Source organism: Malus sylvestris, chromosome 5, assembly GCF_916048215.2.
Source record: "Malus sylvestris chromosome 5, drMalSylv7.2, whole genome shotgun sequence".
Classification (NCBI taxonomy): domain Eukaryota; kingdom Viridiplantae; phylum Streptophyta; class Magnoliopsida; order Rosales; family Rosaceae; genus Malus; species Malus sylvestris.
Genome location: NC_062264.1, coordinates 17,151,496 through 17,223,584, shown reverse-complemented (window position 1 = coordinate 17,223,584; position 72,089 = coordinate 17,151,496). Strand labels below are relative to the sequence as shown.

The 72,089-nt window shown below is 39.2% G+C and overlaps 2 protein-coding genes, 2 long non-coding RNA genes and 1 pseudogene across 5 annotated transcripts in view; 3 read left to right on the top strand and 2 right to left on the bottom strand.

Moving 5' to 3' along the window:
* Positions 1–26,323: 26,323 nt before the first annotated feature.
* LOC126624668 (protein ALP1-like) lies at positions 26,324–28,047 on the bottom strand. The gene has a single exon (XM_050293753.1). The coding sequence runs from the start codon at positions 27,908–27,910 to the stop codon at positions 26,648–26,650; it is 1,263 nt and encodes a 420-aa protein (XP_050149710.1). The 5' UTR covers positions 27,911–28,047; the 3' UTR covers positions 26,324–26,647.
* Positions 28,048–33,686: 5,639 nt separating this feature from the next.
* LOC126623923 (uncharacterized) lies at positions 33,687–34,775 on the top strand. Its single transcript, XR_007623935.1, has 2 exons — positions 33,687–34,299; positions 34,705–34,775. It is a non-coding gene; the product is annotated as an uncharacterized LOC126623923 (long non-coding RNA).
* A 1,435-nt stretch (positions 34,776–36,210) lies between these two features.
* LOC126623263 (E3 ubiquitin-protein ligase MBR2) lies at positions 36,211–43,637 on the top strand. 2 transcript variants are annotated; one of them, XM_050292102.1, is made up of 6 exons: positions 36,218–36,473; positions 38,721–40,473; positions 41,603–41,653; positions 42,703–42,801; positions 42,892–43,035; positions 43,151–43,637. In XM_050292102.1, the coding sequence occupies exons 2-6, from the start codon at positions 38,821–38,823 to the stop codon at positions 43,280–43,282; spliced, it is 2,079 nt and encodes a 692-aa protein (XP_050148059.1). In that variant the 5' UTR covers positions 36,218–36,473; positions 38,721–38,820; the 3' UTR covers positions 43,283–43,637. The 2 variants fall into 2 exon arrangements, 1 of the variants encoding a protein (XP_050148059.1); XR_007623715.1 differs by lacking the exon at positions 43,151–43,637 and having other exon boundaries at positions 36,211–36,473; positions 41,603–41,633.
* Positions 43,638–50,044: 6,407 nt separating this feature from the next.
* Positions 50,045–51,664, top strand: LOC126621120 (uncharacterized; annotated as a pseudogene).
* Positions 51,665–71,747: 20,083 nt separating this feature from the next.
* The window catches only part of LOC126621265 (uncharacterized), a 1,610-nt gene continuing 1,268 nt past the window's right edge, over positions 71,748–72,089 (bottom strand). Inside the window, exon 3 of the long non-coding RNA XR_007622870.1 lies at positions 71,748–72,089. This exon is cut by the window's right edge and continues 460 nt beyond it. This is a non-coding gene — a long non-coding RNA (uncharacterized LOC126621265).

Genomic DNA, 72,089 nt, shown 5'->3' with positions numbered 1-72,089 from the left:
TTTCTTTATTAAAAATATATGTGGAAACTAAACAAGTATATATACTATATAAAAGAAAAGACCCAATCATAGATACTTGCGAAGTCGTGGCCGTTCGGATGAGTAAATATGGATCACCGATGTTAATCATACCTAAGCATAATAGAGACCCATTAGTAAAACTCAATTAAAACGTTTGAATTTGGAGAAACGGACGAAAAATTCAGAATCAGTGCATTGAAATACGTTAAGAAGCATCCCTGGCAAATTTCGTAAAAAGTCAATGAAAAATCAACAGTTAATCCTAAAAAGTTAACCGAGACGCCGAGCCAGTCAACTACGTTAAAATTTTAAAATTTCACTAAATGAATGTCAAAAACGAACTCTGGCATCAAAATTAGCCTAGGAGAGTTTCCAAGAAAATTTCAAAAAAGTCAACAGAAGGAATATTCCAAAAAAAATATGCCAAGGAATATTCCAGGTAAGTGGGTCGGGCCGGATCCTAGGTTAACGTGTCATGGGTCAAAGGTTTGGGCGGGTTTTTAGGCTTTTGGCCGGAAATTTTTAACGGCTCCAATCAAGTAAAAATCTCCACTAAAACTAATCATCCAATATATCAAATTGAAGCCCAAGAAATAAGGAATCAAAATATATCATTGGGTTCCTTGACCGTGCCCGGAGTTGGCAGAAAAAAAGGGCTCAAAAGTCGCCAAAAAATCTAGGAAGCCTTCCCTGCAGCGGTTCTATACCAAAACCCTCATCAAAACCCTTAAGAAAGCTAGAAACATATACTAAAACATGATCCAAGAATTTTTAGGTTGTTTTCATAGCTTACCCTTGTCGGGAGTTTGCGAACTCCCCAGAAAACATGGCGGCATTCACCGTTACGTTTCTATGCAGTGGGCACGGAGTCCAGAGTAAGAAATTCGAATGAGAGAATGGAGTGAGTTGTTTTGTGGTTGAAACTTGTCAAAATGACGATAATGGTGGCTCGGTGTTTTTCGCTGCACCATCTCGATGCATCCCAAAGAGACGAGAGAGTAAGTGACTTTGAGGGGGACGAGAAAAAAATTGAGGGAAGAGGGAAGAGAGAGAAAACCTAGGTGGTGGTTTGGTGGAGCTCATCAGAGGAGATGGCAAGTTGGTAGACACCGGTGTCACCATTGTTGTTGCAGAGTGAGACACGAGATAAAGGTGAGGGAGAAGTGAGAGTAACAGAGAGAGAAGAAAGAGTGTCTAAGAGTGGTGGAAAAATAGAAAAGTGGAAAGAAAAAAGTGGAAAGTTTGTATGGGTGTGGGCCTCATAAGCCAGAAAAATTATAAAATATTTAAAATATCCACTCAAAAAATATTAAAATAATAAAATACCCAAAATTCAAATTTTATAAAACATCATCAAGTTTCGTAGTTCCATAAAATCTTTATCGTAGCTCTAAATTCAATTCCGCTTGCACCTACGCATTCGTACCATCGAGTACTTCGAGGTTACAGTAAAATAATAGCTCATACATGTCCCAAAATAATGGTCAACGAATGTCAACAATCTCATCTCTAGGGGCATTTTTTGTCCATTCACTCCTTTAAAATTAATAAAATCGTAAAATTAAGGACATGTTGTCACATCAAATAGTAGATTCGGAGAATCAAGATGGACAATTTTAACAATGAACAACCAACAATGCATAACAATGGTCTTTAACCATATTTAACAACCAACAACAACAACAACAACAACAACAACAAAGCCTTTTCCCACTAAGTGGGGTCGGCTATATGAATCCTAGAACGCCATTGCGCTCGGTTTTGTGTCATGTCCTCCGTTAGATCCAAGTACTCTAAGTCTTTTCTTAGAGTCTCTTCCAAAGTTTTCCTAGGTCTTCCTCTACCCCTTTGGCCCTGAACCTCTGTCCCGTAGTCACATCTTCGAACCGGAGCGTCAGTCGGCCTTCTTTACACATGTCCAAATCATCGGAGCCGATTTTCTCTCATCTTTCCTACAATTTCGGCTACTCCTACTTTACCTCGGATATCCTCATTCCCAATCTTATCCTTTCTCGTGTGCCCACACATCCCACGAAGCATCCTCATCTCCGCTACACCCATTTTGTGTACGTGTTGATGCTTCACCGCCCAACATTCTGTGCCATACAACATCGCTGGCCTTATTGCCGTCCTATAAAATTTTCCCTTGAGCTTCAGTGGCCTACGACGGTCACACAACACGCCGGATGCACTCTTACACTTCATCCATCCAGCTCGTATTCTATGGTTGAGATCTCCATCTAATTCTCCGTTCTCTTGCAAGATAGATCCTAGGTAGCGAAAACGGTCGCTTTTTGTGATCTTCGCTAGATTGCTCCGGTCATTAGTGTGGATAAGTATATAAATGGATAGAGATAGGAAAGCAAACACAAGATGTACGTGGTTCACCCAGATTGGCTACGTCCACGGAATAGAAGAGTTCTCATTAATTGTGAAGGGTTTACACAAGTACATAGGTTCAAGCTCTCCTTTAGTGAGTACAAGTGAATGATTTAGTACAAATGACATTAGGAAATATTGTGGGAGAATGATCTCGTAATCACGAAACTTCTAAGTATCGGAGTGTGGTGTCGTCTTGACTTGCCTTATCTGTCTCATAGGTAGATGTGGCATCTTCTCTGGAAGTACTCTTCCTCCATCCAGGGGTGGTATCTTTAACTGGTGGAGATGCACAAGGTAATGTATCAATTTCACTTGAAGCTTACTTGTAGTCTCAGGCTTGGTCAAGCGCGATACAAACCATGTAGTAGGAGTCCCCCAAGTCGCCGAGCTAGGGGGTCTGCTGAAAGAGGTGACAGACAAGGTAAGCAATCAGAGCTCCGACTGATTGTTCACCTTCTCCCCATCTTGCAGCAGCATGAAGGATAAAGAGAAGAAAAATGAGAAGAGATGATATGAGATACTTTTGCTTTTGAAGAAGTAACTTTCCACAGGCTTATTCTTGAACTGAGCTGGAGGGTTTTCTGGTTTCCTCCAGAGTATAAGGCCGACTGAAGAATTTGAGGGTCAAAACAAGTCCATCAAATCTAGAGTACGTTCCACCCTGCTGATATGGGATACTTTTGCTTTTGACAGAGTAATGGGTGTATCGGCACGTGTGCTGTTACGCTTGTCTCCACATGCTTCCTTGTATCCTTCGCACTTGCCCTATCTGTTCCTCAAGCAGATGCGGAATCTTCCCTGGAAACATAAGATGTTGAAGATGAGTACTCGAGAGCAATGCCAGGTAAGTAATCAGGTAAGGGGTTCCAGGCAGTCAGTTCCTGGCTGGAAGCTTGATCCAAGTGCTGACTGATTGCTCTCTTTCTCCTTGTCTTGCAGGTAAAAACAAGGCCAAAGGAAAAGACAGGGAAAAAGCATGATATGGGATACTCTTGCTTTTAACCCTGATGATATGAGATATTCTTGCTCTAGTATAGCTTGTTTGCAGAGGTATTATCGGGGGGAAAGAAAGCTGAATATTTCGAAAGGCTTCGTTGGGAGTGCCCTCTCAGATATGATGAAGGGTTGAGCATTTTTGCAGGTCTGCCTGTCCGTTGGGGATGGAGGTCGACATATATAGGAGTCTCCCTAACAACAGGTAGTAATGCTATTCATTTACCCTGCTTGGTCATAGCACGGTAGTGGGAGCTGCCAGTTTCACATGTTTTAACTCTGTCAGAGCACTTTGAAAAAGTGGTCTGTGGTATCTGGCTCTCGAGATTCGGAGAACGATGCCTCTTCGATTTTTGAGAAAGCAATCATGCTGGGGGTCTGGCTCTCGAGATTCGTAGAGCAGTGTCTCTTCGATTTTTGAGGAAGTAATCATGTTGGGAGTCTGGCTCTCGAGATTCGGAGGGCGGTGCCTCTTCGATTTTGGAGCAAGCAATCCTGTTGGGAGTGTTGTCTCGAATGTGAGTAAAGGTTGGGCATGTTTGCTAGTCTACCTTGCCACGAAGCACAAAGGTTGACACACAGAGACTTTCCAATTATCCAGCAATGGTACTGTTCCTTTACCCTCTCTTCGCTTTTGAGAAAGTAGTCATGTTGGGAGTCTGGCTCTCGAGATTCGGAGGACGGTGCCTCTTCGATTTTGGAGCAAGCAATCTTGTTGGGAGTGTTTTCTCGAAAGTGAGTAAAGGTTGGGCATGTTTGCTAGTCTACCTTGCCACGAAGCACAGAGGTTGACACACAGGGACTTTCCAATTATCCAGCAGTGGTACTGTTCCTTTACCCTTGTGGGTAATAATATGGTAGCTAGACCTTCAAAATTTATGTGTCTAAACTTTGTTAGTGATGTTTCTTTGCTATTCTTTTACCTTTCTTGGTCAGAGCGATGTAGTGGGAGCTGCAAGCTTCACGTGCTTAACTTTGGCAGAGAACTTTGGCAAAGTTATCTGTGGTACCCATGAGCTATTGTTGCGTGTGGGAAGTGGGTGATTGAACAGTAAGATTCATGTGCTTTCTACTTCACCAGAAGTCTTCGACAGAATGCCCATAATTTCTGCAAAGCTGAGTGTGCGTGTGACAGGTGCTGACAAGGCTAGAAAAGTAGGTGCCTCTTCGATTTCTGAGATCGGCCCTCGTGGTCTCTGAGCAGCCCAGCTTTTGAGAAAGCAAGCGCCTCTTCGATTGATTCGGAGAACGATGCCTCATCGATTTTTGAGAAAGCAATCATGCTGGGGGTCTGGCTCTCGAAGATTCGGGGAGCAGTGTCTCTTCGATTTTTGAGAAAGTAATCACGTTGGGAGTCTGGCTCTCGAGATTCGGAGGGCGGTGCCTCTTCGATTTTGGAGCAAGCAATCTTGTTGGGAGTGTTTTCTCGAATGTGAGTAAAGGTTGGGCATGTTTGCTAGTCTACCTTGCCACGAAGCACAGAGGTTGACACACAGGGACTTTCCAATTATCCAGCAATGGTACTGTTCCTTTACCCTCTCTTCGATTTTTAAGAAAGTAGTCATGTTGGGAGTCTGGCTCTCGAGATTCGGAGGACGGTGCCTCTTCGATTTTGGAGCAAGCAATCTTATTGGGAGTGTTTTCTCGAATGTGAGTAAAGGTTGGGCATGTTTGCTAGTCTACCTTGCCACGAAGCACAGAGGTTGACACACAGGGACTTTCCAATTATCCAGCAGTGGTACTGTTCCTTTACCCTTGTGGGTAATAATATGGTAGCTAGACCTTCAAAATTTATGGGTCTAAACTTTGTTAGTGCTGTTTCTTTGCTATTCTTTTACCCTTCTTGGTCAGAGCGATGTAGTGGGAGCTGCAAGCTTCACGTGCTCAACTTTGGCAGAGAACTTTGGCAAAGTTATCTGTGGTACCCATGAGCTATTGTTGCGTGTGAGAAGTGGGTGATTGAACAGTAAGATTCATGTGTTTTCTACTTCCCTAGAAGTCTTCGACAGAATGCCCATAATTTCTGCAAAGCTGAGTGTGCGTGTGACGGGTGCTGACAAGGCTGGAAAAGTAGGTGCCTCTTCGATTTCTGAGATCGGCCCTCGTGGTCTCTGGGGAGCCCAGCTTTTGAGAAAACGAGCGCCTCTTCGATTTCTGAGATCGACCTTCGTGGTCTTTGAGCAGCCCAACTTTTGAGAAAGCAAACGCCTCTTCGATTTCTGAGATCAACCCTCGTGATCTCTAAGCAGCCCAGCTTTTGAGAAAGCAAACGCCTCTTCGATTTCTGAGCAAGCGCCTCTTCGATTTCCGAAGCTCCGTCGAGTGCAGATTTTTATAGAGGCTGACATTAAGTTCCAAAGCACACTTGAATCTCCACCAGTAGAAGCTTCATTCTTGCACTTCTAAGATCTTGATTTGTCCGACCTCTTCTCTCTTCAACACCTTTGAAAATGTCTGGCCCCTCCGACCGTCGTTTTGACTTGAACCTTGTTGAAGAGGCAGCCCCGCCTTCTCCAGACAACATATGGCGCCCATCCTTCGTCTCCCCTACTGGTCCTCTTACCGTTGGGGATTCCGTGATGAAGAATGATATGACCGCTGCGGTGGTGGCCAGGAACCTTCTCACTCCCAAAGATAACAGACTACTTTCCAAACGGTCTGATGAGTTAGCTGTTAAGGATTCGCTGGCTCTCAGTGTTCAGTGTGCAGGTTCTGTGTTTAATATGGCCCAACGCCTATTTGCTCGAACCCGCCAAGTTGAATCCTTGGCGGCTGAAGTGATGAGTCTCAAACAGGAGATTAGAGGGCTCAAGCATGAGAATAAACAGTTGCACCGGCTCGCACATGACTATGCTACAAACATGAAGAGGAAGCTTGACCAGATGAAGGAAACTGATGGTCAGGTTTTACTTGATCATCAGAGATTTGTGGGTTTGTTCCAAAGGCATTTATTGCCTTCGTCTTCTGGGGCTGTACCGCGTAATGAAGCTCCGAATGATCAACCTCTGATGCCTCCTCCTTCTAGGGTTCTGTCCAGTACTGAGGCTCCAAATGATCCCCCTCCGGTGCCTTCTCTTTCTGGGGCTCTACCGACTGCTGAGACTTCTCCTAAGCAACCTTTGTGAAGGCTCCGTCTTGTGTGTTTATTTTGACTCATGTATATGTACATATTTGTAGCTGATCGGGGATATCAATAAATAAGCTTTCCTTCATTTCAACGTATTGTGTTAAATACACCAAAGTCTTCTTCGCTAAGTTCTTTGAATTTTCTTTTGTTGAAGCTTGTATGTTGAAGCTTTCTGAGTGGAGCATGTAGGTTGGGGTAGTGTTCCCTTAATTTCCCGAGTGAGGAAAACTTCTCGATTGAAGACTTGGAAAATCCAAGTCACTGAGTGGGATCGGCTATATGAATCTTAGAACGCCATTGTGCTCGATCCTGTGTCATGTCCTCCGTTAGATCCAAGTACTCTAAGTCTTTTCTTAGAGTCTCTTCCAAAGTTTTCCTAGGTCTTCCTCTACCCCTTCGGCCCTGAACCTCTGTCCCATAGTCGCATCTTCTAATCGGAGCGTCAGTAGGCCTTCTTTGCACATGTCCAAACCACCGTAACCGATTTTCTCTCATCTTTCCTTCAATTTCGGCTACTCCTACTTTACCCCGGATATCCTCATTCCTAATCTTATCCTTTCTCGTGTGCCCACACATCCAACGAAGCATCCTCATCTCCGCTACACCCATTTTGTGTACGTGTTGATGTTTCACCGCCCAACATTCTGTGCCATACAGCATCGCCGGCCTTATTGCCGTCCTATAAAATTTTCCCTTGAGCTTCAATGGCATACGGCGGTCACACAACACACCGGATGCACTCTTCCACTTCATCCATCCAGCTTGTATTCTATGGTTGAGATCTCCATCTAATTCTCCGTTCTTTTGCAAGATAGATCCTAGGTAACGAAAACGGTCGCTTTTTGGTATTTCTTGATCTCCGATCCTCACCCCTAACTCGTTTTGGCCTCCATTTGCACTGAACTTGCACTCCATATATTCTGTCTTTGATCGGCTTAGGCGAAGACCTTTAGATTCCAACACTTCTCTCCAAAGGTTAAGCTTTGCATTTACCCCTTCCTGAGTTTCATCTATCAACACTATATCGTCTGCGAAAAGCATACACCAAGGAATATCATCTTGAATATGTCCTGTTAACTCATCCATTACCAACGCAAAAAGGTAAGGACTTAAGGATGAGCCTTGATGTAATCCTACAGTTATGGGGAAGCTTTCGGTTTGTCCTTCATGAGTTCTTACGGCAGTCTTTGCTCCTTCATACATATCCTTTATAGCTTGGATATATGCTACTCGTACTCCTTTCTTCTCTAAAATCCTCCAAAGAATGTCTCTTGGGACCCTATCATACGCTTTTTCCAAATCTATAAAGACCATGTGTAAATCCTTTTTCCCATCTCTATATCTTTCCATCAATCTTCGTAAGAGATAGATTGCCTCCATGGTTGAGCGCCCTGGCATGAACCCGAATTGGTTGTCCGAAACCCGTGTCTCTTGCCTCAATCTATGCTCAATGACTCTCTCCCAGAGCTTCATTGTATGACTCATTAGCTTAATACCCCTATAGTTCATGCAATTTTGTACGTCGCCCTTGTTCTTGTAGATAGGCACCAAAGTGCTCGTTCGCCACTCATTTGGCATCTTCTTCGTTTTCAAAATCCTATTGAAAAGGTCAGTGAGCCATGTTATACCTGTCTCTCCCAAAAGTTTCCACACTTCGATTGGTATATTGTCTGGGCCTATTGCTTTTTTATGCTTCATCTTCTTCAAAGCTACAACCACTTCTTCCTTCCGGATTCGACGATAAAAAGAGTAGTTTCTACACTCTTCTGAGTTACTCAACTCCCCTAAAGAATCACTCATTTCATGTCCTTCATTGAAAAGATTATGAAAATAACCTCTCCATCTGTCTTTAACCGCGTTCTCTGTAGCAAGAACCTTTCCATCCTCATCCTTGATGCACCTCACTTGGTTTAGGTCCCTTGTCTTCTTTTCCCTTGCTCTAGATAGTTTATAGATATCCAACTCTCCTTCTTTGGTATCTAGTCGTTTATACATATCGTCGTAAGCCGCTAACTTAGCTTCTCTGACAGCTTTTTTCGCCTCTTGCTTCGCTTTTCTATACTTTTCACCATTTTCATCGGTCCTCTCCTTGTATAAGGCTTTACAACATTCCTTCTTAGCCTTCACCTTTGTTTGTACCTCCTCATTCCACCACCAAGATTCCTTTTGGTGTGGGGCAAAGCCCTTGGACTCTCCTAATACCTCTTTTGCTACTTTTCGGATACAACTAGCCATGGAATCCCACATTTGGCTAGCTTCCCCCTCTCTATCCCACACACATTGGGTGATTACCTTCTCTTTGAAAATGACTTGTTTTTCTTCTTTTAGATTCCACCATCTAGTCCTTGGGCACTTCCAAGTCTTGTTCTTTTGTCTTACTCTTTTGATATGTACATCCATCACCAACAAGCGATGTTGATTAGCCACGCTCTCTCCTGGTATAACTTTGCAATCCTTACAAGTTATACGATCCCCTTTCCTCATTAGAAGAAAATCTATTTGTGTTTTTGACGACCCACTCTTGTAGGTGATCACATGTTCTTCTCTCTTCTTAAAGAAGGTGTTGGCTAAGAAGAGATCATATGCCATTGCAAAATCCAAGATAGCTTCCCCATCCTCGTTTCTCTCCCCAAAACCATGGCCACCATGAAAACCTCCATAGTTGCCTGTCTCCCTGCCCACGTGTCCATTTAAATCTCCTCCTATAAATAACTTCTCCGTCTGAGCAATTCCTTGCACCAAGTCTCCAAGATCTTCCCAAAATTTCTCCTTCGAACTCATATCCAACCCTACTTGAGGTGCGTACACACTAATCACATTGATAAGTTCTTGTCCTATTACAATCTTGATTGCCATGATTCTATCTCCTACCCTCTTGACATCTACAACATCTTGTACCAAGGTCTTGTCCACGATGATGCCAACACCGTTTCTCGTTCTATTTGTGCCCGAATACCAAAGTTTAAACCCTGAGTTTTCTAGATCCTTTGCCTTACTACCAACCCACTTAGTTTCTTGTAGGCACATAATATTTATCCTTCTCCTCACCATAACTTCCACTACTTCCATAGATTTTCCCGTTAAGGTTCCTATATTCCACGTTCCTAAACGCATTTTGCTCTCTTGAACTCTACCCTTCTGTCCTAGCTTCTTCACCCTTCCCCGTCTAATAGGATCAAAGTACTTCTTTTGTGTGTCCCGGGTAAAGTTGATAGGAGCATATGCTCCCAAACAACTTTGAGTGGAGTCGTTCGAAAAGAAGTTTCTATGGCCTCCTTGCTCATTTAACACTGCATCCGGGTGCTGATGGAGATGCAGCGACCCTTGCTCACTTATCACTGTGCTCAGGCCACACAGCGCGCCACTTACGGGTGACGCCCTAGCTTTAGCGCGATTTTGTTCTGGATTCATTTTCATAAGGATTCGACGTGATCATGGAGTGCCGGCTGTCGACTACCTGACGCCCTCCCCCTCCTCCTTTATCCGGGCTTGGGACCGGCCATGTAAGACATAGGCGGAGTTAACCATATTTAACAACCAATCTGAAAAATAAAAAGAAAATGTAAATCATACTTTATAAACTTATGAATAATCTAGTCGGAAATCCCAAATGAATCACCTAGACATTCATCGGTCCTTCTAATTCAAACACACAACAATTCTCAATATTTCATTCACAACCATGTAGAAAATTAGGGCTAGAGCGAACATAGAATCCATAAAGATTTCTAGGAATCTCGGTCTGAACCAACCTGATGAAATCTCAACTAAAATACGATTTCGGACAACTCAATGAAATCGAGGCGAAATGGGGTATCCAAATCACTCAACCGAATCCCAATTTGAATACGATTCTGATCCACTCAACAGAATCCCGATCTAGAATACTTATGGTTCCCTAATGCGGATTAACCAAGCGAAACCATAGGCATCCATCTGATAGCATGATCCCCTAATATGGATTAACCAGGTAGGATCACCAATGGATTTAATATTGTTGGAAATGTGCCCTAAAACCAATCATATGATGATACTTTATGGACATTTCACAAAGTTAAACTAATGTAGTTTAAATATAAAGGGCAAAGATTATTGTTTGAGCCGTCTCATATAAATGTTATATGCTTAAACGATAAGTCCAAGGAATATGTGATTGGGAGAATGCAATCTAAAGAAGTTAGATTCATGAGACCATTCTTTCGTAGACACATCCTAAACGTTCCTGATCATAGGATTGCCAATTGGGCATTGACAGTCCGTTAAGATCAGTACGTGCTGTGTCTTCTCTCAGGGAGAGTGACTAGTCTCGAGTCATTGGTGTGTGTGACATCAAGACAAGTACGTAGGTGCTCAATAGAGAATGAGTTCACTGAACACGATCAACGAAGAGTTCTCATATTCATGTCACATGAGAACTCATGGTTGGGATATGCAAAGTAGTCCTTTGACCTGAGGCATCATAGTTGTCTTGTGGTTAAGTCCTTGATCTTTGATTATGTCAAAGTCACTCCATCAGGAGGGTGTCCACGGCATCGTTGGGGTTAAGCCACTTAGCCATGGAGGCAAGTGAATGCGCAACAAGGGATCTCTAACCTTCAAATTGTTTGAGGGAGAATACTCTATGATATGATTGAAAATCTCTTATCAGAGTATGAATGAGATTTAGGAAGGCGTTCCAAATCACATTCAAGGTAATCATATAAGCACACGAATCACATTGGATAGTAGACATGAATAAACTATCAAACCAAACAATGTGGTCAAGAGTATTGTATTAGAGAAAGATCGTATTGCATTTGTAATCCTAAACTGAATAGGTTCTCCACCTCTTCTGATTAGCTTGGGTAACCATGATATGCTGCTAGGTGTCACTCATGGTTTGTGGAAGCCCTAAACGTGTATAATCACTAAAGGGAGAATTGAAAGTAAGTTTCAATTCACAATCGATTTGAAATGGTTTTAATCGCCCACTGCCTCGCTAAAAGGAACCTAATGGATCGTACACCGTGTAAGGTGGAGATTGAAGAAACAATGGAGATGAGTAAGAATAATTAAATGGTTTAATTATTTAATAATTTATGGCAAGGATTAATTAATATGTTAATTAATCAAACGAATAAAGTTCGTTAAAAGACCAAGGGTTAGTTTTGGGCCTCAAGGCCCAATGGACTTCGAACGTCAAGCCCATTGACTTAAGTTGTATGACAACTTAATTCACAAAGGCCCAAAAGCCCAATAAAACCCTTATGGCTGGCCATGTTAGAGAGAATGGCTTTTTGGTTCTTTAGGTCACTTATTTGAAGGGACTATATAAAGGACTTTATAGCCTAAATTCATTAAAAGGTTTTCTTTTGGAGAAAATTGGAGAGAACATGTCTCTCCCTTTCTCTCTAAAGAGGCCGGCCCCCTTGGAGGGATTAGCTAGCAATACTACTCCTCCAAGGTCACTCATTTCTTCTCCAATCTAACCTTGGTGAAGATACTTAGAGGTTCTCTATTTTGGGAACTTGGAGAAACCTATTCTTCCATCCAAATCCATAGATTTAAGAAGCAAGGAATGAAGGCCCTCTCTTTGGGTGATTAGCCTTTGCTTATGCAAAGAGGAATCTACAAAGGTATAAATTTCAACTCACTTTGTTTTGAGTTGAGTATTGGTTCACCAATCTACTAGGCTTTGAATTTCATGGGTAATGTTTTGTTTTTTAGTGCATGCAAGCATGATTCCGCCTTTAATTGTTAATTGCATGCTAATAGATGTTGCTCAAATGAACATGTTTTCACAAAATTTTCCTTCAAATATAACCAAGTAGGCAGTGACCCCCCAATGCGGATTAACCAAGCGGAGTCACCCCTAGAATGTGTATGGTCCGCCAATGCAGATTAACCAAGCCAGACCATAGGCAACATCCAATAATGTGGTCCCCCAATATGGATTAACTAGGCTGGACCACCTATGGAAGTAAACCGAGTAGGTAGAGACCCCTCAATGCTTATTAACCAAGTAGAGTCACCCCTAAGGTGCGTGTGGTCCCCAAATGCGAATTAACCAGGCAGAACCACCTATAGAGATAATGTCACCAGGTAAGTAGTGACTCCCCAATATGGATTAACTAGGCAGAGTCATCCCTATAATGCGTATGGTCCCTTAATGCAAATGAACTAGGCGGGACCATCCATGTACCACCGATATATGGTGCAGTCACATGATCACTTAACATACATCAAATCAATATGAATTGTAGTTACTAGAATCCATACTATCGATTTAACAAGACAAATAAATGTTGAATCACATATCATACATTCTATAAAATACCCCAGTTCATCGTGAATCACAATTTCAAATGTACATATTATTGATTCCACTTAACTAGCCAATATCTAGTCACACATACATCCGAGTTCTAAGGAATAATTATAACAAGGTTCTAGCTCATATGTTTATACTAGTGATCATACATTTCATTATATTATCAAGAACTTCAATAAACATACAAATCACAGTAAGGGGTCACTTGCATGTAAATCGAGGTAAACATTAACTGGGATAGCCTAGTAACCAAGATAGGCCCACTAAGCCCTACTTAGTCTCCAGTAATACTAATTTTAGTATTTAAGAACAATTCAAAACATGTTGACTAAAAGTCAACGCTCAGTCGACATGGTTAACGGAACGGTCAACCACCCTAGTAATCCAATCCGAAAGACCCACCGACCGGATTTTTTATCGATAACTTCCTAAGGGTCTTAATATGTTTGTAGAACAATATATTAAAATTTTGTGACAATCTGACAGTCGGATTTCCGCAATCGCAATTTCAAGTGGCGGTGAACGATAGTTTCCTCAAAACTTAGAAATTAATTACGGGAAAATCCATACGGTGGATTCAAACCTGTAGGTTCCTAAGGTTATCAAATATTATTTACAATAACACATATTAATATGTGACAATTCGACGATCAGATCTCGCCTACCACAAAGGTCAACAATTTAAGATTTCCTTCAATCCGAAAGATCCGTACATCGGATTTCTGATCTGTAATAGATCCTAAAATAATATCACCAACAACATATTATAATTTCATGACGATCCAATAGTTGAATCATCGTCAGTTACAAAAATCAAACGTCAATACATTTATCCCTTAATTCTAACAATCGAATCATCGTATTGAGTTCCAACAAACAGACCTCGGATATTGACTCATGACATTGAGGAAGTCTCACTGTCCAAAACCTAGGTGGCTAGAGTTTCCCACATGTCACCACACGCGCCACCATGCATAATGGCTACAGTGAACGGAAACTCAAAATTCCGACCAACTCCAAACATCACCAAATTTCACAGACAAGTAGAGCTCAGTTTATGGAACAATTTTTATATCTGTGACAAAGTCCAATTCCATCAAGAAGAAGCCTAAAATTTCCCTTGGACTACCAAAACCCTAAAATGTGTATTCACTCGATTCGTCTTCTCTGGTGCACTGATGCCCTAACCAAAGTTTGGGATTTGTTCTTGGGTTCAAGGAGAGTCAAATGAGGTTGGTGGTTGAAGGAACTAGCTTCAATAATGACGAATTTCCGTCGAGGAAACTCTCGAACCCCTGGGTGTTGTTCTTCCACGAGATTATAGTCTAAAAGTCATATTTTTGAAGGATTAAAATAAAAAATTTAATTGGTGATTTCCATTCCCACACTCAATGGAGAGCATATTCCCCCCTCCCCCCCCCCCCCCAAAAGCTCATTACAGAATAAAATTAAAATTCAACTAAAAATATAGAGTATTTATACAAATGAATATCAATCAAAATAATTATAATACTAAATTCCAATATCAAAATTTGTTTTCTAATATTTCAAGTCCAAAAAAATAAAATAAACATAACATATTCCATTATCTTTTTTTTTTGGAACATACGATATTATTTACACTAAAATAATAAGATGCAATCACAATTATATGGTCCTAAATTTCCAAGACATGAACCATTATCATTGTGATAAAAAAAATAAAAAAAAACTTAATATACTCTAAACGCGGCCTTTATACTAGGCCTGGCATTTTGGACCCAATCCGTTAACCCGACCCGACCCAACCCTTTAATATTTGTATTTGGGTGGATGCTTAACGGGTCGGGTCGCTAACGGGTGAACCCGTTAACAACCCGTTAAATAACGGGTCACTTTGGGTCAATCCGTTAGACCCATTAGGACCCATTAACACCCGTTAGCACCCGTTAGTTGAGGATATTTTAGTAATTTTAGTAAAGTCTTAATAACAAAAAATAAACTTTATGCAAAAAAAATAATAATAATAATTGTTAACGGGTGTTAACGGGTGAAACGGGTGACCCGTTAGCTTAACGGGTCGGGTTCGGGTGACCCGTTAGCTTAACGGGTTGGGTTCGGGTGACCCGTTAACTTAACGGGTCGGATTGAACCCGACCCAAACCCAATAAACCCGACCCGTTTACAGGTCTACTTTATACAGGCCTATCCAAGCTTAATAACGAACATTATAAAATGTGATTATGATGTCCCTAATTTTAGAGAATAACTAGTAAAAGTTGAAATATTTCGGAACTTTTTTCATCAAAATAAGTTTAAAACATTTTGGAAAAATTCAAATCAGAATTTGAAGTCTCTATATGCATGCCGATTTTCATTCAATATTTTGTAAATGTTCGGATCTGAAAAAAAAAAGTAATAATGACAGAATCGTAAATTTCAATCCAACTTAACCCTCTAATTGTGACCCCAAATGAGAAGACCTAACTTTTTAGAATAGTATAGCTTTTAGTTTTAGCTATTGATTGAAAAAATAAAAGCTTTTTGTTTTAGCCATTTCTTTCACTCCATCTAGAGATATATAATGGGGAGTTTTAATAAAAATGGCCTAGCACTATTCATTCTTAATCAAAATGATATTTTGTGTATGAAATGTCTATAATGGGTCAAGTTTTTTTCTTTATTTACTCTTCTGCCATTATTTCTTTATTGTAGCAGGGTCCACAATAATGTTGACAATTATGTCTGATCAAAATACATTATTTTGCATGATGCTATTCAACTTATGCTAATTTGCTACCAGCTATTTATGCTTCCATCATGTTGTCGATGTTATGCAGCTCTTCTTTTGTCAAATTGTTCCAGTACTGTTCGTCACCTTCTACTAGCTTTACATCTCTTTTTCTATCTTCTTTTACCTTGTAATACATATCTTCTGTTTCTCCTTTGAAATTTTGAGGCTTCGAGTATGGCTGATGACGGACTTTTGACTTGCTGTAAATATATATTTCTTCTTCTTCTGCTACAATATCATATCATACCTAAAATCTTCAAACTCATTTAAGGCTAACATTTGGATCCCTAGAATCTTAAAATATTTTTGTACGAAGGAGTCCATCTATGTGGAGAGATAGGGGATAGTCTAAAGGACTCTTCATTAATCATGGCTATATGCCTAGCTTTCTCTTTATGCATATGTACATACCAATCTAGAAGACTACTGATAAAACTTATGCAAATTTCTTTCCACTTTTCTAGATAATCTTTTGCTACTTTTATAAGTTTTTCAGGAAATAATTCTAGTTGGGAAATATGGTTGATGAATAATTGATCAAGATAGCCAAACTCTAATAGTAAAGCTTGGGTAACTTCTACTATATTATGTTTTTTCTGATGCTCATAACTACAATGTCATGGTCTAAAATCTCTCATGTTAATCCTGGTTTACAAATACAACTCTCTGTACTATCACAAAGACATGGTGGATACACCTTTGTAATAATATTCATCCCTGGTTTTGGATCAAAGATGGACTGATACAAAGCACATTGTAATTGTAATTGTAACTCTTTTATGGACTGTGATGTTCTGCTCAGGATCTTATTTTGCATATCTGGTGGCATTATTCTTAATTTTTCTTTTGAAATTTCTTCTAATAGGATATCATCTATTATTAAGTCTAAAGATATATTCCTAAGAAAACTTTCATATCTTTCTTGTTTTTCTTTGTCACTCAGATACTGATGCTGCTCATTATTTTTATGTTACCTCATTTCAATGTCTTCTTCTAAGAGCTCAATCTTAATCTCTTCTATGGGCTCATTAGCTTCTTGTTTTATGGGTTCAATAACCTCTTTTTCTTTATACTTATGCTAATCAGTTTCCAAACATATTTTCAATTCTCTTTTCAAGATATCACTTGTCTTTTGCTGCATTCTAAAATATTGGAGTTCTTGTTTATTTTGGTAAACTTACTAAGTAATGACTCAAGATCTTTAGAAATGACTTGAAGGTTGTACTCAAGAGAATGAATATGATGCTGGGTTTGATGGAAATTAAAATTAAAGCTATCAAACTCTTGTTCTAAGGCTCTAATTAGTTTTTCATGACCTAACCTCATACTTGCCTGTTTTATTGGGATATTCCAAAAATTATCTAAGAGAACTTGTTGCCTATCAGAGAGTTTTGGTACCCTTGACCTATACCTCAAAGTTGGATTTCTGATTCCTTCAACAAAAGTGCCATTAAAGTTCAAAGTGGGTACTGGTGGTGATGCTGGTCTGCTTATGCTATTTTGGAATCCATTGAATGATAGAGGTCCATGGTGCATCATTATGCTATTGAAATATGCTCTTCTTCCTTGTGGTCTTGTGCTATTTAAGGATGATGGTCCACGATATTCCATTCATGTTCAAAGAATCAATCTTGATAAGATATCAGCTAATGTATTGTCACTGCCTTTTATATGTTCAAAAATTGGTTTAAAACCATTTCCTGTAATTGAATCGATAAAATTAACCCATCTTCGGGTTGCTTGTTTATTAGCATGTATCTTATTATAATGAGAAACTATATTTTGACAATATGTTCTAATCATAAATACTTCATTATGTAAAAAAAAAAAAAAGAATGCTTCAAGTGAGTTAATTATTCCTAAAATTTCTAAATTTGTTGATGGTAATCTTGACTGTACACCACTAAATTTTCCTAATGAATACCTGCAAACTTGTTCGTCAGACTTTGATGACTCCTTATGCTTTTTCTGATATAGTATACATGCACATCCTAATGATGAAGCAACTGTTTCAATTATTTTGTAATTATCATCTAATGGTAATGTTAATGGCTTAATGTCACATCCTGGCCTGGGCCCCCACCACATGCCGAGCTCGACTCCACCGTAGTACGATATTGTCCTCTTTGAGCCCCTACTACGCCATCACGGTTTTGTTTTTGGAAACTCACATGAGAACTTCCCAGTGGGTCACCCATCATAGGATTGCTCTCGCACGAACTCGCTTAACTTCGGAGTTCCGATGGAACTCGAAACCAATGAGCTCCTAAAAAGCCTCGTGCTAAGTAGAGATGAGAATATACATATAAGGCTTATAGGATCCACTCCCCTGTGCGATGTGGGATGTTACAATCCACCCCTTAAGGGCCCGACGTCCTCGTCGGCACACTTCCGGCTAGGGATTGGCTCTGATACCAAATTGTCACATCCCGGCCCATCCCCCACCACATCCCTGGCTTGACTCCACCGTAGCACAATATTGTCCGCTTTGGGCCCCTACCACGCCCTTATGGTTTTGTTTCTGGGAACTCACATGAGAACTTCCCAGTGGGTCACCCATCATGGGATTGCTCTCGCGCGAACTCGCGTAACTTCGGAGTTCAGATGCAACTTGAAGCCAGTAAGCTCCCAAAAGACCTCGTGCTAAGTAGAGATAGGAATATACATATAAGGCTTACAGGATCCACTCCCCTAGGCGATGTGGGATATTACACTTAAGTTGAGTAATTTATTCCTTTATATTTTGAACTAATTTAATATCTTCACTATTAAAATATTTTTGTCCTGTTTTGATAGTTTTACTATGTAATACTGCTATTTTTCTTCCTAAATCAGGGATAAAATTTCTTGCATAATTTAACAATCCTAAAAATGCTTGTAACAGTTTTTTGTCTTCTAACTTATCTGGAAATTCTAAGACATTTTTAGCTATATGATCTTGTAATTGTATTGTACCTAACTTGATATACATTCCTAAAAATTCTATACGTTGCTTTTCTAATGCTATTTTATTTTTTTCTAATCATAATTCCATTATTAATAAATTCTTGTAAAACTATCTCTAAGTGCTTCCTATGTTCATTTCTAGTTTTACTATGTATTAGAATATCATCTACATAAACACTACAAAAATTATCATATTTCCTGAAAAATTGATCCATCTTTCATTGAAAGATCGATGGAGCATTTTTAAGTCCAAATGGCATAACAAGTCACTCAAAATGTCCTTCTGGACAAGTAAAAGTTGTCCACTCAATTGATTATTCTGCTAATCGTATTTGCCAAAATCCTGATTTACAATCAAATTTGCTAAAATATTTACTCTCTTGAATTTTATTTATAAGCTCATCCTTACTTGGTAACTTATAACTATCTTCATATGTATTATTATTTAATATCTAATTATAAATTATCCTAGCCTTACCTCTCTTTAGCTCTGAATGTTTTCTCACAATAAATGCTACTAATCTATGTCTAGACTTAGAGGGTCTAATTACTTTTAAATTTAACAAATCTTTTATTTGCTGCTCAAACTCTTGTTTATCTAATAAACTACATGGCATATCAATTGTCTTAATGGTTAAATCTGGATTAATTATATCTAATTTTACTAATATTTTATTTTTACTCTAATGTAACTGTGGATCTTCTCCTATGATTCTAGCTTGTTTGCTAATTGTAACAATTCTTCTAAACTCTTTGGTCTATCTAACTATAATATTTTTATACGGGTTCCTTATTCTAAAATCGGATATTTATGTTCAAATATTTCTTCATCAAACTCTTCTATATTATTAGGCTCATCATTTTCTTTTGAGTTTTCGAATTAATAACTATCTTGGCCACTAGACTCTTCTATACTTATGCTTTTGTATGTTTCTACAGTATTACTTTGATCAGTTATTGTAATGTCTCTTTTGAAAAATTTTATGTTAGGATTCATCAATAAAAAACCTTACAAACTTTTCAAAAAAAATTAATCCTTAAAATGAATGGGTATAATCCTACTGGTGAAACAAATATTAATAGTAAATTAAATTATTGTTTTTCTACTTTAATAGGCTCATTATTAATACAATTTGTTAAATAAATTGGTCTCTCATCAAACTGTGTTATTCTCACTGGTTTTGCTAATTTTTGTCTATATTTTTCTGATACTAACTCTTCTCTTATGACACTCTTTGTGCTTCCTGTATCTATCATAGTTGTTGTTTGTATTTTGTGTTCTTTTACTATTTCTATTTCACAATTTATGGTAATTAAAGAATTATTTTTTGGCTTTTCTATACTATAAATAATATTTTCTAATATTTCAGTACTTTCGTGTGATTCTACTGAATTAATGTCTAATAACCTATTACTATAACATTTTTCACACAGTATTGAATATGTATTATAATATTTATTTGCAACTAACTTGCTACACTTATGACATTTTTCTGGCCAATCTAAATTTATATATTTATACTCTTCTTCATGTTGTTCTTCTATGAATGTACACATATATTTTTCTAAATCACTATTTGAACTACTTGAATCTTCCGAGTCTGAATCTATCATATTTATACTTTCTATACTATAAATACTCTCATTATCACTTAAATCATCTAAACTATATATTGAATGTATATCATCATCCTCTTCTAACGTAAACAATTTCATCAAATGTACTTTATCTCTCGGTTGTTTACCTAATTTTGGACATTTAGGTCTAATATGCCCAACTTCTCCACATAAATAACATTTACAACTACTCTTATCTTTTGGTGCTTTATATTTTCTAATCCAAGGTCTACCACTTCTTTTCCTAAATTGTTTTGGGATATATTTTCTCTTTCTATATGTTCTTGAAGGCCTTATGCTAAAATTCTTATGTTGTTTATATGGTTTATATGACTTATATTTCTTTTTGTATATTTTCTTATGCTTATTTTTCTTGCGGCAACCATATTGTTGTGGTAAATCTATATTTTTACAACTCATATAAAATTGTTTCCTAATTTGCCTCTTAGCTTTTATTTGGCTACATTCTCGTCTAAGTATGTCATATATATGTTGAATTCTATGTCGTATTGCAATATCATTTTTCTTTAGATGCTTTTACCATTCATTCCAAATCGTGTCTCCTATTGGTCCTTTTATTTTTGTCATAGAAGTATCTAATAAATTAATATCACTAATTCTACCTGTTCTTCCTGAATATTTAAAGAAATTTATAGTATACTCAGCTATATACTGTAAATCACAAAATTTGTAATTGTTCTAAATTTTTAATTGCTCTTATTTGTTCTTGTTCGTTTCTGTCATCTAACATATTATGATCTAAAAATTCTTGTTTAATCAAAGTAACAAAACTATCAATATTAAAATGCGTTTTAGCTACCTGATGTTGTTCTGGATTTTGAACTTTCCATGACTGAAAATAGTCAAAAAACTAAACCATCTAAAGTATGCTCAATATAATCTAACATATTTTTTGAATTACTAAAATCTAACACTAATGTTGTATGTACGCAACCTTTTTCCCATCTCTCAATCGTTCTTTCCCAATCTTGTGGATCTACATTATCTAAATTTAATATATTTCCTGCTATATTAATTTATTCTAATCCTCTCAAATATGGAATCCTATTTTTTCTAGGTGTTTTCATCATACTTTCTTCTACAATCTGCTCCAGCTTGTTCATTATATTTTTCATTTGTTGGTCTCAAAAATTGTTGATCAGTTCTACCTGTGTATCCTAGATTTCCTACTCCTGATGTATTACTTTCTTCTGCTGGATTACATTCTACTTTCAATTCTAATAAATTATTATATTCTTTTGATCCTAAAATATGTTCTACTCTTATTTCTAAAATTAATTTTCATCTCTTCATTTGAAATTCTATGTAGTCCTAAATCATATGTCTTATATTTTTCTAAGTAATGATCAATATCTTCTATAAGCTTATCTACAATATGATCAAAATTTTGCTCAACTAAATGAATATCTAAATTATGAAATGTCATATGAATACTCTCATTTTCGATCTCACTCTCATCCTCTTCTATATTTTCTAGTTGCTTGTAATTACTAAACCTAATTGTTGCTTTATCTGTACTAGTTTCATATATTTGTACTCTATCTGGTTGTCTATTTTTTGTTACTTGTAAATTAGGTAATGTCCTTGAGTTCCTTCTAAAAAGCTATCATCTACAGGTTTTGTTTCTATCATATTTACATGCATATTTGAACTAAATTTTGAAATTCTAAATTAAACTTATGATTATATTTATCAGAAACTTTACCAATATACATTAAGCTAATACACAAATTTGTATACTCTCCTTTCATATTATATTTTTTGTTTTTATGCTTACTTTAATATATTTACTAAATTCATTTATTATCATAACATAATTAGGAATACAACGTATGATTGCTAAATTTGAACTTAAATCTACTTCAACTGTTGCTATTGCTGCTTGTTGGTGATTACCCCGTCTATCATCATATATGTATACTAAAGCATTTGTCTACTTGTGCTCTGGTTAATCCTACTATTCCAATTAATATTGTTCCTATGTGAATCTGACTGAAATGTAATTTTCTCAAATGCATAACTGCTTCCTTACTAGGTAAATTAAGTGTAACTTCTTTATCAATACAGTTAACTTCATGTTGTCTGATGCTGCTTACAATTCTACTTCTATTTTCAAATAAACCTAATTGACACAAATTGTATTTATTTTTCTGTGTTTTCTCAAAACATCTTCTAATAAATTCTTGTGCTTCGTCTTCATTTGGATAAATATTTTCAGCTCTAACTACTTCTTTTCATTTTCTCCTAAAAAGTTCCATTTTCTATTATCAAAAGGATTTATCTTAGGTCTTCTAATATGATTATTTATATTGAAAGTTAAATTTTCTAATTTTTCTAACAAAGATGGTGGAAGTGATAAAGATGCATTATGTAAAACTTGATTTATTTATGCTATTTGTTCATCAACTTGATCTAATTTTTTAGCCAAACTTAAAACTAATTGAATAGTTAAATTATTTTGCCTAATGGGAATATTACTACTAGCTACTTGTGTTGAAAAATCTATTAAACCTACTGGTTCTTTATCTAACTTACTAATTTCTTTCAAAGCTTGGATATATTTTCTGCTAGTTCTAGAATCGGCCATTAAACTAATAATCTATCTATTTTATTATGCAACTTATCTACTTGTTCACTCAACTCTTTTTGCACTAATTGAATTTTTTGGACTTCTAATTTAACTGCTCAACTATTTCTAATGATCTAAGTTTTACTTGTTTAGGCTTACTATCTATGAGGTCAATAAGTTCTTTTATCTCTCTTTTGCTAGAAAACCTTTGAATATTTTTATTGTTATTTTTTAACTGAGATGTAATATAATATAAATTTTGTCTAATTGTTTTTATAGAATTTTTCTGAAAATGCTCTAACAACTAGTTTAACAAATGATTATGCTTATTATTTTCTAATTTTATATTTCCTGTTTGACTAATAATAAGATCTACAATACTATTGGCTTGTGGATTTTCTTCACTAGCAAAATATGATTATGTTTTCTCAATGGAAAATAACAAACTAAACTATTTTGGTCTAAGGTTATTTTTCTTTCTTGTGGTTCACTAATTTCTAAATTAAGGTAATCTATCATAAACTACGGTCTACCTTTCTCTAAAGTTACTGCTAACTGGCTTATTAGAAACTCGCTTTATTCTCTCAAGGTCTCTAAAACTTGATCTGTTGCTTTTTTGCTTCTAAAACTTTATGCTGTACTTCTATGTTATTATATTTACAAATAAATGAATGATGTTCAAGATAACCAAGATAAAACTTCTGCTTTTTCAAAATCCTTCTAATTCTTTTGGATATATGTGCTAATCTTCTCTTTATGCTAATTATAGTTGGGTGTCTAGGACAATAAGTACCTTGTGGTTGTTGTTGACAAGGTCTACAAGGACAATAATATCTATTATTCATACAAAATTAAACAAGTGTGATATTAGTTGTGTTAATGACTTTCATCCTAAAGGTACTTTACTAGTATAATTATACTATTAAAATGTTAAAATTGGCTCCGATACCAAATTCGTAAAGCAAGCCCGGTTAAATAGTTGGATGGTCATTATAACAATTAGACATAAAACCTTGCACATGAAACTTGACATGTTTCAGCATGACGGCCACTCACAATGTAGGTATAAGGCCTTAACAGCTGAACTCAAAGGTACCCTGGTTAATGTCCAGTTATTTGTATGGCAAGCATTCAACTATAATAGAGTGCTTGAACAAAGTATGATCGTCAGTTTAACAGGTTAATAATATAACTACAATAGTGTTTCCCTATTTTGAACTAAAAGTTAATTACACCAACACACTAAAGAAAAAAAGAAAACTTACTTAAGACTTGGAGATTGCTTGAATCTGTACACTTGAACTTTTATTGATATATAGAATGTTTACAAAGAGAAGTGTTTACAAAGAAGTGTTTACAAAGGATGCTAGGAAGGTTTCGGATGCTTGAGTGTTTGAGGATTGAAGTATGGTGTGTGTATGGTGTGAGTATGGTGTCTTTACAATGAATAGAACTCCTCTTATATAGACTGAATGAGGATGCTACGAAAAAAATAAAATTATTTAAAAATGAATAATGTGGACATCTCCTTGGTATTTGTCATTTGTCACTTTGCATCTACTGTTGCTGAAATTGTCAGCACTGTTTCTGAAACGTGATATGACTTATTTGTCTTCTTTTGCATGTGAACTAGCTTGTCTTCTTTTGCTTTGTCTTAATAAATGCTTGTGAACTCTGCTAGATGTTGGAAGTTGGAACACCTTTGCCCTTTTCTGTCTGAAGGCTTTCAAGGGCAACCTTAGCATTTTTGAAATTATTTGTCCTTGTGGTTAAATGAAAGTTTTCTAGGGTGTTTTGGATAGTTTTCCATATATGATATGTATATATATCTACCACAGCTAATTTAATCATAAAAGTTGAGTTGTTTGGTGAGGGAGGCTGTTTCTTGCTTTGATTTTGTTATGCTTTTGGTTCTAAACGCGTGAAAAATAGACAACAATTTCTCTGTCCCTATCCTGTGGAGTCGGTCCTCACCAGATCAGACTGGTCTAACTGTCTAAGGGTTCTCCACCAACCCCACTAGCTGGCTGCCTATTCGTTAGAGCCACAAGACATCTCTCATTGCCTAATTATATAGTCGTTAATATGTATGCACAAGGATTTTGCTAACCACAGTCGCCCACTTGCCCTGGGCAACTCGCTCATTCTTGTATATACACTAGCCAGGACAACTGACTCATACTCGTATGTACAATGAGTTTTGTGAGGAGACGACTGACTCAAGCATTGTTCGACTGTACACGATGTCCATACGATATACAATAATGGTTACTCTCACAACCTTTTCCCATTCATTCTAGTATGAGGTGATGATTTTGATGCACTGTCTGTTCTGAAAGAGGATTTCCAACCTTTGCTTAATGTAAGGAGGCAATCTAGTTAGCAAAGCAGTGAAAGCACTACTGCTACGATCTAGGAATATCGAATACAGGACTGTCTAAATACGAAAATTAACCCTTAATCATTGTCACCAACTCCGATACATCACTAGAAGTGGTCATCAAAGCCTTAAAAACATGCTTCAGTGAAAGCACTACTGCTACGATCTAGGAATACCAAATACAGGACTGTCTACATACGAAATGAACCCTCAATCTGTCAATCATTGTCACTGAAGCCGATACATCATTAGAACTGGTCATCAAAGCCTTGAAAACATGCTTCTGGGAATGGATTGTGTAAGATAAGAAGGGACTAGAGAATAGGACTAGGATGCAGTGTTAAGACTGACTGAAGAGTAATGTGAATATTATTTCCACTCTGGTTGGTGTGTGCAATGTTGGTCTAGAGGCTGACCGGCACTTCAAACTGAGCCTACATATGAGCACAGCCTATCATTCTGGAGGCAGTAGGTAAACTTGTATAAAATGGTTAACCAGTTTAGCAGTCTAAACCAGTTCCATAAGTGCAAGGTAGGATTGTGTAGAAAGTAATACCCCAGCTACCATTACCCGAAGAAGTAGCAATTGTGAAAAGCAAGGTTAAGCTGCTATCACACTGTGCAGCGATAGTGAATTGTACAACTACTAAGCTATATAAGAAAGAGGCAGAGAAGGATGGTGAAAAACAAACCGAAAAACAGTCGACTAAGTTGATGAGTAGTCAACTAAATTGCTCTAATGAACACTCTATAATACAGAACAGTCAATGAAGTTGGCTTACTGTCAGATGCTACAATGTGCAGTTTCCGCTATGGTGTTTTTGGTGTTGCTGTTGGCAAAACGCAGTCAATTTGGATAGATTAGTAAAGGGAGGTTAGTTTGTTACTAGATTAGTTTCTGTTCTGGAAGATAGACGAATTTTTATTAAACTCGGGGCTTCGTTTTGAATGGGGAAAATACCCCATATTGTACTCTGCATTCTGCAGAAGTCAAAGGTAACAAGTTACAAATGAAAGTTCTGCATTCTTCATACTCTTTTTTGTTGTTTTATAGCCCGCAAGCTTTGCAGTTCTTGTTCGGATGTTGGTACACAGAGAGCAATATATCACAGCAAAAATACCATCTCCATTGTAGATAGATTAAGCCTTCATCAAGAAATGAATAACAATGTCCAACTAATAGATTCACATTCACAACAGGAAAAATCCCATATTTCCACTTTGATTATTGCATGCTGACATCAGATGGGTACATCTTCAAACATAAGTTGTCAAAAATTGTTTGCAAAAGCAATATTTATTCAAAAATAAATTAAAAGAATGGGAAATAAACACCAGAGCAAATTGCAGCAGCAGTATTTAATCTATGGAAGCATAACTGTAATGCCGAACGAGAAAGTATCCAAATTTACCTGCTAAAACAAAATTGTTCTATAGCTACTCCCTCTTGTGAACCAATCTCCAAGGGATATTCAGTTGAACAAAATTCAAAAGTTTGTGTCTTGAAACTATTTCGCTTTCGTAGCCAATGCACTTCGAATAACAGAAGCCTTCCTCTCAATCGAATTCTCCTCCAAACTAGTATCCCTATAATACTGAGAGCTCTGATCATACAAGGAATAATCATCCAACCCATCACACAATGCAGAAAAGTCCTCCCTCCTCAACAAACCATTATGCAATATCGAACAAGCACCGATATAAGCCACTGCCATCTTCATCTCCTCTTGTATTGGTCGGCTCAAAACACCCCAATTCTTCAGACTTACAATCGTCCTAAGCGCCGAAAGGCGCATCACATTGTGTGCTGCATTGAAATGCTCTTCGGGTGAGCCCTTCACGGCATCAACGAAAGGGACCATAAGCCAAGGAAGCAAAGGATACCCTCCATCTCCTATCAAGTACTGATTCACAGCCACCCCATTGACAGAAGCCGGAGGAGAATTCAACAACTTTCCCGCTTCAATATCCTTGTACAAAGTCGACGACCTTAGTACTCTTGAATCACCCTTATTGCCACGAAAACCGGCGACTATGCTGAGAATTCGTGACGAAGAATCCACCGTGATTTGGGCAGCAATGCTTTCTTCTTGCACCCCACCATTTCTAACAATTTTAAACCTTGTGCAGTCAATCACACCGCAACAATTGGGCAAACCAGTTTGGGTTTCGAAAGCCGCCGATACAGAATCAAGCTCATTTGGGTTGGGAAATTCAATCCAGAACCGGTAATTGGTGCAAAGAACTCGGCACAATTGCTTGGCGCAGAACCTGGCCACCATCTCCGAAACCCCGAATTGCTTTGAAATTTCGGGGTAGCTGGAGCCGGTGGACAGCCGAAACAAGCCCATACCGAGACGGAGATCGGCAGAGAGATTGAGAGGCGACCCAACTGGGTCACGACACTCGAGCAACGGCTCGAGTAACCCGCAGAGCCATTCGAAGGTGGACGAGGTCATTCTGAAGCAGTTTCTGAACGAGTCCGGGCTCCGACTCAGACCGAGTCGGACTGAGTCACCGCCGCCAAGTTCATGATCGCTCTCATGGTCATCGGGCTCAGAATCCCGTTCTGAGAAATGGGTTCGCTTTCGTTTCCGGGAAAGGGTGAGGAGGGAGAGGGCGGCGGCGGTTTCGTGGGATGAGAGGAAATTGTTGACGATTGGGAAGGCATTAGCGGCGGAATTGGAATCGGCGGAGTTGGGAGAGAGGAGGAGGAGGACGATGAGTTGGGAGATGGAAGAGAGGAGAGCTACGAGGGTGGCGGATTCCATTTTCTCATGGGTGTTTTGATTTTGATTTTGATTTTGTTTTTTTTTTTCTTTATTTTTCTTGGGATTCGTGGGATTGAATATCTGGGAGACGATGTACAAAGGCACACCTGGCTCTTGGTTCTTTTGTACACTACTGGTATTTTGTCATTTTGGAAGGATCTTTTGGGGCACGTGAGATTGTTATTGGGAAATTTTGGTGTACATTTTAATGTATCACGGTAATATTTTAGATCAATAATACAATTTTATATATTTAAATTTCGTATATAGCGTCTTATAATTGGATTGAGATACAGCTACTTTGATGTCACCATTTCATATAAGTCCTCTCAGAAGCACGTGAGAGAATTCTTTACTTGAAATTTTTTGGTGGTTTCCTAATTTGAAAGATTTTGTGCTCGAAGAGGTTAATAACTTACATACACTCTTTAAGACGTCACTATGCTATCGTGAACCAATCGCACTGCATTATTTGTTTTAAATTTTCTATACATGTTACATTATTGGTTGAAACACCACTACTTCGATATCTTTATTTCACGTAAGTTAAAGGTCACGTGAAGGAATTCTATATTTGGAAAAGTTAGGATACATTTTAATAACTTAATGTGCAAGATTTAGGTCTTGAAGACACTCCAAATTTGGATGATTACAAATTTACTAGCCTTCCATTCATTGTTTTTCAGTTTTTCTTTTTTACTTTCTTGCCTTTTCCCTTCTCCCAAACAGAGAAAAGAAAAGTTAAGGAAGAGACAAGGGAATGTGGCTTGAAGCTTTGAACTAAATCCACGCGTATACTTGTTTAATGGATCATTTCTTGTTAGTTGTAAATGGTGTTATCCACATTTTTTTTTTACTTCTTACACATATTTTGGTAATTTTCGGTTGTCGATTGAATGGATTGAGAATGATTAAATGTTAGAAATTAACATGCGGTGTGTAAAAGGTAAAAAAGAAGTGCGTGGATAGTAACATCTATACTAAAAAGATAGGATGAATATGAAAGAAAATATATTCGTTCTTATGATCAAGATAGTTGGGATTTGTTTAAAAAAAAAAACCCTTAGAAATGGTACACTCCAACTCTTTCTTCTTTCTTTTTTTTTTCTTTTTTATTTTTTTTTATTTTTATGTTTCATATGCTATATTCCACCTTTGAAAAAAACAAATGGGTTATAACATACAATCCGTGACTTAAGCCCTAGACCTTCAAACCATGATCTCTTACTGTGCCAATTCGTTGGGCAATTGTTGCATTTTGTTGGTCATGAACCCTAAATTTTATCTATGATTTCTGTCTCATATTGAATTGGATTAGAATGGATAACTGCTATATCGAAAGCGCATTGAAGGTAAAGACCAAACAAAGCCATATAAAATCCAAGCATACATCTATGAGAAAAATGTGCTTCATAGAAACTTTAATAAACCAAATGGGTCAAACGGACTTTGTATATGGGTTTAGGTTTCGGAGCCCATCTTCGATGTATAAATTGGAAGAGTCAGCTGAACTAAGTTAGGGCAAGTGGTGCATTGGCATTAAAGTTTTTCTCTCCAACCCCTATATCTTGGTCCAACCCTCTCTCCTTTCCCTCCAATGCAGATTAATATAGACTATCGTTTGTACTCATATAACCAAATTGGGTCAAAAAAACAGTAGAAAAGTTTGGTTAAACTGGCTCGCTAACAAGCTTGGGTCATGTTAAAAACCCATCAGAATTGTGGGTCACAAACTCTTAATTCATTTTGCCAAAGCCCAATATTTCACAACACGATTTTTTTTGCATATTGTAAATGGGAAGTGCTAGCAACCTTTGCACTAATCTATGCATTGGGACCTTTTCACTTACCAAACGTCACATGTGATTTTGTACATAAAAAACAAGATCTTTAATGCTTTTAGCTAGGGATTAAAAATGAAAAACATAAAGGGTAATGTTATTTAAACTATATTTTGTGAACCAGACGACGTGGTTGTTGATGAATGGATTATTGCTTAAGCATTGATGATTGTGTTTATTTTCTATTGGCGACACATCAAATGATTTGCAATTTTGATCTAAAAAATTGGCTATCTACATTACTCAAACATAAAACATAATTTCAAAAGCATTAAATGTTTTGTTATGTATAAAATAATATATTACATTTGATAACCGAGTACCACATGTGTTGACAAAGATAACGATTCTCGTCATCCAAAAAACCAAAAACCTTAGAAAACAAAATCGGGATTTCAAAAAATTCAATGAGATTTGACGAGAATCTCGGCCAAGGGTCGTCAGGGATGACTGAAGATCATCGGGGATAGCTATTCTCACAAAAAATTGGTGAACCATATTGGTTGGGTCTTGGTTTCAGGCGAGGTTGGTGACGACAATGCTAAAACGGTGTCGTGCCTTTTGAGTTCAGGCTTAGAGCAGGGAAGCTCCGTGTGGGCTCAGCTCGGCTGGTGTAACAGCTCGGCTCCAGCGGCTCAGGCTACTGGCCTAGGTGCTGGTGGCTTGGCAGCACGGCTCAAAACTATTGATCACATGGGTTTTTCAAACCCCAATTTTTTTTTTAATGTTTTCAATTCATAATATCAATTCACATAATAGCAATAATTTGAGTATAATGCATGCACTATTTATGTAAAATTAAAAATTCATAGAATGTAGAGTTCGATAATGCATTATTGATGAACCAATTTTGTATCAAAAATTTCCCTTCAGATTCTGTAACGCAGCATAAAAGTGTACTCATAATGTGTCATGGCCTATATTTAACTAAAGAAAAGAGAGGGGTGCAATAGAGAGAGAGAGAGAGAGAGAGAGAGAGAGAGAGAGAGAGAGAGAAGAGACCATAGAATGCTTATTTATTCTTGTGTGTATTCCTCCCTACGCAATGCCTATATAGAAAGAATAACTAGAGTGATAATAATCTAGAAACCAAATTGATCTAGGATTTACACAATCACAATTAAAGAAGGGAATTGTTATTGGCATTCCAAAGTTTTCATTTAGCACTCTAAACTTTTTATACTTAAAAGGAAAAACATAAATGAAATTTTTGGAGTGCTAATACCAGTTCCCTTAAATAATAACATCTTTCACATTATTGATATTTTTTTTTTGACAAATAATAGGATAATCTACCCTAAACTTGTCAAAACTATAAGCAGGGAGATTCAAACACAAGACCTTAGATGCAAGGAAGAACATTATGGTACCTTTGAAATGAAATTTCATAGTTTAAAATCTCTAATTTTTATACATGAGCTATAAATGAAAACGAAAAACTACTACTACCAAAGGCCACATGTAGCAATTCAAATACCTTTTTTTTTCGAGCTCTCATGAAAGGTTGCGCTTCACTCCAAATTTATAAAATCACAAGGGAAAAATTATACAAAGAAGTGTAGGATGATATATTTGGATTGTCAATAACAACGTTATATTCAATGAAAAAAAAGAGAGTAACAACATTGAATTCAATTAAAAAAAATAACAACACCTTATCTAATTTTTTTTTAACAAGCAATATTATTTACACTAAAGGGCTAGGGGAGTGGGCTAAACCTCACAATGGGCGAGCCATAAGAATGTGGTTCAAAATCGCCTTTGGCGATAATCGAACCTAAGACCTCTTACTTACAAGTGGAGATGAATACTACTAGACTGTAGTACTAAATGACAACACTTTATCTAACTTAAAAGTGTTGATGGTTGATAAACCACATAGGATTGAATCTTTGCTCCATTGGGAAGTTCCTCTTTCAGGTTGGTTTAAGATTAGTGTTAATGGTTGCAAGACTGAAAGTAATAATTCTATTGGAGTAGGTGGTGTTTTGAGAAATTCTGATGGTAAATGGATTCCTAGGTTTTGTGCCAATTTGGGCACATGTGAGACTCTCAATTTTGAGCTATAGGGTCTATACTTGGGCTTACAATTGGCATGAAGATTATGAATTGATAAATTGTTGGTGGAATCAGACTTTGCAGTAATAGTTCATTTGGTGTTGCAAGCTACTGGCAATAATCATCCTTTAGGTCCCCTTGTGTTGGCATGTCGATATTTGCTTTCAAGATCTTGGCAATGTGAATTTTGGCATGTCTACAAAGAAAAGAATTTTATGGCGGACAATTTAGCGACTTATAGCCTTAATTTAGATTTAAGTCATTTTTATTTTGATACTCCTCCTTGTTCAGTTAGTTTTATTAGTGAGGATCGACTTGGGATGTCCCGATCTAAATTTATTATTGAGTAGGTTTGTTTGGGTTCTTGTTTTTAGCCCAGTTTTTAAACCAAAAAGAAATTCACATAATAGTAATATTTTGAGTATAATGCATGCACTATTATTTATGTAGAATTTAAAATTCGTAAAACGTAGAGTTGAGTCATGCATTATGGTGAAGGTTTATACAATCAAGGCTGAAAAAATATTGAGATAAACACCGTTGTTTTGGAAGAACTAGATTGCGTGATGATATTTATAAACCGGTTTGTATAAGAAATTTCACTTCAGATTCCGTAGCGCAGTGTAGGAGCGTGCTAATACCCCTTTGTGGCCTATATTTAACTGAGGAAAAGAGAAGGGGTGCCTCAAAGAGAGAGAGAGTGAAGAGACTGCATAATGCTTAAGGATTCTTGTATGTATTCTTTCCTATGCAATGCCTATATAGAAAGAATAACTATGTATTATTTCCTTACAATGGGCGGGCCATAATTATGTGGTTCAAATTCGTCTTTGGCTAGAATCGAATTTAAGTCATCTCACTTACAAATGAAGAGGAATACCACTATATCGTAGTTTAAGTGACAACACTTTATCTAACTTAAACATGAAAAGATTATCAATAAATAAAAAAGGTTTTTTATATTAGCACCCCACAAAATGTTGAATGCACCCCACATTAAAATTTAATATTAAATAACTTATTTACTCCACTATGTAATGACAATTTTGACCTTATTAGGTTTAAAAAAAATTCTAAATAAACCCCAAATCACCTTTAGCGTATTATTTCTCTTCTTCAACTATCAAAACCCCTCTCACCCTCCATTGTTGAACGAAACCCTAACTAATGAAACTACAGACATGTTGATTGAGAAAAAATATTTTTGATTAATGGAATACGAAATCGATATACCTTCCACATGTATTGAGATAAGGTAATTTTGAAGGTCTAATGGAATCATTTAGTGCCAATCCCCATCAAATTTGTTGGTTCTTTTATGTTATTTGTATTAGAAAGATGGAGACTTAGTTCTTTTCGACCAAAAAAAAAAAAAAAAGTAAAGATGGAGACCTAGTTCTTCAATACATGAATGACAACATATGTCTGGGAAAACTCACCTTATCATCCCCAAGAGAAAAGTTTAGCGATTAAGAAGGGCAACATTTTCTGCGGCCACCCTTAAGAAAAGAGGTAGCAACTATAGGAATCTATTTCAATTGAATGTTAGACAGCCACACACATGAAATTGAGTTGCATTTGTTCATATAATATTAAATATCAATGACTCTCAAATGATTTGAAATCATTCGGCAAACGAAACGTTCAAATGTTTAGATTCAGTCCATGCAAATTAAAAATGAGTGTTATAAGATTTGAGAAATGTGGGGTGTATGTAGAAAATATAAGATGTATATTGAGAATGTAGGGTGTAGGGGTATTATGGAGAAGTATGTGGGGTAGGGGTGGGTTCAAAAAACCGAAAACTGAAAAAACCGGACCGAAAACCGGACCGAGGCCGAAAAAAACCAAACCGAAAAAAAAACCGAACCAAAATTGTCAAACCGAACCGAACCGAATTTGGTTGGTTCGGTTTCGGTTTTTAAGGTTCGAAAACCGAACCGAACCGAAATAGATTTTAATTATTAAAAAAAAAAAAAACCCAAGGGGTTTCGAACCCATTCCCACTTGGCTGAGTATCTTTCCCTTAAATCATTTTGATAGCAAGTTTTTTCCTGTTAATACTTTATGAGTAGCATATTTATAAAAAAGTAGATCATAATAAGTTATCAATTCTCATCTTTCATCCAATCCCAATTTTTATTTGACCTAGCCGAAAAACCCATCTTTCCCAATTCCTCTCTCTCTCTCTCTCTCTCTCTCCCTCCCTCCCAAAATTATACCCAGAAATCCCAATTTCTTTAACCTAGCCGAAAAAAACCATCTCTCCCTCTCTCTCTCCCTCCCTCCCTCCCTCCCTCCAACCAAACACAACAAAAACCAAGAAATCCCACCTCATAAATCAAGCTCACCTATTTCCCCAACCTCCAATTCCCACCTCGCCTAAATTTTCGAATCAAATCGGCGGAACTCACTGTCCAATTTCATTGGATTTGACGAAATATTAACCATGGTGGAGACTTTGCAGCTAGAACGGTTCCACTCGCCGAGGTAAGTGCTCCGGTTATCCTTCAATAGTTCAACATTTTGTTTTGTTCTCCTTTGCAAGTTCATTGGATTTGACGAAACGAGTTTTGTTTGATCTGCAAGATGGAGGTAAAGGTTTAATTCTTGGTTTTCTAGGTGAACTGGAAAAAAGAATAAACTGTGCTGTAGTACTCATTGTAAACTTGCAGTAATGTGTTTCTCCCAGTGCAAATAATTCAATAACACAAACCATCGCTTCAATTGTTTAAGTATGATGCCTTTTTCATTTACCACTAACTAGTAATTAACTTTTGCTTCTGTTTTTTTTTTTTTGTGTGTGTAAAGCTCTGCCTTGCTACTTTTTGGATTCTGTTAAAATGCATAGTTCATTGTCGATCTCAGAAAATCGTTGTTGCAAATTTGTTGCAGGTTGATTTCTCGTTGAGGATGCTCAAGGCAGGGAGAAGCATGTGCTCCAGATTAAAATAAAAAAAAAACAATTTTTTTTGGAAAAAAACCGAACTGGACCGAAACCGAACCGAAAAAAATCAAAACCGAAAAAAACCAAACCGAAAAAACCGAAAAAAAACCGAACCGAACCGAACAGTAACTTCGGTTTGGTTTTCGGTTTCGGCCAAAAACCGAACCGAACGAAACCGAACCCACCCCTAATGTGGGGTGTATTAATATAATTTTTAAGTGAAAAAACAAATGTGGGTGTATTAAATATGTGAGATTTAGTCAACAATTTGTGAAGTGTTAATATAATAAGCCACAAAAAATCCCTAATTTATATTTAGACAAACTTGAACTTGATTTTGCAAGCAAATTCAAACTTAAAAAAATAAATAAAAAACCACTACTAAAAAATGCCACATTTAATAACCTAATTATCGTTTCTTTATTATTTAAAGTAAAAATGAAAAAAATAAATAAATAATAAAAAAAACTAACCCCTTTATGTTAAGAGGGAATTGAACCTGGGTGGGCACATAAATAAAAACAGCACCAATTTTTTTTTTAATTTTTAACTAACAATATTATCTATACTAAGAGGAGGGGATGAACTTAACCTCATAATGAGTTAGCAATAATATAGTTTAAATTCGTTTTTGACGATAATCGAACCTAAGAACCAATTTAGCATATAAGATATATCCATAACTGTGATGAACATTTGTTATTTGTCTAAGACAAAACAAATCCTTGTACTTATATAAACCAACATAATTTTTTTTGGTGCCCCTCGTTTTTTGGGATGTCGAGTGGTCGCCCGGGTTGTCTTAAGCCAGGGTCGGCTCTGCCACCCTATGAATGAATTCAAAGTTTAAGATTTTGCGTTTCTGCATTACATAAATCTTGAAATTTTAAAATCATTCAACGGTGATAAATAAAATGATGAACATAACTATGACTTGAGAATGGTGAACAAAAATATTCTCCAAAAAAACTACCTATGTAAACCATATAAGTTACAAGAGTAATGTTAGGTAGACTAAATTTGTAAACTAAATGACGTGTTTATCAAAATAAGCACATTAATCAACATTTAAGTAACAATTCAATCATCATTTTGCACATCACTTTTTTTTTTTTAAGCAAATGATATTATCTACAATAAGGAAGAGGATGTGGCCTTTAGCCTCACAATGAGGTAGCAATAATAAGATTCAAATTCATTTTTGGCGAAAATCGAACCAAGACTTCTCATTTACAAGTGAAGAGGAATACCACTAGACCGCAGTACTAAGTGACTCATCTTGCACATCATTTAATTTATAAAATTTAATCTACACATTCATTTAGTCTCTCTACCATTACCGAATTTATAAACATACTTTAAATAGATAGTCTCCTAACATCACCCTATTTAATTACATCACTCCTTTGTTCTCTCGAATACATTACTCTCTCTAATCTAACATTAACCTTTTCATTTGCATTGCTCTCTCTCTCTCTCTCTCTCTCTCTCTCTCTCTCTATCTCTCTCTCATCCGTTGGGCTTTGTCGTATTTCGGTTATCTCTTTCGCAGTAAATTAATAATATAAACCAGTATCTGAAGGAAGAAGAAATTTCAGGTGGACTCAGAACACACAGAAAAGAGACAGAGAGAGAGAGTGGGAGACGTTTTCTCACCATACCATTTGATCCTGCCACTTCCATCTGTGATCTCTCATCCTCCCCAGTATCTCCTCCGGTAGTTCTTCTTCCTCATTCTTTCCCACCATTAATTCCTTGGATTATCATCTTCCATTTTTTATTCAATTTTTTTGATTTTTTATTTGTTTCTGTGGTTTTCATTTCTTCCGAATTGGAGAGAATTAGGAGGATCGGAACCGACCCAAATGACCATGATTTTAGTTGGTAATTGTGCGTTCTGGGTTTGGTTTGTTTTCCGGGGTTGGGTCGAATCATTTGAAAGGAAATCAATTTGGTCCGCTTTTTTGGCGAGAATTGCAAAGATCCTGGGTTGGGTATGCTGAAAATTCAAACCCAGTTGAAGAAATGGGTTGGGCGATTTATCCCAAGTTTCTCATTTGCAATTTTTGTTATTGGGTTTTGTGAGCCGATCAATTACTTTGCTAGGCATATCATGGGTTGGAGGTTTTGCATTAGCAGCATTTACGATTACAGATGTTTAACGCTGTTTGCATTGTTGCTTTAAACATTTGATTGATTGCTATAATATCAGTTCTTGAATTTTTACTCAAGGCTTATGTGTTCTTGATTCTGTGGTGCATTTTGATTTTTCTTTTGCTAAAGCTTAAACATTTGTGGTATTTGATTTATGATTCTGTATCTCATTTCGGCTACCAAATTGCCTTTCTCTTGTTTCTTTATGCTGTCGTGTTAACATTCCATTGGGTATACAAAATACCCTGAATCACTGGAAAATCAATGTTCGTTGTAGTGGTAACAATTGTTCTTCATGTTGTGCGCACCACTTTGTTTTATATGGTGCATCGAAGTTAATACCTGTCATTGCATAATTTGATATAAATAGTTGAGTGTAGTTGAATAGAGATGCCATTTGAGTGTAGGGATGCAATTGACAGTGTGAAAGTAGTGTGTGGTGTTCTGAAACTCTCCTGTATATAAGGATTTTTTTCTCTCATCTTGCTTTTCTTGTGTTGAGCAATAAAAAAAAGGAGGTCAATTTAACATTCACAAGTATCTTAATTATGACGGAAGTTGGATAAAGTAATTAGAACCTTTTGTAGATTTTTGTTTGGAGAGGCATTGATAATCTTATATTGTTTAATGGTCTGAGTGAGTCTAATGATGATGGAATAAGATTTTCATTATTGGTTAGACATAAGCAAGAGTGTTTAGAAATTAAGTTAAGTTCATTTGATTTAGTCTTTTTGATCAAATAGAGAGAGTTAATTCAGCTCGCCTGATTCCCGCCAAGCTGCAGTTGAGTGATCAGTTTCGCCAGAGTGTGACCAGATTGCAAATTGAGGCTGACTTAGTCTTATTGAGTTCAACCAGATTCTAACCTGCTCCGACCAATTCTTTTCATTAATTAAGTCTGCCTGAGTAAGCTTGAGAAAAAGGTGGGGTACACGATTCTTGGTCTGATAGACAAAATTGAGGTGGTTATCCTTTTATGGTCAACCAGACCAAGTTCAACTTTATTTTGGTGCAAAACTGAATTGACTCGAGCACATTAATACTGTTTACTTAAAAAATTCACACTTGATTGTGTAAGAATCACAAGATTAAACTACTGAGTACAAGTTCACATATTGGAGGTAAACTAGGCTAAGAGTTCTTGACAAAACTTATAGTTTATAGCATCCTAGACCATATCAAGGGAGAAGTTTATCAATGTTCTAAGTTTGAAGCTGCTTGTTTAGTTTCTACCAAGTTACTAATGTGGATTAGAATTGATGGTCAACTGGCTTTTACTTGTAAAGTATAGTACTAGTTATATAAGGGTTTATGATATTTTAGATATTTAAGATGCTATTTTGTAAGAGGGTTAGATTTCTGGCATATAAATTAATTAAGATTATTGATTGAGAATAAGTTGACTGTTCTCTGTGTTCTAATTTTCTTTCTATTCTTACTTTGTCCTACGTTTGTTTATCATTCCCCTCCCTTGTTAAACTCCTCATACTGTTTCATTTGAGGTGTATTTTGCTGTAATTGGTCTGCTAATCGTGAGCTTACATCTTCCTGAATGACCAATCTGCACGTCACTAGTCTCAGAACCATTGTTTCATGCACCTTCTTATTTTATCCATCATATTGATTTTTTATTATTATTATATCAGTTTCCAGGGTCAGGGTTTTCAGTTGAATGCATGCAGATAATGCAAAGAATTGATTTTATATCATCTTATTTCCATTAGTAAATCTGAATCGTATTTTATCTCTTGCTATATTATGTAAAAATGGATTTGAACTAATGTTTAAAATTTTGTTTTGTTACATTCAGGGTACCAGCATTGCGTTGATATTCCAGATCTTTCAAACAAGTGTTTTATCTGAACCACCTGTGAATACCTTATAGTGTCGTCAGGCATTTGTTGACACTAATGCAAGGTCAAGGGAGTGGTATTGATACTTTCCTTGAAATCACTGATGTTGGGCTTGGATCTCTTTCCAACAGCACTAGTATGAATCAGCAGACTTCTTTTAATAATATGCTAAATCCTGTTGAAAACCGGTTGTCAAGCTATATGATGACATCTGGTGAGATTCCGTGTTTAAATGCCTCTAGTAATGACACCCAGAACTTGAGTGGTTCAGGTGAACCTAGCTCGAGATTGAATCTACAAAACCCAGTGGACGATGATGGGATGAAAATGGAAGAAGGTTGGTCATCTCCGTATAGTGCTTGTCCTGTTATTGGTCAAAGTTCAGAAGAAAGACGAGTTGAACAAAATATCCTTTTTCCTGGAAGAGCTCGTATTGGACAAAGTGGCAATCAGATTCAAGGCGGGCCTTCTTTTTCTCAGGGCTCTCAAAATGCAAATATAAATTCTGCGTATGTGGGAAATAGTGGTAATAGTGCGCCTGGCATGGAAGCTGATATGTCAGGTGGATTAGAAACAGAACAGACATCTTCTGGCAGTGTTTCGCCTGATATTATTGGGACTTCATCCAGAAGCACTGATTTTCTGGTTGAGGAAAATGATGGTAACCCAGGTTCTTCTTTTGGAACTTGGGGCTTATCATGCAAGCGAAAGGCCCTTGAGGGTACTTCAGGCCAGGGTTATTCCGGTGGAAGTTCTAGCTCCCTTCCACAAGCTGAAACTAGTGCATGGAATACTGGTCCTGCTCATTACAGTCCTTCTAGTAATTTAAGTTTATCTACACCCTTGCGTAGTTCTCCTAGTGGGTGTCCTTCAGAACAAAACTCAAGAACCAGGGTTGGTTTGAGACTTGGGACATCTGATACCTTTCCTTCATTAGGTGCAACAGGAAATGGAGCAAGCTCACTGCGGGAATATTTTTGTAGTGGGGGTTGTCCTGGGCCTCACCAAGAATCTGCTCCATCCAACTTATCATCACAAGGGAGATCAACAACTGCAGCTGCAACAAATTCGGGTGGTCCCCAAAGCCAGTTTCCTGCTATGCATATGAGTGGTTCATCAGGAAACATGCTTCCTTTTCCTTGGACTGGTGCTTCCAGTTCAAGAGTGGGCAGCTTATCAAGTTCTCTTATGTCTGGATATAGAGGTGCTGAGTTAAGAGAAGAATCGAACTTAAGAAGCATTCCCAGAAACAATGTGGAGCATTCGACGTTTGCAACTGCTACTGATATGAGAAATTCAGCACAGGATCCCACAATTTGGAGTCTGGCCCCTGGAGAATTAAGCTCTTCTGTAGGTGCTCCTTCCTCTTCAACAATTGGCTCCAGTTCGGCCATTCAGTTTGTGCCTACTCCTGCATTGATCCATACCAATAACCCTCCCACCGAAAATCATCAAAGAACAATAGATTGGTCTTTGTTTCCTTCTGTTGATTCTCAACCCGGAGGTCATAGTCATTATAACCCAGTACCTTCAGGACCTGCTTCCTCACAAGATTCAGGAAGTTCTTCTGGATCTAATAACCAGGGTCGTCATCTACCACATCCTAGGTCAGCATTCTTGCTGGACAGACAAGGTGATGCTCTTAATATGCCCCAGTCACTGCGGGTATTAGCAGCTGACATCGAAGGGAGGCGCCGACTTATATCTGAGGTATGTGTTTTTATTTCTTCCTCCTACTTTTCAAGTACACTCTCATTGTACATGTTCTCTTTGGAGGGCGTGTATCATGGATATTACATTTTTGGAATTAATTTTGCAATGGCTTTTCTCAGTTGGTTTTGTCATTTGGATTTTCAGATTTCAGAGTCTGAATATACATTTTTGAAATGTCTCTTAGTTACTGAAATCTTTCGCCCCATAAATTTTTTGCATGCTAAACTTGAATAAGAGTATTCACTCAAAAATTTCTCATTATAATATTGTACATATTCTCCATAGTTGTTGATGGACAATAAAGGTATTAAGTTTCCACTTTTCAATTTGTGTTTCCTAAATAAGATACTTCTGCTGTGAAAGTGGTCCCTTTTCTTTTGAGGAGCTCTATTTCAACCTCCCAGTCTACATTACCCACCCCGTAACTTTTTATTACAAATTTAGCATTTCACAAAATTACTTTAAAGGATACCATTTACAAGAAACCAGTACACACACTGGCCTTTTTTTTTGCTAAAGGCCAGCACTGTCATCTGCTATCAAGATAAAGTTTGAAGGTTACAAAGAGTGTTTATATGGTGGGTAGTTGAGTTGCTAAGTTAGAGATACTGTAGGAATAATGGGTAATTTAGTTAAAAACAATTAGTATACAAAATTTTGTGGGGGTGGCAAAACAAGGTGGCTGGGTAAATAAATAGGGGTGATAACGGCGCCTCTCTTTTTCTTATGAGTATTATCTTTAAAGTAAGGTGAAACTCCCAGAGTGAATATGTACTGCATTGAGTGGGTACTAAATGGTGGCGTTAATGGTAAAATAACATTTTATGTGTTTATGTAGCTAATTCTAATTTGTACTGATACATTAGCAGATTGTACTTATCTTTGGCCTCTGACTAGGAAAATTAAACTATTCTTTACTGTTTTGGTATTTTTGTACGTTGAGGATCAGTTTTATGGTTGGATATGGGGTTGAGTGGATTTATTTTGGATACCACTGAATGGTTCTTGCCTCTGACTGGTGATACGATGGCATTAGTGTTTCAAGTTTTGTTCTTCTATATCCACTAGATTTTGCAAAAGAATCATCCCCTCTGGAACTAACAATTATAATTTTCTCGTGTACCAGATTCGTCAAGTTTTGAATGCTATGCGTAGGGGTGAGAACTTACGCGTCGAGGTTTGCTATTGACCTCTACATTAATTTCTGTTTGCTTTAACTTTGAGTTTATACGTTTTGTTGCAATTGCAAAATGCTGTTTTGGTAGCTGGCTTAGGCTGATAGTCATTTTCTTTTGACAAGTACGAAAACATGGAGGTACAAGGTTAGATGTCTTGGATGCAGCAGCTGTCATATTTTATGATTGATTTAAAATTAGATTTTTCATTCTCCATAAGTACATTGGAACGCCATAGAAGACACTGAGCTTTGTTTATGCCATTTCTGTGGCCAAATCTGGTAACAGTTTAGCTGCCACCGTGTATACAAACCAGCTTGAGTAATGGGTACACTAGCTGTGACATGAAAAAAGCCCATTTGAAATGAATTTACTACAACAATTTCTACCTAAACAATCTTCTGATATGTTGTGAAGGTAGGCAGTTTATCACATTTGCCCATTTGCAATAGATCTGTCTGCTTTACTAGGTTAACATCCAAACATAGCAGAAGTATGGGCTCGTTTGGAGGTGCTTTTAAAATGAATGAAAGCGTTTTTAGAAAAAATATTTTTGGGCTTCAAAAGCACTTTAAGTGCTTTCTGCAAGAAGCACCAATTATGTGCTTCTTCCAGGAAGCACTTTAAGTGTTTTTCCAGGATTTACTTGCATATTTACTAATGATTGGTTCTAAAAATATTTTCACCAAAAACGCTTTCAGTCATTTCAAAAGCACATCCAAACGAGCTCTGTCTTTAGAAAAAAGCAGCATGGAATACTGGTTATTCTACTGTTCAACGCCCCCAATTTTTTTGGTGCGGCACATTGGACATTGGTCTTTTGTGCATCAGCGTAACATTAGGATTTTTTCTTGAGTAAGAAGATAAAATATCTGGATAATCAGTCATCTGCAATCAGGGTATGTTTATGAGTAGGTACAGGCTTGATTGTTCTTTCTGTTAGTATCTATGGTTAAATGCTTTTGTTGAACAATGGGAAAGGAGCTTGTCTCATTGCTGAATACAGCAGATTACATTTAGTTGACAATCAAGATTCATGTGGTGATGTCAGGATTATATGCTCTTTGACCCATTCATATATCATGGTATGGCTGAGATGCATGACAGGCATAGAGACATGCGCCTTGATGTTGATAACATGTCTTACGAGGTAAAACAAACAGGGGCAAGTATTTTTCCATAGGCTTTGTTTTTTTCTCTGTTTCAGAGCAGTTCTAATAACAGTACTTTTGGACAATAGGAACTGCTGGCATTGGGGGAACGTATAGGAGATGTTAGCACTGGACTGAGTGAGGAGACTATTATGAAGTGCATGAAACAGCGAAAATTTCTTGCTATTTCAGAAGAATCCTCAGCAGATATGGAACCATGCTGTGTCTGTCAGGTATGAGCTATGTGATTATCTCTATCCACACAAGAACACAGCTAGTTGCTTTCCCATACTTCAAGCAGCTGATTTATTTATTTTTGTTAACTTGTTTGAATCCTTATCATGGCAGGAGGTATATGCTGATGAGGATGATATCGGCACACTAGATTGTGGGCACGACTTCCACACCAGTTGCATCAAACAATGGCTAATGCAGAAGAATCTGTGCCCGATTTGTAAAACAACAGCCCTGCTTACTTGAAAGGGAAAACCATTGATGTCCAAGCCTGAAATTTGATTTTCTTGCTGCTGTATCATTAAACCCGAAAGTTGGGGGAGAATCTAGTCCTCCCTCCTTGTCTGAAACTAACTTTATTTGTGCATGAACTGCATGGTTTCATAAAAAGCGGAAAGAGCAGCCGTCAATGGAAAAATAAAAAATAAAAAGAAGAAACTTTGCTGCGTGGGTCATGAAGGGATTTATATATCAGCTGGCCAAGGGTACTGTTTTATTTCTTTTTCTTTATTTATTTTTATTTTTTTTAATTTTTTTGTTGAGAATAATGAATGTATTTGAATAATGTTTCTGGATTTATGAAGCCTTTGCTGAATTGGAAGATTGACTGTTTCATATTCATTGTTACTTGTCATATGCATTGATTTTACTGAACTTCAACGCATGACAATCTCATATTTTGTTCTCATTTATGGTTAACCAAATTGTCGATTCGATCAGCTGATTTGTTGAATTTGAGTTTCAGAGATGGGTTTTCTCTCTCTCTCTCTCTCTCTCTGATTCATTTAGTTTGGAAATATGGTGCTACTTTGGAGCTGTGGTTGTCTGAAGAGGAGGGAAACATCTTTGGATGAATTATGGTCTGGTTGGGAAGGCGGGAAGGCTTGAGTTTGGAACTAGAAATATCATCACGAATATGGTTTCTTACAAGTGATTATTGTACGCCAATTTGTGCTCACATACGGCGCGGATATAAACAGGAATATGCATAAAAAGAAAATGGTTGTGGAAATTATTTTGTTTATGATTTTTTAACCTTAACCACATTAAGTTTTTCAGTGTACAATTAGTATTACTAATCCATTATGTTATGCTACCGGATCAAGTCCATAATGTATTAATAATCATGTTATTCATTCATATTATAATACGTAAATTTTTAATACCAAGTATCTGTATGACGATAACATTTAAAACATTTCTCATTGAGAACCTGGCGCTGCCTCGATCCAATGTGCATTACAATCCATGAGAACCCCTCCAACTGGCACAAATGATACTGTTGGAGCGCATCAAAATTGTCAGATAAGAAGGAGGAGGTTTGCTGCAGGCCAAAAAAAAACCTGATCTTTAGGCAATCTCCAATCGAGGGCTAGCCAGAGGGCTCGTTTTAGCCCTCTGGCCCTCCAAGATATTAATATTTTAATGAACAGTACATGGCCATATTTGTCTCCGTCTCCAACCGATGGCCAAATGGCCATATGACTTGTTTTAGCATTGTCACAAAAAAACTGTCTCCAACCGAGGGCCAAACATAATTTATTATTTAAAATTAAAAACTACAACAACTTAAATTCAAATCCAACAACTTAAATTTAAAAACTACAACTTATATTTAAAAACTACAACAGTAACTGGCCCAAAAAACCCAAAAAAAAATAGAAATAAAAAATGAATACAATGGCTAGTCAGCTAGCTGTTGGATTCAAATTTTTGTTTAATCATTCCTGTCGGTTATAACCGACATGAATACTCAACCCTATGCCCCAGCTCGGGCTAGCTAGCTGGCTGCTTGTGGCTAGCCCTTTGGCCCTTTCAGATTCCACGGGGCCCACGAGTCATTTGGCTTAGCCCTCAGTTGAAGACGATTTTCGAATTATTTCTGACTCTCTGATCCTCTAAACCCTTCGGTTGGAGATGATCTTAGTTTCTCTCTTGTGGCCTTATCTCTTCCATATGCACCAAATTCCAAATACACAGAAAGAATCAATTATTTGTCTTTCACTGCTACTTCTTTTCGATTTTATACCAAATACCAGTTGATTTTTATGTGAAAGAGTTTAATATACCTTGTCATATTAAAATCTGATGTGAAACTTATTTTGGAAAACACCGCTTTCTGTTTGGTATTCAATTTGACCATGTTTAGTTTTCAAAATAAATTGATAACTATTTCATTTTCAGTTTTTTAATTTTTTTTATTTTCAGTCACTTTTTCAAAAACAAAATAATTAGATTCGACAAGAAAATCAAACACACTCTAATGCTATTTATACACTCACTTTCACTTTCCACATACCCATATTAATTTTTTGTCATTAATTTTCTTCAATTCATTAAGTATAACGATCAAAAATTGAAAAAAATGTGTGAGAAGTAAAAATGAGTGAATAGCACAAATGCCCATATCATATTGGAGGTCATGTAATTGACCAAAAAAAATATTGGATAGTCATGTCAGTGAGGTAAAGTAACCTAATTCTACGGTTTCTCCTGGTTTAATATGATTACACTTCCACTTTTTTCCTCTAACTTTATCAACATGACCAAAGAAGGAAGGAGAAGCTACCATCCATCCATACTCTTTGGTTTTTGCTGCATGCAACTGTAGCTTTTTTACGTGTGGCGTGAGTAACACATCATTCTTCGTTTATTTAGGGCCAAAAAATATGTTTGGTAACTATGATATAAAATATCGATGATATTGGAAATATCGGTAGTTCAAAAATATGAAAATTTCGATGAAATATCGGGATATTATCGATATCGATAAAAATTGAATAAAAACCACGGAAATTGTAAGAAAAATTTGGAAATTTTTATTGAAACTTTGAAGAATGTTTATTTAGTCAATTATCTATTAGGTTATAAAAAAAAATAGAAGGAAATGCATTACATGATGGATTTAATTGATTTAAGTTCATTATACAGCGAACTGGTAAACACTGAGAGTGTAGAAAATATGTAGTAATTAATGAAAAAAAGATTAAACACACCATAATCATTTATATATAATGATTTACTACAATATTTTACACTTTATACATTGCATGGTAAGATATATGAGTGATTTAGTACCACATAAAGTTCCTATGAGGTTCAAAATTTTCACTATCTTCATCATCTCTATGTGTAGAGTAAGTTTATTGTGAAGAGTATTCATCAAATGATAAATCCCCAAAATAGTTTTGCATGTAATTGTTAACATGCCACTCATATAAATATAAATATTTTAGCATATTATCACTAAAACATAAGTGATATATGGTGGTTTCGGTGTTGGAGAGTAAAATGGGAGGGGTTCAAATCCCCTTTGTGTTTTTTTTTCCTCCCTTTTTTCCCTTTTTCTTCTTCTTTTTCTTTTTTTTTTCCCTTCCTTTACATCGATATTTTCGATATTTTAGCGATATTACACCGATATTTTGAGCGAAATTATCGACATCGATATTTTCCGATATTATCGATATTTGTACGATATGTACATGAATATGTTCCGAAATATCCGTGATTCGAAAAAACCGAAATATCCTTGATATTTTGTCGATATTATCGATATTTCAGACTATGTTGGTAACTAAAAAAATGGCTGTAGACATCGAAATTTCGGTAAATAAATGTTGACCGATAAATCAAAGTGTCAACGCTCATGTATTACATAAATTTTACACATAGCGTGTGACTCAACGAAAATTGAAATGAGTTGGAAAAGTCATCAAATAGGACACATGTCAACACCTGGCAGAAACAACTTATTTCATCTGGGATATTATATTCAAAATTAGGCCTTGGAAAATTCTATAAATACAAGCCCATTTCATTCATTTGGAGGGAGAACCAAAATCATTAGGCAAAATTCTTGAAGTTCTGAAGCTCTGAAACTCCAAAGCTCTTAAGCATCCAGGTTCCCGAAGAATTAAGAAAGCTCTATTCGTTCTTCGTTCTTCGTTCACCGTTCTTCCAAGATCAAGCCCCGACGGCCCTTGGATCAACAATCATCCACCAATTCAAGATCAAGCCTCAACGGCTCCTTGAAGAAAGTGTTCTTCGTTCATCGTTCTTCCAAGATCAAGCCCCGACGGCCCTTGGATCAACAAGCCACCGTTCTTCAAGATCAAGCCCAAAAGCCCTTGAAGATCCGTTCATCATTGTTCTTCAAGATCAAGCCCAAAAGCCCTTGAAGATCCGCTCATCGCCGTTATTCAAGATTAAGCCTCAACGGCCATTGAAGAAACACTCATCCTCAAGATCAAGCCCCAACGGCTCCTTGAAGATCCGCTCAAATCCATCTTCAAAGATCAAGCCCACGACCCCTTGAAGAAACTTCCAACAGTTCATCCAAGATCAAGCCTCGACGACCCTTGGATCAATCAAACATTCACAAATCAACACCTTACGGAGATCGAATCAGAGGATCAAATTTAAGAGAGATTGTAACCCAAAATCATCAAATACAAATATTTGTTTGTGCACGTTGTTCTTGTCTCTTTCGTTTCAGGAAAATTCCGTGTTCACAAATTGGCACGCCCAGTGGGACAATCTCTACCTCTCATCTCTTTCTCCGTTCAAGGAATCCAAACACACCTTAAAGTCAATGGCATCAAGCAAGGGACAAGCCGTTCTCGCAATCACTGAGGGAAGGATCCTAAGCACTTCTGCCGTAAATGGACCATCCATTGGCGCCACAACCGCTCCTCAACATGCCACTTCAAAGTTGGTGCCGCTAAAAGAGCAAAGGGAGCATCAAAGGTGTGAGTCTGTCATCAACCTGACCTCGCTGGGGGCACCGAAGCATGCTGCTGAGGCACACAAGATGACATCCCAAAACAACCAACGACGTTCTTCGTCAGCATCTTGGATGTCTAAAGGAAAGTCACGTCTATTGGTTGCACAAGTCATGACCATCGGCGTTACCTCCATCGAAGAACAACTGGCTCAAATGAATGAAGCAATCGCAAGGCTAACCCGAACTGTGGAAGAAAAAGACTTGCAAATCGCTGCACTCGTCAGTCGACTGGAACCACAGGACGGCGAGAAACCCGACCCAGAAGATGAGCCTACGGTAGAGAGAATCGATGCGAAGCCGAAGCCAGACCAAGCAGCGGCACTCATGGGATCTCTTTCTATCCAGCAGCTGCAAGAGATGATCACCAACACCATCAAGGCACAGTATGAAGGGAGCTCAAATACCTCCGGGTTGTACTCGAAGCCGTATTCAAAGAAGATCAACGCCTTAAGGATGCCGAGGGGTTATCAACCGCCAAAGTTCATGCAATTTGATGGAAAGGGAAACCCGAAACAACACATTGCCCACTTTGTTGAAACTTGCAACAACGCAGGGACTGAAGGGGACTACCTCGCCAAGCAGTTTGTGCACTCGTTAAAAGGAAACGCCTTTGAGTGGTACACAGACCTGGAGCCCGAGTCCATCAACAGCTGGGAACAGTTGGAAAGGGAATTCCTCAACCGCTTCTACAGTACCCGCCGCACTGTGAGCATGCTAGAGCTAACGAGCACAAAGCAGTGGAAGGACGAACTAGTCATTGACTACATCAATAGATGGCGCACTCTAAGCCTCGATTGTAAAGACAGGCTCTCGGAAACCTCTTCAATCGAGATGTGCATCCAAGGCATGCAATGGGGTTTGCAATACATCCTTCAAGGCATTAAACCACGGACCTTCGAGGAATTGGCCACTCGCGCCCATGACATGGAGTTAAGCATCGCCTATCATGGGAAAAAGGAACCGATCGCCAACTACAAGAACGACAAAGTTCTTGAGACAAAGGTGGAGAAGGCTGCATGGAAACCCACCAAGGAAGCGATGACGGTCAACACATCTCCCGTCAAAATCTCCACACGAGGCAAGGCGATTCAAACCGAAGCTTTTCGTGATCAAGAGATACGTAGACGCACTTTGAAGGAGCTTGAGGAGAAGACTTATCCATTCCCCAACTCTGATGTGGTTGCCATGCTGGATGACCTGTTAGACAAGAAGGTGATCAATTTGCCTGAGTGCAGACGACCGGAAGAGATGAATCGTACCGACAGTCCAAGATACTGTAAATTCCACCGTTTCATCAGTCATCCGACAGAAAAGTGCTTCGTGCTGAAAGATCTTGTCATGAAGCTGGCTCAGAAAGGAATCATTGAGCTAGATCTTGACGATGTGGTGAAGTCAAATTATACCACCATCACTTATGGCTCTGTCAACTCAAAATCTTCACCTCAATCGCTGGGGGCATGCTCCAAAACCATGCCAGTCAAGCAAAGCAAAGTTGAAGAATGGACTCAAGTCACTCCTAAGAAATTGCACAAGAAGCATACGTCTCCTCCATAAGTCCGCCAATCGGAAAGGGGGCAAAACAGCTCTTGTCAACCTTCAAAACAACGTGAACGTGTTGAAGATGATGAAACTTCGACACGAAGATTGTCCATCCCCATCACAATGCGTGATTTCTTGCCCGAAGACTTCTTGCTCGAAGACTTCTTCAATCACTCGGTCAAGGCTCCTTGCTATGAAAATTGCAAGGAATGCCTCTCCAGGATCGTTTGAAAAATTCACAAAGCTCCTTGTTCGCACGAGCCTAAACTGCACGAACCAATGCTCCTTGTTCGCACGAGCCTAAACTGCACAAACCAAAGCTCTTTGTCCACACGAGCCTAAACTTTAGGACACGAGGCTCCTCGCCTACATGAGCCTAAACTGCATGGCACAAAGCTCCTGGTTTGCACGAGCATAAAAGGCAACACCAAACACTCCTTGCCTGCAAGAGCATAAACTACGTACGGCACAAAAAAAAAAAAAAATCTGTATTTGAACTACATCATGACTTAATCTCTTCTTGTGAGGGGTACGTAGGTAGATCGAACGTTCAATTTCGAGTTCAGTCACATCAAAATAAAGAATAAAGATTTTTATTAAAGGTTTGATTAATGAAGTTCAATGTTATTACAATTTCTTTGTACAAAAAAAAAAAAAAAAAAAAAAAACAACAACAAAAAATATATATAATATATATTTTTATATATGTTGAAATGTCCACTTAAAAGCCGCAATGATAGAGCAAAACAATCTCAATCAAATTCTACAGCAGGCCCAGGTCCAGCTCTCGCCAAGCTCACCAAATGCCATGGGCCGGCCCAGTGCCATATCATCTTCATCTCAATCGATGCAACCGGATACCACCAACCCAAAACGACACCATCCTCAACCCAAAACGACAATGCAAGCACAGCAAAACCCTAACATCCCAGTTAGCGAAATCTACTGTTCTCTCCTCCATAAAGCCGACAAGAAATTCTCCAAAATCAGAGAGCTCCCCTATTACCACCGCAACAGGCATGAGTACGACGCGTATTTCTACAAGGTATTCAAGGTGTACACGCAGCTATGGAAATTTCAGCAAGAAAATCGCCAGAAACTTGTGGAGTCCGGTCTCCGGCGATCGGAGATTGGCGAGATCGCTTCACGAATTGCGCAGCTCTACTTGGGGCAGTACATGAGGACCAGCGAGGCAAGCTACCTCTCCGAGGCGTACATATTCTACGAGGCGATTCTCAGCAGAGAGTACTTCAAGGAGGGCATGTTTCAGGACCTGAGCTTGGCCAACAAGCAGCTCTGGTTTATTTCGAGGTTTTTAATGGTGTGCTTGCTCTTGAATCGGTGAGAGATGGTGCAACAGCTGCTCAATCAGCTCAGAGTCTTGGTTGATGAAGTGCAAGAGGACCTTCCAGGAAACTGATTTTAAAGAATGGAAGCTGGTGATTCAGGAAATAGTTAGATTTTTGAAAGCTGACACAACTTTTATGAATATCAGGCCTTTGAGATACAGTATTGTTCTAGACTGTCATCCTGATTCCCTACCACATGTTTCTACAACAGTTGCAAAGAGGTCCTTGAGACTGCGAGATGCTATACTGAGCAGCTACCATCATAATGAGGTAAAGTTTTCAGAGCTTACTCTTGACACTTTTAGGATGCTTCAGTGTCTGGAGTGGGAACCTAGTGGCTCATTTTACCAATCTAGTGGGGCTAAAAATGGTTAGAATGGGGCTCCGGCATCTAGCCGCATTAATTACCCTCAAGATATTGCCGATCCTACTCTGCCACCTAATCTAAGAAAGGCTGTCTTATACTGTCCGTCTGTTACACATTTTCTAGCAGTTTTGGCCACATTTTGTGAGGAGCTTCCCCCTGATGGAGTTATTTTGATATATCTGTCAGCTTCAGGTGCTGGAATGTACTCTGATGTGATGTCCCCTTCTACCTTGGCCTATTCGTCTGATAGGATAAACCCTTCTCGTGGACAAGGTAAAAGAGATGGTTCAAGCTCTCAGGTGGGCTGTTTACAGTTTGGTAGCCATAGAAACGGATGAGTGAATAACATTTATATGAGTGACTTGGTTCCATTTACAAGAAGACCGCTTGTTTTAGTTATTGACTGTGACAACAGTGAAGCTTTTGAGGTTATAAACGGAGTACAAAAAGGAGAGACGGTTGCAATGCTCCTATCTTCTAGCTCCTCATATCACGCTACTCTCGGTTCCTCTCGTCAGTCAAGCGGAAGCCTATTCACTATTTTCCTCACAGCTCCAGTGCAGGCTTTCTGTTTACTGCTTGGTATTTCACGCTCTTTGACATTGACAACGGTTCGTGGAGCATTTTCCGGGTCGATTTCCATTTTCCCAAGGATCTGGAATCTTCTTCTGGGTTCCCGATCACTCCCACTCGAGTCACTCCATCGGGGCTCCACTGCTTCACTCCGATAACTCTGACGATATGATTCAACAGCTCGTCGCCGTGCTCGAGGCCGTTTCGACTGAGGCGCGGAAGCAGGCGGCGATGGAAATCAGGCTCCTCGCCAAGAACAAGTTCAAAAATCGGCTCAAAATCGCCCGAAACGTCGTGATTAAGCCGTTGATTTCGCTCCTATTGTCGTCTGATCTCCAGTTCTAGGAGTACGGCGTCACTGCGATTCTCAACCTCTGCGCCAGAACCGTCGTCACAGGCACCATAAAATGCTGGCGGGTCAACAACATATCCGAACTGCCATCTGGGTCGGATCAATTCTCCTCGATTTCAACTGGGTCAGGTTTCTCTGGCGGAATTTCCAAAGCCACCCTTCGGGTTCGATGCTGGGCCAAAGCAACCGCGTGGCAGAAGATGTTCTAAACACATAAAAGATTGTTGCAATTTGCAAAAGACCCTGCTAATAAGCTTGCCGCTGAAGTTTGCTATGTGCAAGTTTTATCCTGTCTTCAATGGAAATTCTGTTGACTAGGCCAATCGGGAGAAATCGCCATGGTCCATCTGCTGCGACTCCTTCAAGCCGTGGGTGAAGCTGTGCTGCTACTCCTGAAACTCGATGTTGCAGAAAAAGAGCTCAGCGTCTTGACCTGCCACCAGTTCGTCCTTGAGGTCTGCTCCGCGATCCGGATGGTAGTACCTGCAGTGTTTGCTGGCAAAATTGGCCTGTTTCTGGGAGATTGATTTTGAACTGGTGTTGATAAAGACTGACTCACCATCATAGCAACTCACTGCTGCTCCTACATGGCAAGACGATCTCAGAGGCAGGAGGAGCAGAAGCTGATGATGTTGAGCCTTTCCTTTGCTGCAATGAAGACTTCAAATGACCATGATCAAAGCTGATCCCTCCTCACCAATAAAGCTCCACCTTCGAGATGCTGGATGGTGGTGCCAACTCTGTCATCACACCGTTTGAATCTCCACCAACTCCTCCTCGCCCAAGTGCTGCATCTCCTGCGTCCAAGCTCGCTGCTCCAGCTCCGCAAGGACCCTTTTGTGCTCTCTCCTACATTCACCTTGGCGAAGCCAACCCGAGCCCGTCGCTCGCCGTCAGGATCCACATCCTGCTCTTCATCCACCAGGCTCCTCCATCCTATCCCGCATCCTATATATATATATATATGTATGTATATGTATGTACGTATGTATGTATGTGTGCATATAAAAAATTACAATATAAAAAAAAAGGAAAATAAGAGACATGGTGCACCAGGCACCGAAAGTAAAGAAAAAATAAAAAAAAATAAAAAAGATGAATGGTGGTGCACCCGGCACAGAAAGGGGAAAAGAAAAAAAAAATAATAAAAAAAAAATAATAATAAATAAATAAAAAAAAAAAAGAAGAAAGTGGATCCTTGGTGGCTAACACCATGCAAAAAAAAAAAAAAGGGGGGAAAGGGTTTTGGAATGGTGGATCAGTCCACGTGAAAAAATTAATATGTATGTATGTATGTATGTGTGTGTGGGCATAATATATGTATGTTTACAGCAAAAAAACAAAAAAAAAAAAAAAAAAAAAAAAACAAAACAAATGCATTGAGAGAAATAAAGTTTGTTTTTATTTATTTTGGAAATTTTACATAAATTTGCATTATACATACTTAAAAAATAAAAAAATAAAAAAATAAAAAAAAAGACAAATCAAATTTACAGGAGGGGATTTTCAAGGTTGATCAGATGACGCCTCAGTACTCGGCGGAACCCCAGGAGGAGGAGGCACCGAAGGTTGATCATTTGAGGCTTTATTACGCGGTACAGCCCCAGAAGACGAAGGCAAATGCTGCTGGAACAAACCCACAAACCTCTGATGATCAAGTAAAATCTGACCATCAGATTCCTGCATCTGGTCAATCTTCCTCTTCATGTTTGTCGCATAGCTATGTGCGAGCTTATGCAATTGTTTATTCTCCTGCTTGAGCCCTCTAATCTCCTGTTTGAGACTCATCACCTCAGCCGCCAATGATTCAACTTGACGGGTTCGAGCAAATAGGCGTTGGGCCATATTAGACACAGAACCTGCACATTGCACACTAAGAGCCAGAGAATCCTTAACAGCCAACTCATCAGACTGTTTGGAAAGTAGTCTGTTATCTTTGGGAGTGACAAGGTTCCTGGCCACCACCGCAGCGGTCATATCATTCTTCATCATCGAATCCCCAACGGTAAAAGGACCAGTAGGGGATATGAAAGATGGGCGCCATATGTTGTCTGGAGAAGGCGGGACTGCCTCTTCACCAAGATTCAAATCAAAACGACGGTCGGAGGGTCCAGACATTTTCAAAGGTGTTTAAGAAATAAGAAGTCGGACAAAATCAAGATCTTAGAAGTGCACAAAGGGAGTTTCTACAAGCGAAAATTCAAGTGAACTTTGAAACAAACTGCGTGCCTCTATAAAAAATCAACACTCGACGGGATTTCAGAGATCGAAGAGGCGAGCTCAGAATTCGAAGAGGCCAATTCAAAAATCGAAGAGGCAAGACTCAGAAATCGGAGAAGCATCTTGCTTTTCCAGACGCGTCAGCACCCGTCACAGGCAAATTCAGCTTTACGGAAATCACGGGCAAGTTGTCGAAGCGCCGATCCCAGATATCGAAGAGGCGCCAGTCTTTTTCAGCCTCGTCAGCACCCATCACGCGCAAACTCAGCTTTGCGGAAATCACGGGCAATTTGTCGAAGCGCCGATCCCAGATATCGAAGAGGCGCCTGTCTTTTTCAGCCTTGTCAACACCTGTCACATGCACACTCAGCTTGACGAAAATTACGGACAATTTATCGAAGATTTCTGATAAAGAAGAAAGCACGTGAAGCCATACTGATCAATCACGCATTGGTTGCCGACACGAGTAAAAGAATAGTACCTCTACAGGTACTAAAGAATTTCCTATAACTGTTCACCTTCACCCTCCATAGCAAGGTAGACATACATAACCTTTCTTCATCTCCGAGAACCTTTCTTCATCTCCGAGAATGCCTTCCCAACAAAGCCTCTCGAGTCACTCAGTGTTTCTTATTCCTTGGGGTACCTCTGCAAACAAATGACACCAAGGAAAAAGTATCTCATATCACCAGGGTAGAAAGCAAGAGTATCTCATATCATGCGTTCTCCCTGTCCTTTCCTTTGTCCTTGTTCTTACCTACAAAGACAAGGATAAAGAAAACAATATGCCGGAACCTCCACTCAAACTCGGATGCCACATTTGCCTGGAGAACAGATAAGGCAAGTGAAAATGATACCTTGCAGCATGTGGAGACAACGTGCAGAAGAAACAAGCAGAGAAGAATGTAGTTTTCACAGTTAGCTCAGCAGAAGGAGTCCGAGCTGAGGAACTCAAGAAACTGCCACATCTGCCTGAAGAAACAAGCAGAGAAGAATGCAGCCTGCACGGTCAGCTCAGCAGAAGGAGTCTGAGCTGAAGAACTCGAGAAGATGCTACATTCTGCCAGAAGAATAGATAAGACAAGGGAAAATAATACATTGAAGCATGAGGAGACAAGCACAAGAAAGCACGTGCCGATTCATCCGATACTTCTTCAAAATCAAAAGTATCTCATATCATCATGTTTGCAATCACTCTGGACGGTGATCTCGTTTTGACCCTCAAATTCTTGGGTCGACTTACCAGGCGTTGTGGGCTGCACATGTCGATTCACCGCCCTTGAATCAAATCCTTAAAGATCAAGTCACCAACTGGAAGAAGAGCCCATCAATCTTGAAGATCATACTGTTGACCAAACTGCTCAGGTGTGAATTAGAAAGTTTGAACAAAGCAACAAGTCGTCACCTCCACCTTGTGCCTGTTTGCCATGTGTTCGAGTCAACCTTCAAGAATCAAGCCTTGACGGCCCTTGAAGAAGCTTCCAGCCAAATTCAAGATCAAGCCTCGACGGCCCTTCTGGAAATCACAAGTCCGATTCAAGATCAAGTGTTTACCACCCTTGAATCAAATCCAGTTCAAGAATAAGCTGTGGAAAGTCAACAATTGGAGGAAACCAGAAAATCCTCCAACCCAGTTCAAGAATAAGCTGTGGAAAGTCAACAATTGGAGGAACCCAGAAAGTCCTCCAATCCAGTTCAAGATCAAAGCTGTGGAAAGTCAACAAGCGCAACAAAATACGTGCCTATTCATCCACTACCAAAGCCAAAGATCATCTACCACATGAAGCTCCTTGTGGTCCAATTTCAACCTTCAAGATCAAGCCTCGACGGCCCTTGGATCGACATCTACATTAAGGGACTTCAAAACGTATCTCCTACACGTGACAAGCACATGTATACGACGCGCCTTGAAGTGGGGGCATTTGTAGACATCGAAATTTCGGTAAATAAATGTTGACCGATAAATCAAAGTGTCAACGCTCATGTATTACATAAATTTTACACGTAGCATATGACTCAACGAAAATTGAAATGAGTTGGAAAAGTCATCAAATAGGACACGTGTCAACACCTGGCAGAAACAACTTATTTCATCTGGGATATTATATTCAAAATTAGGCCTTGGAAAATTCTATAAATACAAGCCCATTTCATTCATTTGGAGGGAGAACCAAAATCATTAGGCAAAATTCTTGAAGTTCTGAAGCTCTGAAACTCCAAAGCTCTTAAGCATCCAGGTTCCCGAAGAATTAAGAAAGCTCTATTCGTTCTTCGTTCTTCGTTCACCGTTCTTCCAAGATCAAGCCCCGACGGCCCTTGGATCAACAATCATCCACCAATTCAAGATCAAGCCTCAACGACTCCTTGAAGAAAGTGTTCTTCGTTCATCGTTCTTCCAAGATCAAGCCCCGACGGCCCTTGGATCAACAAGCCACCGTTCTTCAAGATCAAGCCCAAAAGCCCTTGAAGATCCATTCATCACTGCTCTTCAAGATCAAGCCCAAAAGCCCTTGAAGATCCGCTCATCACTGTTATTCAAGATTAAGCCTCAACGGCCCTTGAAGAAACACTCATCCTCAAGATCAAGCCCCAACGGCTCCTTGAAGATCCGCTCAAATCCATCTTCAAAGATCAAGCCCACGACCCCTTGAAGAAACTTCCAACAGTTCATCCAAGATCAAGCCTCGACGACCCTTGGATCAATCAAACATTCACAAATCAACACCTTACGGAGATCGAATCAGAGGATCAAATTTAAGAGAGATTGTAACCCAAAATCATCAAATACAAATATTTGTTTGTGCACGTTGTTCTTGTCTCTTTCGTTTCAGGAAAATTTCGTGTTCACAATGGCGTTTATTTCCAAAAACGCGGATGGAAAAGTGAAAAAGCAAGAGTATGATTCTCTCTCTTCCTATTTCCATCTCATTCTCTCCCTTCCTCTCACACTTTACTTTTTGTCCATTTTGTCTATAAAAAATCAATATAACGTGGCTTAATCGTAATCGTTCAAGTAGGATAGAAGAGATAGGGAGGGAAGGGGAGAGAAATTAAGAGAGGAGGGAATCCTACTCCAGAAAAGCGAAAGCAGCTATTCAAAAACCAACTTTTAATTCTAAAACATGGGTGGACATTCACCTTTTTTTTGGGTCTGAAAAGTTAATTTCATTAATCTGATAAAAGGTTATTGGCCAACACAAAGGAAGGGAAAATAACCCAAATACATTGGGGGGAAACATATACATAAAAGCCTAGCCCAATTAAATAAACTAAAATGAAAACCCAAATCCCTAATCTCCGATCGCAGTGTTCGTCGCCGTCACTGCCATGAAAGTCTTGCCAGTAGCTACTAAAGCAGCAACACTAGAGAAAACAACCGAGTGGTGAAAACGACCAAGACATCACAACACGAAAGTACCAAACTTATAACTAGGAGCACACCACATCCAGATTTCTTCACCAAAGGCGCCGAACGAAGAGATAGTCACCAGATCCAATTCCATTCACGAATCCCTGCATATATATACAAACACAATAACACATGGATAGAAGGTGAGGCTAAGAGGGTATATAAAATACCCTTACTTTGGCTGAAGCCGCAGTACACTTGGCCTTGAGGTAAATCCAGCATGCTGGTTGGGAGAGGGATAGTGAGGGAGGGAAATAAATCTGGCAACCATATTAGGCCCGAAGTTTGCAAATTAGAGCAAAGGATAGGGTGGCGATGGTCTTGGAGAAGGGAAGTAGAGGGAAAAAGTGAGGGGAGATGGAGTTTTCGGTTTGGAAAAGAATGGCCAGAGGAGAGAGAGGGGTGGAGAGAAGGGACATGAAGTCCAAAAGTGAGACAAACTCACGGAAAAATTGAGATAAAGCTCAAGGAAAATGACACAAATCTCAAGGAAAAATTGAAAAAGAAAGAAGGGGATCAGGAGAAAGAAGGAAAGAGGAGAACAAGGAGTTTTGGACAAGGTTAGCCACCAGCACCCAAGCTAAAGGCTAGGGCTCTTAACAGTAAGGAATAATTCAATGAAAATCAAGAAAATGCAAAAATGGAAAAAGAACAGAGAAGAAAATGATTAAGCTCTCAATGTATTTCTCTTAACAATTTTGTGTATACAATCGACAACAGCAATATATGAGGAGAACATGCTATTTATACTATTCTAATAAGGCTTGTAAGATACTCTATATTTGCACATGTAAGGTAATGACTTGGCAGGCTATTTACTCATCCAATACCCCTCCTTAATCTTAACTTGGGTAACCAAGTTTAAGATTGAAACAATGACGAAGAAAATCTGGGCCATGTAGTCATTCGGTTAGCACATCTGCAACCTGATCTTTAGTGCATAAGTACTCCACCGATAGATCCCCTTTTTGAACTCTTTCACGAACAAAGTGGAAGTCTGTTTCCAAGTGTTTGATACGAGAGTGTTGAACCGGATTTAAACTCAAGGCTATTGCAGATTGATTGTCACAGTACAACACTGAAGGAGAGGGCAAAAACTCCGCAAATCCTTGAGTATGAGTCTAATCCATGCAATATCAGCAGTAGTATGTGCTAAGGCTGTGTATTCCGCCTCAGTGGAACTGCGAGAGATAGAAGACTACTTTTTAGACTGCCAGGAAACAGGATTAGATCCAAGATACACCACATACCCTGTGATAGATCGCCGAGTGTTCAAATCTGTAGCCCAATCCGAATCACTATATGCAGCACAAATATAGAACTCCCAGAAATATATGTCAAACCACACTGAACAATCCCTTTCAAATGTCGAATTATTCTTTTTGACCATACCAAAGTGAATATCAGTAGGTGCACTCATATATTGACACACATTATTCACATCAAAGGAAATATCTGGATGTGTAAAGGTGAGGTATTATAAAGCCCCCACCAAACTTCGATATAACGTAGGATTAGATAGTAAGGTACCTTCAGTAGAAAGAACCTGATTATGAGGCTTGCAAGGCGTTGAACATGGTTTACAGTTATCCATACTGCCTTGTGAATCAAATCTTTGACATACTTTGCTTGATTAATAACCAAATCCCCATTGGTTTTATAAGTAACTTGTAATCCAAGGAAATAAGCCAACTTGCCTATATCCTTAAAATCAAAAACTTCACTGAGAGTTCTAATCACAGATTGTATCAACTGAGAGTGAGATCCAGTAATGATAATATCATCTACGTAAATAAGTAGAATGACTACCTGAGATCCTTCAGTTTTGACAAAAAGACTAGAATTGGATACTGAAGCTTCAAATCCAATAGCTTGCAAATAACTAGTGAACTTTGCATTCCAAGCTTGAGGAGCTTGTTTGAGACCATAAAGAGACTTAACCCATTTGCACACATGATTAGGAAGTTGAGGATTGACAAATCCTTGGGGTTACTTCATATACACTTTTTCTTGCAATTCCCCATGAAGAAAGGTGTTCTTCACATCAAGCTGTCGAAGATCCCAGCGACGTGTGGCATCTAATGCTAAAATTAAACGAACTGTGGTATGGCGAACCACGGGACTGAATGTTTCTATATAATCTAGCCCATTTTCTTGATTAAATCCCTGAGCAAATAACGGTGCTTTATATCGAGAAATAGAACCATCACTATTCCATTTTATTTTGTACACCCACTTGTCGCCTATGACATTCTTATCACAAGTATTAGGAACTAAAATCCAAGTACCTTGTGTTTGAAGAGCATCAAACTCTTCTTGCATCGCTATTTGCCACTGAGGAATATGAGAAGCTTGTTTGAAAGTATATGGTTCTGAGGAATCTACAATGTCAGCAACAAAGGTGAAACCCCCCGAAAAGTGAGCATCATCATCATGAGACAAAGACTGCATTTCTGGAAAAATAGCAGGCAAAGCGGAGTAATCCTTTCTAGTGATTGCACTAGTTCTCAACCTTGTTTGAATTCCTTGGGGAACAGAGAGATCAATTGTACTAGACTGAGGGGATTGATGGACAGGCAACATAGGGCTGGAAAGAGTAGCATGTGTATGAAAGTCCTGTGCATTTCCCAAAAAACTGGAAAACCCTGAAGAGGGTGAGACACTCTGATGCTGTGATAATGAATCAAGTGTTTGAGAGACTGAATTCGGTCGTGAAGCATTGCTGGAACCAACACTTGAAGAAGAAGGCACAGAAAATAGAAGCTGTATAATTACAGGCTTGACATAACTGCGAGAACCAGCAAAGGTAAAAGAACCTACATCAAGGGTCTTGGAACTATCATGATTATAAGGAAATGTAGATTCATCATGAATGACATGACGAGAAATCAAACTTTTCCCAGTGGACATACTATAACATATAGCTCATTTATAGCTTGGTGAATATCCCAAAAACACGCATTGAGTAGACCGTGGCTGCAATTTATGTGTGTTGTAAGGCCTAATATAGGGATATATAGCTGATCCAAAAACTTTAAGATGAGCTATATCAGGTTTCTTACCAAACAACTTCTCAAAAGGTGATACCATATTAAGGGCTGGTTTGGTATTGCTGTGCTTTGAAATAAAACTGATGTGAGAATAAGCGGCTGTGCTGTGAGAATAAGCGGCTGTGAAATAAATCAGCAGAGTGTTTGGTAAACTTTTTTATAAAAGTGCTTTTGGAAAAAAAAAAAACGGTATGATAGTGGGTCTTTTCATCAAAGGAGCACTGTAGCTCTGCGTGCTTTGAAAAAAAAGCCAGTTTTCCAAAGCTACAAATAGCCGCTTTAGCCTTTTCCTTTGATTTCAGCTTATTTTCACAGCAGCTTCCAAAATAAGCCATTTTTTTTCAGTTTACCAAATACCTAAAACCCTCACAACTTTTTTTTAAGCACCTCACTCCCAAACCACCCCTAAGACTCTTGCACGGCATCCTATTGATCAAGAATGCAGCATGAATGACTGCATAGGACCAAAACTTGTAAGGTAACTATGTAACAGATATCATTGTAATAGCTGTCTCAATGAGATGTTCATGCTTCCTCTCGGCTAATCCGTTTTGTTGTGGTGTGTATGGACAAGAAATAAAGTGTAATATACCCTTGGTGCCCAAAAATTCCTTGAAAGCATTACTAAGAAACTCTCCACCACTATCAAATTGTAATACTTGAATTCTAGCATGAAATTGATTCTCAATATAGGCACAAAATTTGACAAAGGAACCAAACACTTCTGTTTTATTCATTATTGGAAAAACCCATACAAACCTAGTAGCTTCATCTATAAAAGTCACATAATATCGAAACCCTTCAACAGAAATAACGAGATAAGGGCCCCATACATCACTATGAACTTTGTAAAAAGGAAGCTCTACTTTATCAAGTCTATCAGAAAATGGAAGTCTACTCATTTTACCATCAAGACAATGAAAACAGATTCTAACTGTTTCATTATGAGTAACAGCTATATTAGACCCTTTGAGCATTGTTGTCAAGATAACATTAGAGGGATGACCACAACGCTGATGCCACAGAGAAGTTTTCACGGATTGTCCCAAATAAGCAGAAGAACAAACACCTGGATCCATAAGTGTTGGGAAAATATGCACAGGAACTCGAAACAACTCATGACTGCTACTTTTTCCGTGGTGGAGGATTGCCCATGTTGCCTTGTCCTGCACAAAAAAATGAGCATCATCATAGATGAATCAACTATTATTGTCTTTACACAACTTTTTAACAGATAACAAATTGACTGTCAACATTGGCACATGTAAAATATTCTTAAGATGCAAAGTGTGAATGGGAGTTTGCAAAGTGCCATGACCAATATTTTGGACTTCCAAACCTTCACCATTTCCAACTATGATCTTCTCAGAACCTTCATATGGAATGGAGCGAGGAATGACTGTTAAATCTGGTGTCATATGATGAGTAGCACCAGTATCAAGGATCCATGAATCAACATTTGAAATCTCAGCAGAAGGTTGTGCATTCATTGCTGGAAATCCAGGTGGAGGTGACATATACTGGGGTGGCATAGACTGAGGTGGCATATACTGAGATGGCGTAGACTGAGGTGGCATAGATTGAGATGGCATAGACTGATGTGGCACAAATGGAGAACTGAAGTGAGGAGACTGATTAAAATGACCACCTGTAGAAAATGAGCTCATATTACCGAATTGAGACTGAGAATAATACAATCCCATATTATTGTAAGGAGACACATTAAAATTCTGATTTGCATAGTTGGCAGATAAAGAAGGAGGAGGTTGAGCTCCTTGATATGCATAATTGCCTATATGTCTGCAATTTAAGGCTATATGACCATGTTTACCACAGATTTGACACTCCTGAACAGATTGTCCATTGTCATTCCTATAAAGGCAAGTAACTACAACATGACCTTTTTGAGAACATATTTGACACTCTGGAACAGGTTCAAATCTATTAGAGGTATTACCAGACCAAGATTGCCAATTGTTACCAGATCTAGACCCATTGAACCTTGGTTTATAATTGCCATTGCTTCTTGGCCTATAGTTATTAGGACTAGAAAATCTGCCATTAGAATTGGAGCCTGAGAAACCATTAGACTGAAAACGATTACCAGATAAATGATAACTTGTTTGGGAGGAAGAACTACCAATCAAAGAATAGTCAGGATTTGGAGAAAACTGAGCAGGAGGAGAACTACTTGAAGTGCCTGAAGGACTCCCAGTAATCTCATTGGAAGAATTAGCATTCACAAACATGGCAGACATACCCAGAACTAAAGAATGCATTCGAGCTTCAATACTCTTCTCTACACCAATCAACTGAGCCCGGAATTCCTTCAGTGTAATAGGGGACTCTCTTGCAAATATAACAGTTCGAATTGTATCATAGTCAGAAGGTAGGCCTGTTAGTGCAACAATAATGAGATTATTATCTGACACTTTCTCCCCAGCAGCTTGTAATTGATCTTTAAGAGCCTTTAACCGCAGTAGATACTTATCTATGGAATCCCCCCCCTTTATGCAGAGTTTGAAGTTCAGCTTTCAAATGGTTAACAGTAGCTTTAGATACAAACATATATCGATCATGTAATGCAACCCATGCCTCATAAGAGGTCTTACATCCTACCACATGTTCAATAGCATCATCACCCAGTGTGGCAATCAACAAACTTAACAGTGCCAGATCAATTTTGACCCAATCTTTATATGCAGCATTTATCACAGTAGTAACCCCTAATTCAGGAGTGAGAACAAATTTGGGAGGACATACAGAATCACCCGTGAAATGATCAAGAAGATCATATCCATGCAAAATAGAACTAAACTGAAAACTCCACTTAAGGAAATTTATCATCATTGAGCTTTATAGTTAACATACCCAACAAACTTTCAATTTTCACTTGATTCAACATGATTGTGAAGAACAAATACACAACGATCGACAGTAAACAATACAGTTTTTAATGGAAGAAACCTCAAAATACGCAGCAATTTTGGCAGTAGCCTTTCATCAAATCAACATATATCTTCAATTCAACAAAAAATTATGGCATCGGCCTTCAAATCGACTAGGAATAAAATAAAAAAAATGCCAGACCCAATCACACTTCTAGGGTTTGTGAAAAATTACAAAAACAATATCACCTTATCGTCCATTGGAGCAGCGAACCGCATAACCTATCTCCATTGCGCAAGCAAGACTGGCTCTAGATACCATCTTAACAGTAAGGAAGAATTCAATGAAAATCAAGAAAATGCAAAAATGGAAGAAGAACAGAGAAGAAAATGATTAAGCTCTCAATGTATTTCTCTGAACAGTTTTGTGTATACAATCGACAACAGCAATATATGAGGAGAACATGCTATTTATACTATTCTAATAAGGCTTGTAAGATACTCTAAATTTGCACATGTTTTGCACATGTAAGGTAATGACCTGGCACACTATTTACTAATCCAATAAGGGCCAGCGGTAAGGATGTTTGCAAGGTTGGGAACGAGAGAGAGAGAGTCTCATGCGTTTTTTGGATAGCCGCCTTTTAATGAAAGTTTTTAAATGGCAATCCTATCTTCCCCTCCCTTCTTATTTTCGGCCCCTTCTGCTCCTCCCAAGTCGTAAGCTTAGTCACTACTAAAGAATCAGACGGAAAAAGTTGAGATTCAAACGGAAAAAAAAATGAAGAAGAATCAAACTTGCGTGCCATAAAGATGAGGAATCAGACGGAAACAATTAAGATTAAAAGCTTGCATGCCCCAAAGATGAAGAATCAGATACAGATCTTGAAATTCATGAAAAAGATGACCTGCATGCAGATCTTGCAATTCTCAAAGATGCAGACCTGCATGCCCTAGCGAATCAGTTGAAGAAGAAAATTCCACTGCCACCCGCCTTCGGCCCATCCCATTCGAACCACTCACATCTTCCTCTGCGACCTGCCCACTCCATCCTTCGTGATCCATTCAAATGATGGATCTGGTAAGAAGGGAGAGAGAGAACTAAGTGGTGGTGGTCAGTGACGGAGCCACATATAGCCCAGCATTGGCCAGGCCTATCCTGGAATTTCAGCCATTTGTATGTACTTTATGCAAGTTTTTGCAAAATGCTCATTAATTAGTGGTGTTTGTACCATACTTGACCAATCCCGAAACTACCGAGCACCGGCCAACGCTATACTGTCAAGGACCCAGAAGAGTTCCCCTCCGACCAGGAGGCCAATCACTACTCGACACGTGTCAAGATTAGAAGCCAATCAGAGCGCAGCACGTGTCGACATCAAGAACCAATCATAACATGACACATGTCAATGTGACAAAGCTACAAGTTTTTCTATAAATAGGGGTCATTCCCCCACAATATTGCCTAATGCCATTTGTGTTAAATCATTCATAAGAACTCACTAAATTGAGAGCTTGATCCTTTGTACTTGTATAAGCCCTTCACTACTAATAAGAACTCCTCTACTCCGTGGACGTAGCCAATCTGGGTGAACCACGTACATCCTGTGTTTGCTTCTCTGTCTCTATTCATTTACGTACTTATCCTCACTAGTGACCGAAGCAACCAAGCGAAGGTCACAAAACCTGACACTTTCTGTTGTACCAAAGTCTTCGCTGATTTTGTGCATCAACATTTGGCGCCGTCTGTGGGAAACGACACTTATTCCTACTCTCTTCAGCTGTGTCAAGCTGGTTTCTATCATTTGTACACTTTCTTTTGATCAGGCATCCCTCTCCAGCATGGGAAGTGAAGGAAGCCACAGCACACAGAATGACACCCCCTTGCACATAGTGCGAAACAACGAAAGAAGGAAGGAAAACGAGTTCTTCTTCAAGCTAAAGTCGATGAGTTGGAAGCTCAGAACAACAAGATAGCAATGAGGAATGAGGTCCTCCAGGAGCAATATGAGAAGCTCTTCGAGACACTCCACGAAGCTAAGCAAGCTCAGACACGCGAGCTTGTTGCCCCCGTGGAAGTCAACCATCAACTGGGTGCCCTCCAACATGGAGGGTCACATGCATTCGACATAGATATCCCTGATAGGGAACAGATTACCCCTCGACTTGATAATCAACATGAGGCTTCTCTTAACCCAGTTGCTTCGACCCGAACCATGAGAAGTGGAGGGAGACACCTCTTTGCTGAAGGGGCAGAAGGATCGAAAGCCGTCTTTCGCGATTGTCGGGATTTCCTGAAGCAACGTCGAGAGAATTCCATCCATATAAGCTCAAAGATTAATGACCCAAGGATTTCTGAGAGACTCGGTCCCCTGCCACGGCCCAAGCCGGCCACCAATTTGGGGAAGGGGCAACAAGTCCTAGAGAGACATGAGGGTACAGGGGACTCAGAGGAGTTCCGACAGACATACCCTGGAAGCCAGTACAGCGAGTCCAGGGAAAAATCACATGCCCTTGATCAGACCTTCCTAATTCCAAGAGGAGATGGAGATTTACGAAAGAAAGCTCCAGTGACACATAACTCCGCTCAGGACCCCCTTGTCCTACAACTTCTTGAGGAAGTAAACAAGTTGAAGGCTGAACGTCAGGCTGAAATACCTGACTGGAACCAACCCAGGCCTGGCCCTCTTACAAGGAGGATCCTCAACACCCCCCTTCAAGCAAAGACAAAGCAAAAGCTTGGCTTGCAACTTTATACTGGAAAAGAGGACCCGATTGAGCACCTTAACCTCTTTGAGTCCACCATGGCATACCGGATGCACACCGACGAAGAGCGATGTCTTCTCTTCCCCTCCACCCTCTCTGGTGGAGCTCTAAATTGGTATTGTCGTCTTACACCTGAGACGGTAGACTCATTTGAGGAATTGAGGAAACTATTTGTTTCCCAACACATTTTCCAAACCGATCGCTTGCACTCTGCAGATGACTTGTACACTATCCGCCAGAAGCCAGACGAGTCATTACGTATGTATGCTGGCCGCTTCAGCCATAAATACTCCCGGTGTGCCGAGGCAGACGACAAGACTGCCCTCAAAGCCTTCACGGCAGGCCTACGTGATTGTTTCTTTAAATACATGATCAATGCCAATACTTGGAAGACTTACTCTGAGGTGATGGCGCAGGCTTATAACCATGCCTCCGCCGAGGCAAAGACATATCAGGAGAAACCCCCTACAACCATCCTTTATCAACAAGTGGGAGGTGGAAGCCAGACTCACCTAAATGAGAAGACCTCGACTTTCCAAACAGCAGTGGCACCTCCCCATGCCTTGCATAATGCTTCACCGAATCAACAGACATATCAATTTCAAGGCAAGAGGAAGGATTTCCATCCTCACCACTCTCCTTTCAGTAAAAAGAGTAAGGGACACTATCCCGATAACCAAGGGTATCGCCACAATAACGCTCGCCCCCAGGCAGTCAATGCAGTGGGTCAAACCCGCGTCAAGATACCCCCTACCCCAAGGTATGAGACATACACGCCCTTGAATGCCACATGCGCGGCCATTTACCCCAGCATAGCTCACCTGATACCAAAGCCAAAGCCGAGGCACCCAGATTACACGCCCCCGAATAGCGCGGGCATGTTTTGTTGCTACCATGAGCATAACGGCCATGATAGCGAGAAATGTATCATCCTCCGTGATCGTATTGAAGCTTTGGCACGAGAAGGAAAAATTGATCAATTCCTTCTTCACCCTCAAAGGGATAACCGTAACCAACGCCAGGTGAATGTCATATATTCCATAAGCGGCGGCACACCCATATCTGAATCTTCCAATAGGGCCATGAAAAACAGTGAACGAAGTCTGAGGCCTGGTCACCAAGTGTTTCACGTGGAAGACATCAGGGGAGGGAAGTATCAAAAACCTAACTGGGATCCGATATGTTTCTACCCTGAGGAAGAAAGAGGCATCATCTACCCTCATAACGACCCATTGATCGTGGAGGCTCACATAGCCAACTTTGATGTTCGACGAATCCTCGTAGACACAGGGGCTTCGGTCAATATCATGTTTGCCGAAGCTTTCAGGGCACTCAGTGTAGCTGAACACTTGCTCGATCGCTCGATTTCTCCTCTGATAAGCTTCTCCGGTGATATCGTGCAACCCTTAGGGAGCATACATTTACCCTTTACTATTGGTACAGGCCCTTACACGGCTACCATTACCACTAACTTCATAGTGGTTGACTGCCCAACGGCATACAATGTCATCTTTGGGCGCACAGGCATCAATGATCTCAAGGCTATGGTATCCACGCATATGCTGTTGATGAAATTTCCAACCCCCCATGGCAACGGCTACATCAGAGGAGATCAGCTTACTGCACGATCATGTTACAACACTTCAGTTAAGCAACAACACTTGCTCGGACCCAAGGAAACCCTGTCTGTACATGACCAAGTCACAAAGACCAGCCTAGATGAAGCGAACTTGGATCTTCCTGATAGCAACAATCAACCCGATGATCCTCGAGATGACTCTTTCACCCAGCAAGCCCAACCTGCTGAAGAGTTGGAGAAGGTACCTATCTCAAGAGATTATCCAGATCGCATGGTGAAGATTGGCACCACATTGTCACCACCCCTTCGGTTAGCATTGATATCTTTTTTGAAAGAGAACACTGAAGTCTTCGCCTGGTCATATGAGGACATGCCAGGCATCTCTCCCGATGTCATATGTCATCGTTTGAGTATTGACCCCAAGATCAAGCCGGTGAGACAGAAGCGAAGATCTTATGACGCTGAACGATACGAGGCAATGAAAGCAGAAGTTGAAAAACTCAAAGGCATAGGCTTTGTTTGCGAAGTCAATTACCCGACATGGGTAGCAAATGTGGTCCTTGTTAGGAAAAATCCGACCAAAGAAAGTCTTTCGCTTCAAAAGGTCTTGTGGAGGATGTGTGTTGACTACACCGACCTAAACAAAGGGTGTCCGAAAGATAGTTTCCCTCTTCCTCTTATTGACAGGCTTATAGACTCTACGGCAGGGTGTGAGCTCTTGAGCTTTATGGACGCTTATTCAGGATACAACCAAATCCTCATGAACCCCTCAGACCAAGAACACACGGCCTTCACTACTGACAGGGGACTATATTGCTATAAAGTCATGCCTTTCGGCCTAAAGAATGCAGGAGCAACTTATCAGAGACTGGTCAATTCAATGTTCGCCGAACAAATTGGGAAGAACATGGAAGTTTACGTTGATGATATGCTAGTCAAAAGCAAACATGCTGACCAACACATCACCGACCTATCTGAAACTTTCACCATTCTAAAGAGGTATCGAATGAGGTTGAACCCCAACAAATGTGCCTTCGGCGTGGGCTCTGGCAAATTCTTAGGCTTCATGATTAGCCAACGAGGCATTGAAGCTAACCCTGAAAAGATCAAAGCAATCCTCGACATGAAAGAGCCAATAACTTCAAAAGACATTCAAAGCCTTACTAGCAAGGTGGCAGCCTTAACCAGATTCATCTCTAAGGCCACAGACAGATGTGCTCCTTTCTTCAAAGCACTCAAGGGAAATAAGAAGTACATTACATGGACGGAGGAATGTGCCAAGGCATTCAGGAACCTCAAAGAGTACATGAGTAAAGCCCCTCTGCTCTCCAAACCAGAAGTTGGTGACACTCTCATCATCTATCTATCGGTTTCGGCTTCAGCAGTCAGTTCTGTTCTTATTCGAATGGACAGTGGTGTCGAACGGCCCGTCTACTACGCTAGCAAGGCCCTACAAGATGCGGAGACACGATACTCCAACATTGAGAAATTAGCTCTAGCATTGGTCATGTCTGCTCGGAAACTTCGCCCTTATTTCCAAGCACACGCCATCATCGTGCTTACCAATCACCCTCTTCGACAGATACTCCAGAGTCCTGACACGTCTGGGCGAATGATCAAATGGGCGATAGCATTGGGTGAGTTTGACATCTCCTACCAACCAAAACCAGCCGAAAAAGGTCAAGCAGTAGCAGATTTCATCGCCGACTTCACATATCCTGTTGACATTGCTTCTACACCTGAAGCAGTAGCTTCATTACCATCGGAAGCTCAGAAAGTAGAATCAACGACCTCAGCATGGAGTCTGTATGTTGATGGCTCATCCAACCAACAGGGCTGTGGAGCGGGACTAGTCTTGACTACGCCCGACAAAGTAGCAATGGAGTATGCTCTTCGTTTCAAATTCAAGGCATTAAACAATGAGGCCGAGTATGAAGCCCTTCTAGCAGGATTACGTTTGGCCAAACACCTCGGGGTTAAACAAATTGATATTTTCAGTGACTCCCAATTAGTGGTCAACCAGGTTACCAACAACTTTGATGCTAAGGACAGCTCCATGGCAGCATATCTTGCGCAAACACAACTTTTGCTCAAGCACTTCCACTACCAGATCACCCAAGTTCCTCGAGCGGCAAACAGTCATGCAGACGCCCTGGCTCGCCTCGCCTCAGCTGTGGAAGACAAGATTGGAAGAAAAATTCATGTCGAACTGTTGGCAACACCAAGCACCATGGCCGCAGAAGTATGCAACTTACAACAGGGGGATAGTTGGATCACCCCGATCTATAATTTCCTTGCTCATGGCACCCTCCCAAATGATAAAGTCCAGGCTAAGCAAATTCGATACAAGTCTACCCGCTACCTGATCATCAATGATCAACTCTATAAGCGAGGTTTTAGCCTGCCATACTTAAGGTGTCTTACGCCTGCCGAGGCGGAAATCGTCCTTCGGGAAATACATGAGGGTGTCTGTGGAGATCATGCTGGATCTCGGTCCCTAGCACACAAGACTTTTCGCCAAGGATATTACTGGCCAACACTCCACCAGGATGCCATCAAAGTATCCCGCTCATGTGACAAATGTCAACGATATGCAACTATTCCTCATTCCCCTCCAGAGCCTCTTACTCCTATGATCAGCCCTTGGCCCTTCGCCCAGTGGGGACTTGATTTGATCGGCCCAATGCCGGCAGGGAAGGGCAAAGTCTGTTACGCAGTCGTTGCAGTGGACTACTTCACAAAGTGGGCCGAAGTAGAACCCTTGGCAACCATTACTGAGGCAAAGATAGAAGACTTCGTGTGGAAGAACATCCTTTGTAGATTCGGCATTCCCAATGCGATAGTCACTGACAATGGGCGACAGTTTGACAACAAGAAGTTCAGGTTGTTCTGCTCTAAGTTCAACATCAACTTATGCTTTGCCTCTCCAGCTCATCCCCAGTCTAATGGACAAGTTGAGGCCATCAACAAAATAATCAAGCGCACTTTGAAAACCAGCTTGGACAAAGCTAAAGGTTGTTGGCCAGAATTTGTACCCCAAGTTCTTTGGTCATATCGCACTTCATATCGGACTTCAACAGGAGAAACTCCATTCTCACTTGCCTTTGGCACAGAGGCGGTTGTCCCTGTTGAGCTCGAGCAAGCAACATTCCGAGTCCAGAACTACATTCAAAGTGAAAATGACAAACAACTCACCCTCAACTTGGATTTAGTCGAGGAACACAGAAACCAAGCTCACTTGAGGAATGTCGCCTACAAGCAGCGCATCTCCAACTATTATGACTCTAGGGTCAAGCCTCGTTCTTTCAAAATAGGAGACTGGGTCTTAAAGAAAAGATTACTCTGCGACAGAGTCCCGAGTGAAGGCACACTTAGTCCAAACTGGGATGGACCGTATGAAGTCATTGGCATCAGTCGCCCTGGCTCTTACACACTTAGAAGCTCCGATGGCAAGACCCTTGGCCATCCATGGAACGCTGATCACTTGAAGTACTACTACAAATAGACTCACGATGTACAAGTGTTGAGCTATAGCCGTTCGGCATCCTATGTAATGAAGGCCATTTGGCAATGAATTCAATAAAGAGGTAATTTAGCCAACTCAGCCCTTACTCTTTTACATTCATAGCAAGCGATGCCGGAACCCTTCTCAATCAGAAAGCAATCCGTCTTCCACAGTCACTACAAAACAAGCAAATGAAGACCGTGTCAAGCGCCAAAAAAAAAAAAAAAAAAAAAAAAAAAAAACAGCTTCATCCAAAAAGCTTCACCCGAAAAGCTTCACCTCCAAAGCTTCACCCACAAAGCTTCACCTAAAAAGCTTCACCCAAAAAGCTTCACCATCAAAGCTTCACCCAGAAAGCTTCATCTACAAAGCTTCACCATCAAAGCTTCACCTCGAAAGCTTCATCTACAAAGCTTCAACACCAAAGCTTCACCTACAAAGCTTCACCTAAAAAATCTTCACCTAGAAAGCTCCCTCTACATACTTTCATCTACAAAGCTTCACCATCAAAGCTTCACCCAGAAAGCTTCATCTACAAAGCTTCACCATCAAAGCTTCACCTCGAAAGCTTCATCTACAAAGCTTCAACACCAAAGCTTCACCTACAAAGCTTCAACACAAAACCTTGCTCCAAATAAACAAATTTTGTTCACAAAACCCAAGATGCCCTTGA

Coding starts and splice junctions, on each gene's coding strand:
- LOC126623263 (XM_050292102.1), top strand. CDS start 38,821: ATGCAAGGTCAAGGGAGTGGTATTGATACTTTCCTTGAAATCACTGAT. Junction 41,654..42,702: donor GTGAGAACTTACGCGTCGAG/GTTTGCTATTGA, acceptor TGGTGATGTCAG/GATTATATGCTCTTTGACCC. Junction 42,802..42,891: donor TTGATAACATGTCTTACGAG/GTAAAACAAACA, acceptor TTTGGACAATAG/GAACTGCTGGCATTGGGGGA.
- LOC126624668 (XM_050293753.1), bottom strand. CDS start 27,910: ATGGAATCCGCCACCCTCGTAGCTCTCCTCTCTTCCATCTCCCAACTC.